Source organism: Arachis ipaensis, chromosome B1 (genome assembly GCF_059453495.1).
Source record: "Arachis ipaensis isolate K30076 ecotype BB chromosome B1, ASM5945349v1, whole genome shotgun sequence".
NCBI classification, from domain to species: Eukaryota; Viridiplantae; Streptophyta; class Magnoliopsida; order Fabales; family Fabaceae; genus Arachis; species Arachis ipaensis.
The window spans coordinates 110,961,652-111,033,740 of record NC_142436.1 but is presented as its reverse complement, the minus strand read 5'-3'; the positions used below and the strand labels follow the sequence as shown (position 1 = coordinate 111,033,740).

General features: G+C 38.7%; 1 protein-coding gene and 4 non-coding genes across 5 annotated transcripts; 4 read left to right on the top strand and 1 right to left on the bottom strand.

The window, feature by feature from the left end:
• Positions 1–28,034: 28,034 nt before the first annotated feature.
• Positions 28,035–28,140, top strand: LOC148577917 (small nucleolar RNA R71). Its single transcript, XR_015903918.1, has one exon. It is a non-coding gene; the product is annotated as a small nucleolar RNA R71 (small nucleolar RNA).
• A 10,355-nt stretch (positions 28,141–38,495) lies between these two features.
• On the top strand, positions 38,496–38,801 carry LOC148577916 (uncharacterized). Its single transcript, XM_088502922.1, has one exon. The coding sequence runs from the start codon at positions 38,496–38,498 to the stop codon at positions 38,799–38,801; it is 306 nt and encodes a 101-aa protein (XP_088359048.1).
• A 13,222-nt stretch (positions 38,802–52,023) lies between these two features.
• LOC148577915 (small nucleolar RNA R71) lies at positions 52,024–52,131 on the top strand. The gene has a single exon (XR_015903964.1). It is a non-coding gene; the product is annotated as a small nucleolar RNA R71 (small nucleolar RNA).
• A 4,513-nt stretch (positions 52,132–56,644) lies between these two features.
• LOC148577914 (small nucleolar RNA R71) lies at positions 56,645–56,752 on the top strand. The gene has a single exon (XR_015904270.1). It is a non-coding gene; the product is annotated as a small nucleolar RNA R71 (small nucleolar RNA).
• Positions 56,753–69,544: 12,792 nt separating this feature from the next.
• LOC148577913 (small nucleolar RNA R71) lies at positions 69,545–69,652 on the bottom strand. The gene has a single exon (XR_015904596.1). It is a non-coding gene; the product is annotated as a small nucleolar RNA R71 (small nucleolar RNA).
• Positions 69,653–72,089: the final 2,437 nt, after the last annotated feature.

Sequence of the window (72,089 nt, the reverse complement as noted above, 5' to 3'; positions counted from 1 at the left end):
AGTGCGACCTTACTAAAGTCCTTAATAAATCTCCTGTAAAAACCTGCATGGCCAAGGAACGAACGGACTTCCCTCACAGAAGAGGGGTAAGGTAAACTAGAAATAACATTCACCTTTGCTGGGTCTACAGAAATGCCATTATTAGATACCACATGTCCTAATACAATTCCTTGTTTTACCATAAAGTGACATTTTTCGAAATTTAATACAAGGTTTGTATTAACACATCTATCTAATACTCTAGATAATCCATCTAAGCAAAGGCTAAAAGAATCACCATAAATGCTAAAATCGTCCATAAAAACTTCCATACAGTCCTCAATAAGGTCAGAGAAAAGACTCATCATGCACCTTTGGAAGGTAGCTGGTGCATTGCACAAGCCAAAGGGCATTCTCTTGTAAGCATAAGTCCCAAAAGGACATGTAAAAGTAGTCTTTTCCTGATCCTCAGGAGCTATATGAATCTGGAAATAACCTGTGTAACCATCTAAAAAGTAATAATGTTTTTTACCTGACAGGCGATCCAACATTTGATCAATGAATGGAAGTGGGTAGTGATCCTTACGGGTAGCTTGTTTGAGATGCCTGTAATCAATGCAGACTCTCCAAGCATTCTGAACTCTAGTTGCTATGAGCTCCCCATGCTCATTCTTCACTGTAGTGACTCCAGACTTCTTGGGCACCACTTGTACTGGGCTTACCCATTCACTGTCTGAAATGGGATATATGATACCGGCTTCCAATAGTCTGGTCACTTCCTTTTTGACAACTTCCAAGATGGTGGGATTCAATCTTCTTTGGGGTTGACGGACAGGTCTTGCTCCCTCTTCTAAAAATATTCTGTGCTCACATACTTGAGGGTTGATGCCTACTATGTCTGCCAAGCTCCACCCAATTCCCTTCTTATGCTTCCTCAGCACATCAAGTAACTGCTCTTCTTGTTGAGAAGTAAGTTCCCTTGCAATGATAACTGGAAACCTCTACTCATCTTCGAGATAAGCATATTTGAGATGCGGAGGGAGGGGTTTCAATTCTAACTTCTGATCATGAGCAGGCTCTGGATTATCTGGGGCTTGTGAAAATGGCGAAGTGCCCTCATTGTCAGTTAAAAGGATCCCCACACTTGGACCTTGTCCAGTGTGCCTCTCTTCAAACTCTTCCTTGTGAACTTCAGCTACACTTTCATCTATGACATCACACTGGAAGATAGAACGATCTTCTGGGGGGGGTTGTCAATGATTCCATTCAGATTGAAGATTACTATGCATCCATCTATTTCAAAGAAGTATGTTCTTGAAAAAGCATCCAATTTGAATTTTGATGTCTTCAGGAATGGTCTTCCAAGTAGGATTGATGATGGCTTATCTGAATTATTATGGGGCATCTCCAAGATATAAAAATCAGTGGAAAATGTAAGCCCTTTAATGTTCACCAAAACATCTTCAGCAACTCCAGCCACTGTAATAATGCTTTTATCTACTAACACAAAATGAGCTGCCGACCTTTTTAAGGGAGGGAGCCTCAAAATATCATATATAGACAAAGGCATTATACTGACAGATGCTCCTAAATCACACATGCAATCATAAATTACTACACCACAACTAACTATACAAGGACCTGGATCACTACATTTTTCAGGTAATCCTCCCATTAAAGCAGATATAGAACTACCTAAAGGAATAGTTTCTAATTCATTAATTTTGTCTTTATGGATACATAAGTCTTTTAGAAACTTTGCATATTTAGGTACCTGCTGAATAACATCAAAAAGAGGAACAGTTACCTCAACCTTTTTGAATATTTCTACCATTTTGGGGTCGGGTTCCAGCTGCTTCCTGGGCTTCCATGCAAGTTGTGGAAATGGAATAGGAGTAGTGTTTTCTGTGGTGTTTGCGCCTTTTGGTGCTTCCTCCTGTGGTTGAGCTATTTCTTCTTCAGCTATGTCCTGTATGTCCTCTTCTTCTTCAACATCTTCTATTTCTACTACCTCTTCAGCTGAGGTGTGTTCTGGTGGGCTTGGTTCCTCCTGATTCCTCTCCTGCAGTGTGGTTCCAGACCTTAGGGTGATGGCATTAATGCCTCCCTTTGGATTGGGTAATGGTTGAGAGGGGATTCCAGTGGAGCTTGAGGGTTGGTTACTGGAATTTTGCGCTGATCCAATCTGTGACATAAGAGCTTACAAAGTAGAGGTGAGACCATTCAGACTGGCATTAATACTATTCATGATGTTATTTTCCATGGTATGTTGTCTTCGCTCAAAAGATTGTAGTAGCTCTTCATTAGGAGATAAAGAAGAATGAGTAAATTGAGAGGTCTGCTGTTGATTGTTCTGTGGTCCTTGGTTTTGCCTCAGGTGAGGTGCTCTATAAGGTTGATTCTGCTGCCTGTTGTTGTTATTATTCCACCTCTGATTTTTCTGATTATCTCGGCCTCCTCTGTTATTGTTGTCCCTCCAATTTTGGTTAGAATTGTCCTGCCATCCATGGTTATTATTTCCACTTTGATTGTACCCTTGGTTGGGGCGGTCATAGAAGTTATGAGTGGATGCCACCATGTTGTCTTCTTGTTAAAGCTGCGGGCATTCATTAGTGTAATGGCTATAATCAACACAGATTCTGTAAATTCTTTGCGGGACTAATTGTTGGTTTTACTGTGGCGAGGGAGGTTGAGCTTGCTGAGCTTATTGTTGATTCAATTGCATCTGCTTCAGCAAGTTGGTCATCTCACATATACTCTGAGCTAGAGCCGCAGTCTCTCTGTTAGAGGATACTTCTGCAATGGCTTTTGAACGGCCTTGCTTTTGCTTGTGGTTCCTAGTAGATTCAGCTAAATCACTGATCAATTGCCAAGCCTCATCAGTGGTCTTGTACTTCTTCATAGACCCATTGCTAGCACTTTCCAATGTGGTCTTATCTTAGGGCCCCATGCCCTGTGTGATATAGCTAAGTAACACTATCTTGTCAATCATGTGGTAGGGGCATGCTTCCAGAAGATTATTGAAGCGCTCCCAGTATTCAAAGAGAGTCTCATTGTCATCCTGAATAATTGTGGAAATATCCTTCCTCAGTTTATCAGTAACTTCAGATGGAAAGAATTTCTCCAAAAACTCCTTTCTGAGTGTATCCCAATTGGATACATTTGCTAGAGGTTGAGTGTAGTACCACTCTCTTGCTTTTCCCTCGAGAGAAAACGGGAAAGCTTTCAGTAAAATTGAAGTTTCATCAGTACCATCATGCCTGACAGTAGAACAGGCTGCCTGGAAATCTCTCAAGTGCTTGATAGGCTCTTGAGCAGGTAGGCCATGAAACTTGGGCATCAAATTTAGCAGTGCGGTCTTTATTTCAAAATCTGTAGCTACCGCTGGATGATGCGCTTGAAACGGTTGCATTGTAAAATCAGGGGCTCCTTCCTCTTGGATGGTAACTCTCCTAGCTGCCATGTCTTCTGCACGTAAAACAGCCGAATCAGTAGAACGGGGGCTGGTTTCTTCCTCAAGTTCACTTTCAGATCCGCCCTCAGAGCGGACTAACCGACGCTGTTCTCGCCTTATTCGTGAAATAGTCCTTTCAATTTCAGGATCGAATATTAGAAAGCGCGGATCAGGAAGTGAATGCGTCATTTGACGAAAGAAACATGCAGCTCATAGTAGCAAAATAAAATAAAATGCAAATAAATAAATTCTAATTAATAACTTTAGCACTCTATTGCAACTCCCCGGCAACGGCGCCGAAAAATTGATGAGACACAGAAGTTGGTGAATTAAAAATTATTAAAATAGTTACGTTGCAAGTATAGTTCTTAACTCACCGAAAATCTGCCTATCAATTTAGAAATATGTCACAGAGAGTTTAAATTAAAAATTACTGGGAGTTGGAGTCCCAGGTCGTCTCCTAACGAGTTGCAGAAAAGTGTGCTATTTTATTAATCAGATGTTCCAAAAGGTTGAGTTAAGTAGATGGAAAATTAAATTGAAAAAATTTAAATAATATGAATAAAAGCCTTGACTGGGAGTTGATTAGTTGGAATCTCTATTATTGATGGGATGATTTCAAGATTAATTTATAATTAATGGTTGTTCTGTTTAGTTATCCTTTACTAGGTAAAGGAAAGTCAAACAAGTTAGAATGCTAGATCTATTCACGAGTTGCAACCCACTTAGTTCAAAGGGATTGGTGTTAGTGACTGGACAGCAATCCAACAGTTAACCCAATTACAAATTCTCTTTCAATCCTTCCAAATCAAGAGTTCCTTTCAATCAACTCCCCATCAAGTGAAGAAACTACTCGCTCATTGTAAATAATAAATCCATAACATATGAAAGAGAATTAAAAGAAGACATGATTATTGGAATGGAAAATAAATTAAAATGGAAGAAATAATCCTTGTATTAAATAGTCATGAAAGTATTCAAATGACAAAATTGAACAAAGCAAAGAACATGGAAGAATAAAACCAAGTTAAGAGAACGAACTAGAATGACGAAGTCTTGATGAGGAAATAACTCTTCTCAATGTTCCAATGCTAAGAACAATTAAAAATTAAAATTCTAAAACCTAGAGAGAAAAACCTAAAGGAGTAAAACTAGATCTAAAACTGAAAACTGTGTAGAATGAATGTTGTGCTTTGTTTCTGCATATTCTCTGGCTCTAGTCTGCTATTCCGGGCCGAAAACTGGGTCGAAATAAGGTCCAAAATTGCCCCCAGCAAATTCTGCAGATTATGCAGATCGCACATGTCACGCGATCGCGTCATCCATGCGGACGCGTCATCCATGCGGACGCGTCATTCGCGCTTTTCCTTGCCACGCGTTCGCGTCGTCGATGCTACCGCATCGCTTGAGCTTTTCCAATCCGCGCGGCCGCGTGAGCCATGCGGCCGCGTCACTGCGATTTGCTCTCCTTCGAGCGGTCGTGTGAGCCATGCGACCGCGTCACTTCTCGCTGGTTATCTCCTCAAATTCTTGTGTTCCTTCCATTTTTGCTAGCTTCCTGTCCAATCTCCAACTCATTCATGCCCTATAAAGTCTGAAACACTCAACACACAGATCACGGCATCGAATGGAATAAAGAAGAATTAAAAATACATAATTAAAGTCTCTAGGAAGCAGTTTTCAAACATGTTATAAATTCAGGAAGGAATTATAATTTCATGCTAATTTAATGAATAAGTGGGTAAGGATCATGATAAAACCACACAATTAAACACAATATAAACCATAAAATAGTGGTTTATCAATCTCCTTGAATTTTGCTAGCTGTTTTGTTAGAAAGCACAATTGTTGATTAAGTTCAGCAACTTGTTCTGGAGGACCAAGTTCAACAGACACTACTTTGGCTTCTTCTTTTATGGAGAAACCATTACTTATGTACATATGCTGGTTTCTGGCAACTATATCAATAAGCTCTTGAGCCTCTTCAATAGTTTTTCTCATGTGTATAGATCCACCAGCTGAGTGGTCTAGGGACATTTGAGCACCTTCTGTAAGCCCATAGTACAAAATGTCTAATTGCACCCACTCTGAAAATATTTCAGAGGGGCATTTCCTTAGCATCCCTCTGTACCTCTCCCAGGCATTATAAAGGGATTCATCATCCTCTTATTTAAAGCTTGGATGTCCAACCTTAGTTGTATCATTCTTTTTGGAGGGAAATATTGATTCAGGAATTTGTCTGATAACTATTTCCATGTTCTTATGCTTGCTATGGGTTGGTTATTTAACCACCTTTTAGCTTGATCTTTTACAGCAAACGAAAACAGTAACAGTCTGTATACATCCGGATCTACCTCCTTGTCATGTACTGTGTCAGCAATTTGTAAGAATTGTGCCAGAAACTCAGTAGGTTCTTCTTGTGGAAGACCGGAATACTGGCAATTTTGCTGCACCATGACAATGAGCTGAGGATTTATCTCAAAACTGCCTGCTTTGATGGAGGGTATACAGATACTACTCTCATTTGTAGCAGTAGTGGGGTTAGCATATGACCCTAGAGTCCTTCTGGACTGTTCATTTCCACTTAGATCCATGACGGAGAAAGGGAGATGATGTGAATTGCAAGTAAAATATATTTTTATTTATTTTTTTATTTAATTAAAAATAACTAAAAAAATGAAATAAAATAAAGTAAAGTAATTAGAAAATAAAATATAGATTTCGAAAATTAAAAAAAAAGAAAATAAAAAGAAATTTGAATGTTGAATTGACTAATTAATTGAAAAGATTTGAAAAATTTTTGAATATGATTTTTGAATAAGATTTTGAATTTTGAAAAGATTTGATTTTTAAAATAAAAATCTGAATTTTTAAAGGTAATTTTTGAAAACTCAATTAAAATAAAGGAAAAAGATATTTTTGAATTCAAAGAGGAAAGATAAAAACAATAAAAAGACACAAAACTTAAAATTTTTAGATCCGATGCTCCTTATTTTCGAAAATTTTGGAGGGAAAACACCAAGGAACACCAAGATTTTCTCCCCGGCAACGGCGCCAAAAACTTGGTGCTTTAGCTTCCCTTAGCTTCCTCTTCAGAGTCCAATCAGGTTCAGGATCAGCTTCAACAAGAATGTTCTTATTCTTGTTCCTGCTCATATGAAAAAGAAGAAAACAGAAAATATGGAATCCTTTATGTCACAGTATAGAGATTCCTTTATGTGAGTAGAAGATGAAAAGAATAGAGGGATGAAGAAGAGAAGTGTTAGTAGATAAATAAAATAATTAGAAGGAGATGAGAGGGGGAATGAATTTTGAAAATAAAATAAAATAAAATAAAAATATTTTTGTTTTTAATTTAAAACTTACAATTAAAATCTGAAAATTAAAAAGAAAAATAAAATTAAATTAAATTTAAAACAATTAATTAATTAAAATGGAATTTTGAAAAAGAGGAAGGTAATTTTCGAAAATTAGAGATAGAGAGTTAGTTAGGTAGTTTTGAAAAAGATATGATTGAAACAAAAAGATAGGATTAGTTTGAAAAAGATTTGAAAATCAATTTTAAAAAAGATAAGAAGTTAGAAAAGATTTTGAAATTGATTTTGAAAAAAATGTGATTGAAAAGATATGATTGAACTTTATTTTGAAAAAGATTTGAAATATAATTTAAAAAGATTTGATTTTTAAAATTAAAGTTGATGACTTGACTAACAAGAAACTAAAAGATATGATTCTAAAATTTAAAGATTGAATTTTTCTTGATAGGAAAGTCACAAACTTGAAATTTTTGAATAAAAACATTAAATGTTAGTGTTAATTTCGAAAATATAAGATAAAATTAAGAAAAAGATTTTCAAAAATTAGTTTTTAAAATTTTCGAAAAAAAAATTAAGAAGAAGAATGAAGAAGATTTGATTTTTGAAAACGATTTGAAAAGAAAAAATTTTTTTGAAATTGAAATTTTGCATGACTAAAAAAAAGATATGATTTTGAAAATCTTTGACTAATTCAATGTAAATTTCGAAAATTAGGAGTAAAATAAGGAAAAGATATTTTTTTTGATTTTTGAATTTTAATGTGGAAAGAGAAAAAAAAGTTGTCTTTTTGTTTTTTTCTCTTTTTTTTCTTTTTATTAAATAGTAAAAATGAAACAAAACATGAAAATCATGAATCAAAACAACTAATGCATGCAAGAACACTTTGAATGTCAAGATGAACACCAAGAACACTTTGAATGTCAAGATGAACATCAAGACTTATTTTTGAAAATTTTTAAGAAAAGAAAAACATGCAAGATACCAAACTTAGAAATTTTCAATAATTGGACACTAACAAATTGAAAATACATATGAAAAACAAGAAAAGACACAAAACATAAAAATATGAAGATCAAACAAGAAGACTTGTCTAGAACAACTTGAAGATCATGAAGAACAAGAAAGAAACTCAATGCATGTGTTCTTCAAAAATTTAAGAAAAGTTAAAAGCATGCAATTGACACCAAACTTACAATTAGACACTAGACTCAAACAAGAAACATCAAATTATTTTTGATTTTATGATTTTGTAAATTTTTTTGGTTTTTATCGAAAATTATTTTGGGAAAAACGAAAAAAAAAATTTTATATTATTTTTGAAAATAAGAAATAAAAAAGCTTAAAAATAAAATAAAATTACCTAATCTGAGCAACAATATGAACCGTCAGTTGTCCAAACTCGAACAATCCCCGGCAACGGCGCCAAAAACTTGGTGTGGAAAAATCGTGACGGTTCATTCCTTGGTAACGGCGCTAAAAACTTAATACGCACGTTCATAATCTTAGTTCTTTGTCACAACTTCGCACAACTAACCAGCAAGTGCACTGGGTCGTCTAAGTAATAAACCTTACGTGAGTAAGGGTCGATCCCACAGAGATTGTCGGCTTGAAGCAAGCTATGGTCACCTTGTAAATCTCATTCAGGCGGATTCAATTGATTATGGAGATTTAATAATTAAAAGATAAATAAAACGTAAATTAAAGATAGAGATACTTATGTAATTCATTGGTGAGAATTTCAGATAAGCGTATGAAGATGCTTATTCCTCCTGAACCTCTGCTTTCCTATTGTCTTCATCCAATCATTCATACTCCTTTCTATGGCAAGCTGTATGTTAGGCATCACCGTTGTCAATGGCTACATCCTATCCTCTCAGTGAAAATGGTCCAATGCGCTGTCACTACCTGGCTAATCATCTGTCGGTTCTCGATCATGCTGGAATAGGATTCAGTAATCCTTTTGCGTCTGTCACTACGCCCAGCACTCGTGAGTTTGAAGCTCGTCGCAGCCATCCCTTCCCAGATCCTACTCGGAATACCACAGACAAGGTTTAGACTTTTTGGATATCAAGAATGGCCGTCCATGGATTCTAACTTATACCACGAAGACTCTGATTAAGAAATCCCAGAGATATTCATTCAATTTAAGGTAGAACTGAAGTGGTTGTCAGGCACGCGTTCATAGGTTGGGAATGATGATGACTGTCATGATCATCACATTTATATTGAAGTGCGAATGAATATCTTAGAATCGGAATAAGCTTGAATTGAATAGAAAAACGATAGTACTTTGTATTAATTCCTGAGGAACAGCAGAGCTCCACACCTTAATCTATGGTGTGTAGAAACTCTACCGTTGAAAATACATAAGTGATAATGGAGTTCATTGGTCTCGGCCTCAGAGGGGAACCGGAGTAACCAAGACTAAAAATGATCCGAAGATGTAAATACAATAGTAAAAGTCCTATTTATGCTAAATTAGTTACTAGGATTTACAGAAATGAGTAAATGATGCAGAAATCCACTTTCGGGGCCCACTTGGTGTGTGCTTGGGCTGAGCATTGAGCTTTACATGTGTAGAGGCTTCTCTTGGAGTTGAACGCCAGTTTATAACCTGTTTCTGGCGTTTAACTCTACTTTGCAACCTGTTTCTGGCGTTTAACTCCAGAATGCAACATGGAACTGGCGTTAAACGCCAGTTTGCGTCGTCTAAACTCGAGCAAAGTATGGACTATTATATATTGCTGGAAAGCCCTGGATGTATACTTTCCAACGCAATTGAGAGTGCACCATTTGAAGTTCTGTAGCTCGACAAAATCCATTTTGAGTGCAGGGAGGTCAGAATCCAACAGCATTTGCAGTCCTTCTTCAATCTCTGAATCTGATTTTTGCTCAAGTCCCTCAATTTCAGCCAGAAATTACCTGAAATCACAGAAAAACACACAAACTCATAATAAAGTCCAGAAATGTGAATTTTATTTAAAAACTAATAAAAATATACTAAAAACTAACTAAATCATACTAAAAACTATGCAAAAACAATGCTAAAAAGCGTATAAATTATCCGCTCATCACCTATACCACGAAGACTCTGATCGTGAATCAGAAGGCTAAGAGATATGGATTCAAGCTTGTTTTCATGTAGAACGGAAGTGGTTGTCAGGCACGCGTTCATAAGTGAGAATGGTGATGAGCGTCACATAATCATCACATTCATCATGTTCTTGTGTGCGAATGGATATCTTAGAGAAGAAATAGGCTTGAATTGGATAGAAAAACGATAGTACTCTGCATTAATTCATGAGGAACAGCAGAGCTCCACACCTTAATCTATGGTGTGTAGAAACTCTACCGTTGAAAATACATAAGTGCAAATAGGGTAGACATGGCCGAGTGGCCAGCCTCCCATGGAGGTCTCAGAACGTAAAAGTTACATAATGTGTTCCAGAGATGTGAAATAAATTAATAAAAGTAGTTTTTATACTAAACTAGTAACTAGGGTTTACAGAAATGAGTAAATGATGCAGAAATCCATTTCCGGGCCCACTTCATCTGTGCTGCGCTGAGCATTGAAGCTTTCATGTGTAGAGGTCTTTCTTGGAGTTAAACGCCAGTTTGTAACCTATTTCTGGTGTTTAACTCTACTTTGCAACTTGTTTCTGGCGTTTAACGCCAGAATAGGGCAGAGAGCTGGCGTTGAACGCCAGTTTGCATCATCTAAACTCGAGCAAAGTATGGACTATTATATATTGCTAGAAAACCCTGGATGTCTACCTTCCAACGCAATTGAGAGCACGCCATTTGGACTCTTGTAGCTCCAGAAAATCCACTTTGAGTGCAGGGAGGTCAGAATCCAACAGCATCTGCAGTCCTTCTTCAGCCTCTGAATCTGATTTTTGCTCAAGTCCCTCAATTTCAGCCAAAAATTACCTGAAATCACAGAAAAAGACACAAATTCATAGTAAAGTCAAGAAATGTGATTTTTATTTATAAACTAATAAAAATATATTAAAAACTAACTAAATCATACTGAAAACTATGTAAAAACAATGCTAAAAAGCGTATAAATTATCCGCTCATCATCTATCTAAGATATCCAAGATGTCATTGGATCATTCTGCTGGTGGATCACTCCACTTGAAGAAGACGCCTGTAGAGGCACAGAAACTCATTAAAATGGTTGCAAACAACCAATTCCTATATACTTCTGAGAGGAACCCTATGAACAATGGGGTAGCTCAGAAGAAAGGAGTCCTGGAAGTTGACACTTTAAATGCCATGTTGGCTCAGAACAAGATCTTGACCCAGCAGGTTAATATGATCTCTCAGCACTTGACTGGATCACAAGCTGCAACTGGCAGCACTCAAGACACCTCCTATGATGGAGATGCCTATGATCTAGATCAACCTTCAATGGAGGAGGTGAATTACATGGGAGAACTGGTGCACGAAATTGTGATGTCCAGGCTCGAACAATCCCTGGCAACGTGAGCAACTTGGTACATGTAATCGTGATTACACTTTAATGATGTAAAATTCATGGCTCCTTCTTTCCCTGGCAATGGCGCCAAGAACATGGTGCCAATAACATGGTTCACAACTTCGATACAACTAACCAGCAAGTGCACTGGGTCGTCCAAGTAATACCTTACGTGAGTAAGGGTCGAATCCCACGGAGATTGTTGGTATGAAGCAAGCTATGGTCACCTTGCAAATCTCAGTTAGGTAGATATAAATTGATAATGGTGTTTTCGAATAATAAATAATAGAATAGGGATAGAGGTACTTATGTAAATCATTGGTAGGAATTTCAGATAAGCGAATGGAGATGCTTTTCATTCCTCTGAACCTCTGCTTTCCTGCTATCTTCATCCAATCAGTCTTACTCCTTTCCATGGCTGGCTTTATGTGATACATCACCACTGTCAATGGCTACTTTCGGTCATCTCTCGGGAAAATGATCCAATGCCCTGTCACGGCACGGCTAATCGTCTGGAGGCATCACCCTTGCCAATGGCTTCATCTTATCCTCTCAGTGAATAATATGCTCACACACCCTGTCACGGCACGGCTATTCATCTATCGGTTCTCGATCATGTTGGAATAGGATTTACTATCCTTTTGCGTCTGTCACTAACGCCCTGCAATCGCGAGTTTGGAGCTCGTCACAGTCATTCATTCATTGAATCCTACTCGGAATACCACAGACAAGGTTTAGACTTTCCGGATTCTCTTGAATGCCGCCATCATTCTAGCTTACGCCACGAAGATTCTGGTTAGGAGATCTAAGAGATATTCATTCTAGCTTATTTCATGTAGAACGGAAGTGTTTGTCAGGCACGTGTTCATAGGGGAGAATAGTGATGAGTGTCACACATAATCATCACCTTCATCACGTTCTTGGGTGCGAATGGATATCTTAGAAGCGAAATAAGATGAATTGAATAGAAAACAGTAGTACTTTGCATTAATCTTTGAGGAACAGCAGAGCTCCACACCTTAATCTATGGAGTGTAGAAACTCTACCGTATGAAAATACATAAGTGAAGGTCCAGGCATGGCCGAGATGGCCAGCCCCCTAAAGCGTGATCAATAGTCTCCTAAGATGAACAATGGATTAAAACTGAGACCAAAGATGTCAAAAAGACTAGTAAAAGGTCCTATTTATAATAAACTAGTCACTAGGGTTTACATGAGTAAGTAATTGATGTATAAATCCACTTCCTGGGCCCACTTGGTGTGTGTTTGGGCTGAGCTTGAGTGTTGCACGTGCAGAGGCCATTTGTGGAGTTGAACGCCAGCTTTTGTGCTAGTTTGGGCGTTCAACTTTGGTTTTGGCTCCTTTTCTGGCGCTGGACGCCAAATTTGGGCAGAGAGCTGGCGTTGAACGCCAGTTTACGTCATCTATTCTTGGCCAAAGTATGAACTATTATATATTGCTGGAAAGCCCTGGATGTCTACTTTCCAAAGCTATTGGAAGCGTGCCATTTCGAGTTCTGTAGCTCTAGAAAATCCACTTTGAGTGCAGGGAGGTCAGAATCCAACAGCATCAGCAGTCCTTTTTCAACCTCTGAATCTGATTTCTGCTCAAGTCCCTCAATTTCAGCCAGAAAATACCTGAAATCACAGAAAAACACACAAACTCATAGTAAAGTCCAGAAATGTGAATTTAACATAAAAACCAATGAAAACATCCCTAAAAGTGACTAGATCCTACTAAAAACATACTAAAAACAATGCCAAAAAGCGTATAAATTATCCGCTCATCAAGAACCCTATGGAAACATCTATAACTCCTCATGGAGAAATCATCATAACTTTTCATGGAAGGATGAATAGAAGCCTCAACAAGACTTCAACAATAATCAAGGTGGAAGAACCCAGAATAAGTTCAACAATAGACCAACATTCCCATCTTTTCAACAACAAATGGAGACTTCTAAACAGAGCCTGTCTGACTTAGCAATCATAGTCTCTGAACTCTCTAAGACCACCCACAGTTTCATAACAGAAACTAGGTCCTCCATTAGAAATCTGGAGGTACAAGTTGGTCAACTGAGCAAGAGAATCCTTGAAACCCCTCCAAACACTCTTCCTAGTACCACTGAAGTGAACCCAAGAGAAGAGTGCAAGGCCATCACTACAGAAGTGAAGGCCGAATCTGAGGAGGCATTGGTGGCATTTAATGCCAGTAAGGAGGTCTTTACTGGGCGTTCAATGCCCAAAGAGGGGACATTAGTGGCGTTGAATGCCAGCAAGAAGGTCCTTAATGGGTGATCAGCGCCCAAAACAGTACCAAAGCTGGCGTTGAATGCCAGTACAGGGATGCATGATGGGCGTTCAACGCTCAAAGAAACACAAGTCCTGGCATTGAATGCCACAATAGGGGTAGTTGGCAACCCTAAGCCCACTAAGAACTCCTCTATTGAAGAAATGATAGAACCCAAGGTTCATGAGGAACCCATTGAAGTTCCATTGAATGCTTGGTTGAAGATAATAGAATCTGCAGAGTACTCCTCCTCTGATGGAGAAGAAGAAACTAAGGAAGAGCAAGTTGCTCAGTAACTAGGAATTCTGATGAAGCTGAATGCCAAGCTATTTGGCACAAAGCCATTGGAGGAAGAACCTCTAGTGCTCACCAAGGAACTCAATGCCTTGGTTCAGCAAAAGTTACCTCAGAAGAAACCGGATCCTGGACGCTTCTTAATTCCTTGCACCATAGGTACCATGACCTTTGATAAAGCTCTGTGTGACCTAGGGTCAAGCATAAACCTTATGCCACTCTCTATAACGGAGAAGTTGGGAATCTTTGAGGTACAAACTGCAAGAATCTCACTGTAGATGGCAGACAAGTCCATGAAAAAGGCTTGTGGACTGGTAGAGGATGTCTTGGTGAAGGTTGAAGACCTTTACATCCCTGTTGGCTTCATAATCCTGGATACTGGGGAGGAAGAGGATGAATCTATCATCCTTGGAAGACCCTTCCTAGCTATAACCAAGGCTGTAATTGATGTAGACAGAGGAGAACTAGTCCTGTAATTAGATGAGAACTATCTTGTGTTCAAGGTTCATAAACGTCATTCTACCTCAACTGTAGGAAGCACCATTCATAAACATGAAGTGCTTCAACCACTCCTCTCAGTACAGAGCCTAACAGAGCCCCAAAACACCAATCCTAAGTTTTGTGTGGGACAACCATCCTCAAGATCTGAGAGGAATAGTAGTATGAAAGTGCCGAACGGCTGGAGAGTTATCTTCACTAACAATCCTGTCATTCCACACACTGTGAACAAGATCCTGTCTCTGGAACATGTGGAACTTATTCATGAGAGCACAGGTAAGAAATTCACTGTAACAGGCAAAATTCTAAACCCCTATCCATCTCCGTAAGGAGCTAACCGTCAAGCTAGTGACGTTAAAGAAGCACTTATTGGGAGGCAACCCATCAATAATAGATGTTTTCTTATTTTTCTTTAAGTTTATTTAAGTTATATTAGTTTAATGTTCATGTTTTCCTTGAGTTTATGATCATGTGCAGTAGTTAAAACAAAAACAGAAACAGTCAGAGTAGGAAATAGAACACCCTGGAGAAGAGACCTTGCTGGCATTGAACGCCAGCCAGGGAGGCCAGAGTGGGCGTTCAACGCCCATGAAAAGCACATTGCTGGCGTTGAACGCCAGCCAAGGAGCACAGTATTGGCGTTGAACGCCAGCCAGGGAGCATAGTGCTGGCGTTGAATGCCATCTAGGGAGCACATTGCTGGTGTTGAACACCAGTGATGAGGAAAAAACTTGGCGTTGAACGCTAGGCACGAACACCCTAATGGGCGTTCAAACACCCACTTAGAGGCACATTACTGGCGTTGAATGCCAGACAGGAGCAAGTGCTGGGCATTCAACGCCCACAAGGGGGCAGGAAACTCGAATTCTCTAGCCCCTCAGGATTAGTGGGCCCCATAGAATCTCCACCTACCCCACCTTCTTCTCTCTCACTTTCACTCTTCCCCACACACTTTTCCCTATAAATCCTAATCCAATCACACCCATATCACTTCCCAAAACTATCATAACTCCCACTAACCCCCACCCACATCAAATTCAAAATTACCCACCCTATTCCCACCCATTCATTCGAACCTAACTCTATCCCACCCCTATAAATACCCCTTCTTCCTACCCTTCATACACACACCTTCCATTCACTTAAAGCCCTTCTTGGCCGGATCCACTCTCCTTCTCCATCTCCTCTATTCACTTCTTTTTCTTCTCTTTTCTTCATATTTTGCTTGAGGACGAGCAAAGCTTTTATGTTTGGTGTTGGAAAAGCCTTACTTTTTTCTTTCCATTCACACTTATGGCACCCAAAGTCGGAGAATCCTCTAGAAAGAGGAAAGGGAAAGCAGTTGCTTCCACCTCCGAATCTTGGGAGATGGAGAGATTCATCACCAAAGCTCATCAAGACCACTTCTATGAAGTAGTGGCAAAGAAGAGGGTGATTCCTAAAGTCCCTTTTGGGCTAAAAAAGAATGAGTACCCAAAGATCCGAAGAGAAATCTGGAGGAGAGGTTGGGAAGTCCTAACCAATCCTATCCCATAAGTTAGGATCTTCATGGTGCAAGAGTTCTATGCTAATGCATGGGTCATGGTGTGTGGCAGAAGTTAGGCCAATTAAGAGATTTTAAATAAGAGAACAGCGTTGCAAGTATAGCCCTTAACCAGCTAAAATCCGCCTCACCAATTTAGAAAGGTGTCACAAAAATTTAGAATAAAAATACTAGGAGTATGAATCCCAGGTCGTCTCCCAACGAGTTACGAGAAAGTATGCTATTTTATTAATTAGGAATTTCCACGAGAGTTTGAGAGTTGAATAATGAGCAATTAAATACTTAAAGCAACAAAACTAAGAATGATTATTAATATTCTAGATAAAAAGCCTTGACTGGGGGAATGATTAATTGGAAGTTATATCCTTGTTGGGGTCTCTTAAGTGTAGTATTAAAAAAGTTGTTGTTTTTACTTAGTTAACCCTTACTAAATAAAGGAAAGTCAAGTGATTGAGCTAACTCTTATTCGCAAATCGTAGTCCTCTCCCTTGGGATGGTCTAGCGTTAGTAAATACAGAACTAGCCAACAATTTCAAGTTTAATCAGCACTTAAGCCTTCCAACTCAAGTGTCTTCTTTTAATCAACCCCATATCAAGTATGGAGTCTACTCCATTGACATGAATATAACGTTCATAAAAGTAATAGAAGAAGACATGATAAATTGAATAAAAACAAAGCTTCAAAATTTATTAAAAGTAAAAGTAATCCTCTTCACTAATAATTCATGAAAATAATCCAATTACCATTCTGAACAAGAATTAAAAATATGGAATAAATAAGTAAAAGAGTAAGTAAAGAAACAAACTAGAATAATGTCTTCAATGTAGGTAATGACTCTTCAATATCCAAAAGCAAAAGTAATGAATGTAAAGTGAACCTAGAGAGAAAGTGATCCTTTCTAAATTCAGATCTAAAACTAAAACTATCCTAATGTATCTAAAACTGTATGTCTATTGTGTCTAAGATGTGCATTGAGTCTCTGTATATTTTCTGGCTTTATTCTGTGTTTTTGGGCCGAAAACTGGGTCAAAATGCGGCCCAAAATTGCCCCTAGCATTTTCTGTTAATTCTGCAGATCGCGCAGGTCACGCGTACACATCGTCCACGCATTTGCGTCATTTAGCAATTTTCCTTGTCACGCGAGCGCATTGTTCACGCGTTCGTGTCATTCGTGCAGACTCCAATCCACGCGTATGCGTCAGGCACGCGCACGCGTCGCTGCAATTTCTCCATTTCGCGCGCTCGCGTGAGCTATGCGCGCGCGTCGGTGTTCGCTGGTCATTTCCTTAGTTTCTTGTGTTCCTTCCATTTTTGCAAGCTTCCTCTTCATTCTCTAAGACATTCCTGCCCTATAAAGCCTGAAACACTTAACACACGGATCACGGCATCGAATGATATAAAGGAGAATTAAAATATACTAATTAAAGATCTCTAGGAAACAAGTTTTCAACCATAAACAATACTAGGAAGGAATTATAAAATCATGCGATTAGTATGAATAAGTGGGTGATGACTTGATGAAACCACTCAATTAAACACAAGATAACCCATAAAATAGTGGTTTATCAACCTCCCCACACTTAAAGATTAGCATGTCCTCATGTTTAGCTTAAGGAGAATAAATAAATGAGTAGGAAAAAGTGAGACTCATGCAATGCAATACAACCTATGTATATGAATGCAACTATATGATTTTGTCTACTTGGTTAAAAATAAATAAGTTCTTTAATACAAATATAAATCAAATATCACTAATCAAAATTGATACAATAAAAGCAAGTAAACCTGTAAGAAGACAGCTCATGAAAGCAGGGAACATAGAATTAAGCATTGAACCCTCACTGATGGTGTATGTGCACTCTGGTCACTCTAGTGTATAGGGTAATCACTCTATTCTTCTCTAATCATGCTTTCTTAACCTTGTTCTTCACCTAACCAATCAACAAGTATTTAATGCATCAATGCAAACATCATGAGGTCTTTTTAAGGTTGTAATGGGGCCAAGGTAAAGGTGAGGGTATATATATAGATGAGTGAGCTATAAATTGAATCCTTGATTAACCTAAGCTCTTACCTATACATACACTCTATACTTTTAAATTCATGCCTAGTTACCCAAGGTTTTCCCACTTTTATATACTCATGCATCAACTCTTCTTTTAACTTGTATCACATGTGCATTGATTTTTCATTAGGCTTAACATTGGGGTAATTTTGTCCCGTTATTCATTTATCTAATTAGTTTATTTAATTGAATATTTTTGGGATTTTTTTTTGCAGCATAAAAATAACATTGCCAATGCACATGGATTTATAATTTTTCTTAGTTTTACATGAGTAGGTACCCAAATTTCCAATATTTTATCATGACACATTCTCTTATTAACCCATGTTCCCACAGTTTCCCATACTTAATTGACACACAATTCCTATCTTAAGCTAACCAAAGATTCAATTTGGGGTATTACTTGTTTTTCTGCTTAAGGCTAGTAATGTGATAAAATATAGAACAAATGGGATTAAAAGGCTCAAATTGGCTAACAAAGGTAAATGGAAGGGTAGGCTATTTAGGGTAAGTGAGTTAATAATCAATTGATGGCCTCAATCATATGCATGCATATAACACTTTAAATATTGGACATATAGGATGGAACAAAATATAGATCACAATCATAGAGAAGAAAATATACAAGAATAAAATATTTATGGTTAAATAGTGTAACCATGTTATTAGACTCAATTCTCATAGGTTATATGTTCTAGCTTTTAACTATGTTCCAAATACAATTTCCAAACAAGTTTAACACAAAAGTTTTGATTTAAATTAGTGAAATTTTTCAAAAATAGGGTCTTACAAAGAAACTTATTATTTTCTAACCAAATAGAACATGCATGCAATTATTTATTACTATGCTATCTATCCTATCCTAAACAAAAGAAAAATTAATTAAATATCCTATTTTATTGGTGTTTAGGAAAGAGAAATTACCTCCGGAAGTCAGGTACTGATTGACCTCCCCACACTTAAAGCTTGGCACTGTCCTCAGTGCCATTAGTCAGCAACAAAGGGGGGCTGGTAGCAGCATCTCCATAATCAACACCGTCATGGCTCCCTGTGCTGGTAAATGAAGTGGAGTCCGGGGTGTCTGGGTCTTCTTTAGGTGGGTGGTTACCAACAATCAGCTCCTTGAGGTATGTAAATCGGCGCTTGTCACAGCGCTCCCTTTGCTTTCCTTTCCGTTCAAGCCGGTCTAATCTCTCAAGTATCTAATGGAGCAGTTGGTTTGTTAAAGGTGCTTGTGATGTGGAAGGAGTAGGAATATCTTTGGCCGGGTTTGTAGGCCGGCTAGTAGTGGCTGTTAGAGGTCTGATATACTTCCTGTTAGGGACGTATTGATCATCTCGTGGAATCATGGCCTTGGTGTCCCCAGCTCTGTAGGAGACTCCGGCTGCTGAGACTAGATCTGAAACCAAAGCGGGAAAAGGTAGGTTGACCACAATCTGTACGTGTCCCATAGCATGCCGAATGTGTCTTGGTAAATTGAGGTGCTGGTCTGTAAGGATACACCAGAGTAGAACAGCTATGTCTGCAATGAAAGAGGACTCATGAGTGCTCGGAAAGACGTAGTGGGACATGATCTGTTCCCATACTCGAGCCTCCAAGGTGAGTGTTGAAGCCAATATGCTCTTAGGTCGGGATCGATGGTATCCATCGGTCCATCTGCTGCCAGGTTGTGCTATAACTCTGAGAACAGCATCCCAGTCAAATTGGTATGTCTGGCGTTTGAATGAGGCTTCTTGGAAGGCGTCCAATCCTTCTGGTGCAGGGGGAAGATCTAAAACTCGTTGAATGGCCTCTTCTGTTATGGGGACTTGCTTCTGACGGACATAGATAGATTGCATGGTTGGCATATGAAAATTGGAGTAGAATTCAACTACCCATGATAGATTAACCTGCCGTGGCTGTCTCCGTAGGAATCTCAATGTCTTCGTTCAATGCGGGGCTCAACAAATTCAACAATGTTGGTTGGGAGGATGAGAAGGTGCTCATTGTTGTCTTCGCTCATCTGCTCACAGTAGCTGTTAGGGAACCGCGCAGTGTCCTTTGCTGGGAAAGCTTTCTCTTTTTCATCGACCTTGATGATCCTCTTGATTCGTTTTATTGAGGGCATTACTGCTGTTGAAGATGGCTCTGCCATTAGTGCTCTTTTTGTTTCTTTTCTTGCTGGTTGTTTGGGAGTAGTTTTCTCTTTACCTTTCTTGGTGGCCATTCTGAAAAGGGAAAAAGTAAGTAACCTTAAAACTAAGGGTTAGAGCAAGGGAAAGGATAGTATAGGTGATAATCAATGCACGGTAAAGAAGGATGTCGTTAACACATGGTCATGACTACATGTGAAAAGTTCATAAATGGAAATATAGTAAGTGCATTTGATGGTTATTTAATGCAAGATGTTTATTGGCACGCCGGCAAAGGCATGAGTAGCATAGGTCAAGCATTAAATGTCCAAGTTAGATTATCAACCCTTTCAAACTAACAATCTGTTTGTATTGACAATTATATTTAATTAATAAAATATAAAAGGGATTTTGTGAAAAACGGGCATTAGAGTAGTAGAATAGAATAATATAAAATAATGTGAAATACCATACGGACTTTTTCACAAACACATAGCATGCATGGTGAATATGTTATTGAAAGTATTAAATTGGACATGCAAGCAACCCTTGAAGAAATAATATTAATTGTCAAATAATTCCACAATAATTTACAAGCAAAATATAAGGGAAAATAATCACCCAATTAAATTTCTAACACCAATTAAAGGAATAAAAAGAAAAGAAAGAAAAAAGAAACATAGATAATGAAAGTAAAAAAGAAAAAGAAGAAGAAAACATAAAAATAATAATGAAAAAGTAAAAAGTAAAGAAAGAAAGAAAAGAACCTTGATAATGGATGTGAAAAATAAGGGAGGAGGAAGTAAAAAGTGAGAAAGAATAAAGAAAGAAGAAGAGAGAAGAAAGAAATAAGAAGGAAAAGAAAAGATTTAGATTTGGAAAAGAAAAGATATGAAATTTGGCGCTGATTTGGATAAGCCGTGCGCCGCATGTGACGCGGACGCGTGGGTCACGCGGTCGCGTGGTGTGTGATAAGTTTAGGTGACGCGGATGCGTGGGTCACGCGATCGCGTGACCTGATTTGTGCTGTTGGCGCAAGTGTAGCCTCGCGTACGCACAACTCTTTGTTTTAAATGCATTTTGCAAAAAATCTAGGTGACGCGTTCGTGTGGGTGACGCGATCGCGTGAATGGCCATATTTTGATAATAATGCGGATGCGTGGGGCACACGTTCGTATGATAGGGCTTGTGCTTCCAACACCATTCCAGCCCAGCTCCATCATAACTTGCTGCCATATACCTCTTTACGTCGATTTTGCAGGGCCACGCGGTCGCGTGGGTGACGCGGACGCGTGGGGAGGCTATTTTTCAAAATGATGTGCGCACGTCAGTGATGCGGTCGCGTGGACATATTTGTGCCTAAGGCATGCCTCCAGCCACGCTTTCGCGTGACTCTTTGCTTATTTTCTTCCATGTTTCGAATGCACCTTTGACGTGGACGCATCAGCGACGCTGGCGCGTCGCGTGCTTATATATATATGCAGTATGCAAATGCAAATGCAAGCTATATGCAAAGGTTATAAGAAGAGTCATTAACAAAAACAAAAATAAAACTAAGACTGAAACTGAACGATCATACCATGGTGGGTTGTCTCCCACCTAGTACTTTGCTTTTACATCCTTAAGTTGGACGTTCTTCAGGCTCATTCTACTTCTGTTGGTGGGTCTTCCAAGAGGAAAACCTCTAGTTCTTTGTAATCCTTCATCTTCTCTCCATGATAAAGCTTCAGGCGATGCCCATTGATCTTTAGGAATTTGGAGCTAGAAGGATGACGCAGGTGAAAAACTCCGTATGGCTCTGCCTTTTCTACTCTATAGGGACCTTTCCATCTTGATCTTAGTTTGCCTGATATAAGCCTCAGTCTGGAGTTATAAAGAAGAACTAACTCCCCTGGTCTGAATTCTCTCCTTTTTATGTGCTTGTCATGGACAGCCTTCATCTTTTCCTTGTATCGCCTGGAATTGTTATATGCTTCTAGGCAAAGATTCTCCAATTCTGCTAGTTGCAGTTTTCTTTCAGCACCAGATTCTTCAAAATTCATATTGCATTCCCTTACAGCCCAGAAGGCGTTGTGTTCCACCTCTACTGGAAAGTGGTAAGCCTTTCCATATACTAAGCGGAAGGGGCTCATCCCAATGGGTGTCTTGTACGCTGTTCTATATGCCCAGAGTGCATCTTGTAGCCTGGCACTCCAATCTTTTCTATGAGGTTTTACTATCTTCTCCATAATGAATTTAATCTCTCTGTTAGACACTTCTGCTTGTCCATTAGTCTGGGAATGATAAGCTGTTTCTACTTTGTGAACAATCCCATGCTTCTTCAGTAATCCTGTCAGTCTCCTGTTACAAAAGTGAGTGCCTTGATCGCTCACGATTGCTCGTGGTGATCCAAAGGGGTAAATAATATAGTTTCTAACAAAGAAAACAACAGTGTTAGCATCATCAGTACGGGTAGGAATTGCTTCCACCCATTTAGAAATATAATCTACAGCTAACAGTATATAAAGGTAATCCTTAGAGTTTGGAAATGGACCCATGAAGTCAATGTCCCAAACATCAAAAATTTCACAGAAAAGCATAATCTGTTGAGGCATCTAATCCCTCCTGGATATATTACCAAACCTTTGGCATGGGGAACAAGATTTACAAAATTCAGCAGCATCTTTAAAAAGAGTAGGCCACCAGAATCCATAGTCTAAAATTTTTCTAGCTGTTCTTTGAGGGCCAAAATGTCCTCCACTCTCAGAAGAGTGGTAGGCCTCTAAAATGGACTGGAATTCTGATTGGGGTACACATCTTCTAATTACCTGGTCAGCACCACACCTCCATAAGTATGGTTCATCCCATATATAATACTTAGATTCGCTTTTCAGCTTGTCCCTTTGATGTTTAGTAAAATTTGGAGGGAAAGTATGGCTAACTAGATAATTAGCTACAGGTGCATACCAAGGGACTACTTCAGATACTGCTTGCAAACTATCAAATGTAAAAGTATCATTGATAGGAGTGGAGTCATCCTTAATGTGCTCAAGGCGACTCAGGTGGTCTGCCACTAAATTCTGGTTACCACTCCTGTCCTTAATTTCTAAATCAAATTCTTGCAGCAACAGTATCCAACGTATCAATCTTGGTTTAGACTCTTTTTTAGCTAATAAATATTTTAGAACTACATGGTCTGAGTATACTACTACGTTAGTACCAAGTAAATAGGCTCGGAATTTATCCAGAGCGAAAACAATAGCAAGAAGCTCTTTTTCAGTAGTAGTGTAATTAGACTGAGCAGCATCTAAGGTTTTAGATGCATAAGCAATTACGAAAGGATCTTTACATTCGCGCTGAGCCAGCGCCGCTCCTACTGCGTGGTTGGAGGCATCACACATAATTTCAAATTGCTGGCTCCAGTCTAGTCCTCTCACAATTGGAGCTTGAGTCAGGGCGATCTTTAGCTTATCAAACGATTTCATGCAGTTCTCACTGAATTCGAACTCAATATCTTTCTGTAACAGTCTGGATAAAGGTAATGCTACCTTACTGAAGTCTTTAGTGAATCTCCTGTAAAAACCTGTATGGCGAAAGAACGAACGGACTTCCCACACGGAGGAGGGGTAAGGTAAACTAGAAATGACATCCACCTTTGCTGGATCTACTAAAATACCAGTTTTAGAGACAACATGTCCTAGCACAATCCCTTGTTTTACCATAAAGTGACATTTTTAAAAATTCAATACAAGGTTTGTACTAACACATCTGTCTAATACTCGAGCTAAGCTATCCAAGCAAAGGTCAAATGAATCACCATACACGCTAAAATCATCCATAAAAACTTCCATACAATTCTCAATAAGATCTAAAAAGATACTCATCATGTATCTTTGGAAAGTAGCAGGTGCATTACATAAGCCAAAAGGCATTCTTTTATAAGCATACGTTCCAAAGGGACATGTAAAAGTGGTATTCTCCTGATCTTCAAGAGCTATATGAATTTGAAAGTAGCCTGTATAACCATCTAAAAAGCAATAATGGGATTTACCTGACAGGCGATCGAGCATCTGATCAATAAATGGCAAGGGGTAATGATCCTTGCGAGTAGCTTGGTTGAGACGCCTATAGTCAATGCAAACCCTCCATGAATTCTGCACTCTGGTTGTCAGGAGTTCTCCATGCTCATTCTTTATTGTTGTGACTCCAGACTTTTTGGGCACCACTTGTACTGGACTGACCTATTCACTGTCTGAGATGGGGTAAATGATATCTGTTTCAAGTAACCTGGTCACTTCTTTCTTTACAACTTCTAAGATGGTTGGATTCAATCTTCTTTGGGGTTGACGGACAGGTTTTGATTCCTCTTCTAAATATATTCTGTGCTCACAAACTTGAAGACTGATGCCTACTATATCCGCCAAGCTCCATCCAATTGCTTTCTTGTGCTTTCTTAGTACACTAAGCGGTTGTTCCTCTTGTTGAGAAGTGAGTTCCCTTGTAATGATAACTGAGAACTTCTGATTATCCTCATGGTAAGCATACTTGAGATGTGGAGGAAGAGGCTTCAATTCTAGTTTCTGCTCATGGCTAGGTTCTGGATCATCCGGGGCTAGTGATAATGGTAAAGTTTCCTCATTATGTTCAGAGGGTGTCCCCACACTTGGTCCTTGCTCCATGTGTTTCTCTTCTACTTCTTCTTGGTGAACTTCAGCTATAGTTTCATCAATGATGTCGCACTGAAAGATAGAATGATCTTCCGGAGGGTGCTTCATAGCTTCATTTAAACTGAAACTTACTGTTCTGCCATCTATCTCAAAGGAGTAAGTTCCTGAGAATGCATCCAGCTTGAATTTTGAAGTCTTCAGGAATGGTCTTCTAAGAAGGATTGATGATGGTCTTCCTGAGTTATTAGGGGGCATTTCCAGGATATAGAAGTCAATGGGAAATGTGAGCCCCTTAATGCTCACTAATACATCTTCAGCAATTCCAACTACTGTAATAATGCTTTTATCTGCTAACACAAAAAGAGCTGCCGACCTTTTTAAGGGAGGGAGCCTTAGAGTATCATATATAGACAATGGCATTATACTAACACACGCTCCTAAGTCACACATGTAATCAGAAAATATTACACCTCCAATGGTACAGTTTACCATACATGGACCTGGATCACTACATTTTTCAGGTATACTTTCCATTAAAGCAGATATAGAACTACCTAAAGGAATAGTTTCTAATTCATTAATTTTATCCTTATGAATGCATAAATCTTTCGAAAACTTTGCATATATAGGTACTTGCTGAATAGCATCAAAAAGGGGAATAGTTACCCCAACCTTTTTGAAAATTTCTACCATTTTGGGATCAAGTTCCATTTGGTTTTTGGACTTCCTTGCAAGATGTGGGAATGGGATAGGGATGGCGCTACTTGCAGCTTTTGTATCCTTTGGTGCTCCATTTCTTGGCTGAGCTAATTCTTCTTCAACCTTGTCTTGTACTTTATCTTCCTCTTCAGCATCTTCCATTTCAGCATCTTCTACTTCCATCACATCCTCAGCTGGGGCGTGTACTATTGGGCTTGGCTCCTCCTGATTCCTCTCTGGTAGTGTGGTTCCGGACCTTAAAGTGATGGCATTGATGCCACCCTTGGGGTTAGATAAGGGTTGAGAAGGAGTTCCACTGGAGCTTACAGGTTGGTTAGTAGAAGTAGGTAATGAATCTATCCGGGCGGCAAGAGCTTGTAAAGTGGCATTCAGCCCATTTAGAGTAGAGTTTAGTGTAGTCTGCATGTCTTGTTGTCCTTGTACAAGAGAACGAAGCATCTCATCATTTGATGAGGAAGTGGGATAAGTGATCTGTGGGACTTGTTGTTGGTTATGCTGGGGTTCTTGTGATTGTCTTAAGTGAGGAGCTCGGTAAGGTTGGTTCTGATTTTGCTATATGTTGTTGTTATTCCATCTCTGGTTTCCATTGTTATCTCGGCCTCCTCTGTTATAGTTGTCCCTCCAACCATGGTTGGAATTATCTCTCCAACTTTGGTTGGAGTTGTCCTGCCATCCTTGGTTATAGTTTCCTCCTTGGTTGTAGTTGCCGCCTTGTTGGTTGTATCCTTGATTCGGGCGGTCATAGAAGTTATGAGTAGCTGCCACAGTATTGTCTTCTTGTTGGAGCTGCGAGCATTCATCAGTATAATGACTATAATCAGCACATATTCTGCATACTCTTTGTGGAACTTACTGTTGGTTTTGTTGTGGTGTGGCAGGCTGAGCTTGTTGTTGTTAGTTCAACTGCATTTGCTTCAGTAGGTTGGTCATTTCACATATACTCTGTGTAAGAGCAGAAGTTTCAATTTTGGAGAAAACTTCTGCAATAGCTTTTGAGTGGGTGCTTTGATAAACCCATATTTTATGATATATATATATTGTGCTTAATCTGAGTGATTTATTCAATCCTTCACCCACTTATTCATATTAATTGCATGGTTTTACTTTCCCTTCCTTATTATGTGATGTATGTGAAAAACATGTTTCCTATGCTTAAAAATAATTATTTTGATTACCCTTTATTTCCATTCGATGCTGTGATTCGTGTGTTGAGTAGTTTCAGATCTTCTAAGGAAGGAATGAATTAAAGAATGGAAAGGAAACATACAAAAATGGAAGGAAAGCACAAAATGGAGTTTTTGAAGAAACTGGCATCCACGCGATCGCATGGGCGACGCGGCCGCATGCCAGCGCGAATCAACAGCGACGCGACTGCATGACTGACGTGATCGCGCGCCACAAGCAGAACACATATGACGCGGCCGCATGACTGAAGCGACCGCGTGACAAGGAAAACTCCAAATGACGCGACCGCGTGACCCACGCGGACGCGTGACAGAGGCCACTCACCAGAAATTGCAGAAAACGCTCCCAGCGATTTCTGAAGCCCTTTTTGGCCCAAATCCAAGTCCGGAAGACATAGACCAGAGGTTATGAAGTGGGGGAATGCATCCATTAAAAGGAGAGTCTCCAATTTAGTTAGTTTTCCATGATTTAGATTTAGTTTTGAGAGGGAGATTCTCTCCTCTCTCTTTAAGATTAGGATTTAGATTTAGGATTTTATTCGCTTTCCGTCTCTTTACCAAGTTCAATATTCCTTTTTATTTTTTTCTCAATTTAATTATGAATTCTTCTATGTTACAGATTACTATTTACCAGTTTAATATTGCTTTCTTTTATTTATGTTACTTTTATCCCCAATCTGAAGACATTTTTATTCCAGTAGATTTACTTTTCCCCTTTCGGTCTTAGTTAAGAAATCAGTAACTCAGGAGTTATCAAACTCAAACATGATTGATAATCGTTATCTTTGCTAATTGAATTGAACTTCAATAATCCCAATCTTTCCTTAGGGATTAACTAGGATTTGAGGATCTAACTAATTAGTCACTTGACTTTCCTTTGCTCTAGCAAAGGTTAACTAAGTGGAATTAAGATTCAATTTTCATTGTCATTGATAAGGATAACTAGGATAGGACTTCTAATTTCTCATACCTTGCTAAAAGTGTGTTTTACAGTTATTTATTTAATTTACAGTCTTTTACTTACTTTGATTGCAATTTAAGTCACTTGTTCCTCATCTTCAAAACCCCAATTTACAATCTTCATAGCCAATAATAAGAACATATTTCCCTGTAGTTCTTGAGAAGATGACCCGAGGTTTAAATACTCGGTTATCAATTTTAAAGGGATTTGTTACTTATGACAACCAAAACGTTTGCATGGATGACTTTTGTTGGTTTAGAAACTATACTTGCAACGAGGATTTGTCTGCAAATTTCTAGACCACACAAAAGTTATCTCATCATGCTTCTGTGCCTGTGATTCCTGGTAGACTCAGCTAAGTCGCTGATCAGTTGCCATGCTTCATCTGCGGTCTTGTACTTTTTCAAAGATCCATTACTAGCACCATCTAATGTAGTTTTATCCCGAGGCATCATGCCTTGAGTGAAGTAGCTAATAAACACTAGTCTGTCAATCATGTGATGGGGGCATGCGTCCAGAAGGTTCTTGAAATGCTCCCAGTACTCATAGAGAGTTTCTATTCACCTTGAACAATGCATGAGATCTCTTTCCTTATTCTGTCTGTAACTTCAGCTGGAAAGTATTTTTCCAAAAATGCTCTCCTGAGCGTATCCCAGTTGGTAACATTCGCTTCAGGTTGGGAGTAATACCACTCCCTTGCCTTTCCCTCAAGAGAAAACAGGTAGGCAGTCAACAGAATAGAAATTTCATTCGCACCATGACGCCTAATAGTAGAACAGGCTGTCTGGAAATCCCTTAGGTGCTTAATAGGCTCTTGAGCAGGTAAGCCATGAAACTTGGGCATCAAGTTGATAAGTGCAGTCTTCAGTTCAAAATCTACAGCCAGAGTTGGATGATGCACTTGATACGGCTGTAGTGTAAAATCTGGGGCTCCTGCTTCCTGGAGAGTAATCCTCTGAGGTGCTGCCATGTTTTTTTCACGTGAATCAACTAAATCAGTAGTAAAGGAGCTTGTTTCATTCTCAGATGGCGGTTCAGATTTTCCCTCAGATGAGACTGGTGAATTGATAACAATCACTTCACCACCCTCAGAGGCTAACCGACATCGAGCTCACCTAATACGTGAAATAGTTCTTTCAATTTCAGGATCAAACGCAACTAAGCTCGGATCAGGCAGTGAACGTGTCATTCAATGAAAGAAACATATAGCTCATGGTAATAAAATAAAAATAAAATATGCAAATAAAGTAAAAATATGTACTCTAATTAATAATTCAGCACACAATTGCAACTCCCCGGCAACGGCGCCAAAAACTGGTGCGTAGCAGAAGTTAGGCCAATTAAGAGATTTTAAATAAGAGTACAGCATTGCAAGTATAGCCCTTAACCAGCTAAAATCCGCCTCACCAATTTAGAAAGGTGTCACAAAAATTTACAATAAAAATACTGGGAGTATGAATCCCAGGTCGTCTCCCAACGAGTTGTGAGAAAGTATGTTATTTTATTAATTAGGAATTTCCATGAGAGTTTGAGAGTTGAATAATGATCAATTAAATAATTAAAGCAACAAAAACGAAGAATGATTATTAATATTCTAGATAAAAAGCCTTGACTGGTGGAATGATTAATTAGAAGTTCTATCCTTGTTGGGGTCTCTTAAGTGTAGTATTAAAAAAGTTGTTGTTTTCACTTAGTTAACCCTTACTAAATAAAGGAAAGTCAGGTGATTGAGCTAACTCTTATTCGCAAATCCTAGTCCTCTCCCTTGGGAAGGTCTAGCGTTAGTAAATACAGAACTAGCCAATAATTTCCAGTTTAATCAGCACTTAAGCCTTCCAACTCAAGTGTCTCCTTTTAATCAACCCCCATGTCAAGTATGGAGTCTACTCCATTGACATGAATATAACGCTCATAAAAATAATAGAAGAAGACATGATAAATTGAATAAAAATAAAGCTTCGAAATTTATTAAAAGTAAAAGTAATCCTCTTCACTAACAATTCATGAAAATAATCCAATTACCATCCTGACCAAGAATTAAAAATATGGAATAAATAAATAAAAGAGTAAGTAAAGAAACAAACTAGAATAATGTCTTCAACGGAGGTAATGACTCTTCAATATCCAAAAGCAAAAGTAATGAATGTAAAGTGAACCTAGAGGGAAAGTGATCCTCTCTAAATTCATATCTAAAACTAAAACTATCCTAATGTATGTAAAACTATATGTCTATTGTGTCTAAGATGTGTGTTGAGTCTCTGCATGTTCTATGGCTTTATTCTGTGTTTCTGGGCCGAAAACTGGGTCAAAATGCGGCCTGAAATCACCCCCAGTGTTTTCTGTTAATTCTGCAGATCACGCAGGTCACACGTACGCGTCGTCCACGCATTCGCGTCATTCAGCAATTTTCCTTGTCACGCGAGCGCATCGTTCACGCATTCGCGTCATTCGTGCAGACTCCAATCCACGCGTACACGTCAGGCACGCACACGCGTCGCTGCAATTTCTCCATTCCGCGCACTCGCTTGAGCCATTCGCGCGCGTCGGTGTTCGCTGGTCATCTCCTTAGTTTCTTGTGTTCCTTCCATTTTTGCAAGCTTCCTCTTCATTCTCTATGCCATTCCTGCCCTATAAAGCCTGAAACACTTAACACACGGATCACGGCATCGAATGGTATGAAGGAGAATTAAAATATACTAATTAAAGATCTCTAGGAAACAAGTTTTCAACCATAAACAATATTAGGAAGGAATTATAAAATCATGCGATTAGTAGGAATAAGTGGGTGATGACTTGATGAAACCGCTCAATTAAACACAAGATAAACCATAAAATAGTGGTTTATCAGGTCACTAAAAATCATGACACTAGTGTGATCCCACATCCAAAAAATTGGAGCACCATGGTCCGAGGGCAACCCTTGGATTTTAGCCTGGAGAATGTAAGGTTGGTGCTCCATTTACCAATGTTGCAAGGAGACCAACATCCTTACACTAGGAGAGTCAATTTTGATCAGAGGCTGGATCAAGTCCTTTCAGACATTTGTGTGGAAGGAGCTCAGTGGAAGAGGGATGCTCAAGGCAAGCCTATCCAACTGAGAAGGCTTGACCTCAAGCCCATAGCTAGAGGATGGTTGGAATTCATCAAACGCTCTATCATTCCTACTAGCAATCGGTCAGAAGTGACCATTGACAGAGCCATCATGGTTCATTGCATCATGATTGGAAGTGAGGTGGAGGTACATGAGGTAATACCTCAAGAGATGTACAAGAAAGCTGAAAAGCCTTCCCCCTTAGCAAGGTTGACATTCCCCCATCTTATCTGTCATCTATACAATTCAGTTAGAATTGTCAAAGAAGGAGACATTCCTATTGAGGAGGACAAGCCCATCACCAACAAGAGGATAGAGCAAACTAGAGAGTCAGCACATGGACCACAGCAAGAGCATGTGAAGCTGCCTCAACAAGAGATCCCTGAGATGCTTCAAGGGATGCATTTTTCTCCCCAAGGCCAATTTTGCACACTTCTCTAGGAGAATTGAGCTCCGGTATGGATCAACTAAGGATGGGACATCAAGAGCACTCCACCATCCTCCATGACATAAGGGAAGAACAAAGAGTTATGAGGGAAGAACAACAGAGGCAGGGGCGTAACATAGAGGAAATCAAGCTCTCCATTGGATCCTTCAGAAGGAGTAGTAGCCACCATCACTAAGGTGGATTCGTTCACTTTACTCTCCTGTTGCCTATATTTTTTCTGTTTTCCATGTATTTTGCTTTATTGTCTGTTTCTAGTGCATAATTATCTGTCTTTATGTCTTAAAGCTATGTAATATTCCATGCATCTCTCACCATGATTAAAAGAAAAAAATATTTCATTTAAAAAAGAAAAGTAAGATGCATGAATTTCGAGTTTTATATTAGGAATAGTTCAATTATGTGATGTGGTGGCAATGCTTTTGTTTTCTGAATGTATGAATAAACAGTGCATATTTGATATTGGAGTTAAAGAATGTTGGCTCTTGAAAGAATGAGGACAAAAGTGAAGTATTATTGGTGATCTGAAAAATCCTAAAATTGATTCTTGAAGTAAGAAAAAGCAGCAAAAAGCAATTAAAAAAAAAGCAAAATGAAAAAAAAAGCAGAAAAAGAAATAAAAAACAGAAAAAACCAATAGCTCTTTAAACCAAAAAGTAACAGCAAAAAGCCAGTAGCTCTTTAAACCAAAAGGCAAGAGCAACAATCCAAGGCTTTGAGCATCAATGATTAGGGGGCCTAAAAGAAATATCTTAGCCTAGGCAGTTCAATTGAGCTGCTTCCCTAACTATATGCTTGTGGTGTGAAGGTGTCAAGTGAAAAACTTGAGACTGAGCAGGTAAAGTCGTGGTCCAAAGCAAAGAATGTGCTTAAGAACTCTGGACACCACTGACTGGGTATTCTAACAAAGCTGAATCACAATCCTAAGGGGTTCACCCAGTTAAAGTGTTTGTGGCATTTATGTATCCGGTGGTAATACTGAAAAACAAAGTGCTTAGGGTCACGACCAAGACTCTAAAGAGGCTGTGTTCAAGAATAAAAAAGAGCTTAACTAAGAGAATCAATAGTATCATCTGGATTCTAAGTTCCTAAAGATGCCAACTATTCTGAGCTTCAATGGAAAGTGAGATGCCAAAACTATTCAGAAGCAAGAAGCTACTAGTCCCGTTCATCTAATTGAAACTGAGCTTCATTAAGAACTCTGAAATTTATTGCATCCTTCTATTTATTTTTATCCTACTTTGTTTTTGGTTGCTTGGGGACAAGCAACAGTTTGAGTTTGGTGTTCTGATGAGCGGATATTTTATATGCTTTTTGGCATCATTTTCATATACTTTTCATTATGATTTGTTTGAGTTTTATTATGTTTTCATAGGTTTTAATGCAAAATTTACATTTTTGGATTTTACTTTGAGTTTGTGTGTTTTATGGTGATTTCAGGTATTTTCTGGCTAAAATTGAGGAGCTTGAGCAGAAGTCTGATTCAGAAGCAGAGAAAAGACTGCAGATGTTGTCAGGATCTGACCTCTGTGCACTCAAAGGAGCTTTTCTAGAGCTATAGTAGTCTAAATGGCACTCTCTCAATGGATATGGAAAGCTAACATCTAGGGATTTCCAGAAATATATAATAGTTTATACTTTGTTTCGGAATTGGAGGCCCAAAACTGGCGTTTAACGCCAGCCACCAGCCCCATTCCTGGCGTCCAGCGCCCACAGGGGAGCAACTGGAGTCCAACACCCAAAGGGGGGGTCCGTAACCAGCGTTCAATGCTTCTAATAGACACTAGCACATGGAAGACACTCAAGCTCAGCCCAAACACTCACCAAGTAAGTCCCAGAAGTGGTTTTTTTAACTATCAACTTAGTTTACCATATTTCTGTAATCTTTAGTTACTAGATTAGTATATATAGGAAAATATCAACCATGTTTAGGATCTCTCCAGCATATCATATTTTTAAGCCTTTCATTGTACAGTATAAGTCACTAACCTCCTAAGGTTAAGGTTAGGAGCTCTGCTGAGTTTCATGGATCAATAATATTACTGTTTTCATTCAATATGTCTGATTCTTTTCTCTTATGCAACCTCGTTCTTCATCTTATAAATTGAGGGTGACCCGTGACAATCACCCTTGTTCTATATGGGTTCCATGTGATTTCTGACCTGGATAGCATTGAACTAAAGTTAGAGATTGCATTGCGGATTCCAATAGAGTATTTGAGCAACTTTGGATATGTGACATATAATTCCATTGACTATGGGTGCGTAAAGTTTTTGTGGCGTTAAGGATAGAGTCAGAGAAGTAGCGCTTTCTGATCCGGAAGATCTGCCTTGTCTGTGGCACCTTGAGTAGGATCGTAAAGAGGAGTGGACTGCTTAGAGCTTCATCTTCTGCTACAGTGAGAAACCTAGAGGTGGCTTGATGAGAGGACATGAGTCATCTCAACGTGGTAGATTGTTGAATTAGAGGAGGTTAACTTGATGAGAGGACATGATTTAATCACTTACGGCTGCCATTGAAGGAACCAGAAGGTTATTGAAGAAGACAATAAGAAAAGGTAATCCGAAAAGACAAAGTATCTCTGAAGCCTCAACCATTCTATTACCATTGAATTCTCGTTTAACCAGTAATATTTTATTTAATTATTTATTTTATATGCTTTTCGTGACAAACTATAATTTCTATCCACCTAACTAAGATCTGCAAGGTGTCCACTGCTTACTCAAACCAACAATCCTCATGGGATCGACCCCGACTTACCTCAGGTATTGCTTGGACGATCCAGTATACTTGCCGGTCCATCTGTACGAATTCTGTGGAGCCAGTTTCGTGCACCATTTACCTTTGCTTTATTGTTTAATGCTTTTAAAACCCACAAAACCAACTTTTGCTGTTTCCCTGACTAAGCCAATCAGTTGACCATTGTTGCTAGTTCCTCAGTCCTCATGGGATCGACCCTCACTTACCTGAGGTATTACTTGGACGACCTAGTGTACTTTCCGATTCAGTTGTGGACATTCTAAATCGGCACCAAATGTTTGGTGCCGTTGCTGGGAACTAACAGTGATTGACAACTACCAATTGTCTGATTGCTTAGATTAGGAAATTCATAGAGATTCTCACTTTTCTTTGTTTTCTATTTGTTTATGAGTAGGAACAGGGACAAACAACCCCTACTTCATTTTGATCCTGAACCTGAGAGGACATTGAGGCGGCGTTTGTAACAAGCTAGAGCTTACAGAGCCGGTGAGAATCTCAGGGACACTTTTGAGAAGGAAGCCATGGACCCCAATAATCTCAATAATGGGGGAAATCCAAATGATAATGAACAAGCCAAAAGGACGCTGAGCTCATACACTGCCCCTACTCCTGACTTTTATGGCACAGTATCTCAGTACCTCCCATTGGTGCGAATAATTTTGAGTTGAAACCACAGTTGATCAGTCTAGTATAGTAGAACTGCCAGTTTCATGGACTCCCGCAAGAAGATCCAAATTCATTTCTAATTTTCTGCAGATCTGTGATACTGTAAAGACTAATGGAGTGAATCCTGATGTCTACAAGCTCATGCTCTTTCCATTTGCTGTGAGGGATAGAGAAAAATAGTGGCTGGACACTGGTATGCAAAATTGGCTCCGCAGAATTCGCACAGATAGACCAGCAAGTATAAGGGGTCGTCCAAGCAATACCTAAGGTGAGTCAAGGTCGATCCCACGAGGATTGTTGTTTTGAGTAAGTAGCGGACACCTTGCAGATCTTATTTAGGCGGATAAAAAATATAGTTTGTCACGGAAAATGCATAAAATAAATAAAGATAGAAAAATCGGATTGATTTGTTAAAATGGTGATGGACGAATAGTTAAGGCTTTGGAGATGCTTTGTCTTTCTGGATTAACTTTTCTTACTGTCTATCTCAATAGCTTTTTGATTTATTCAATGGCATCGGTGAGTGATTAACTCATGTCCTCTCATCAAGTTAACCTATGCTACTGCAGCAATCCACCACGTTGAGATGACTCATGTCCTCTTATCAAGCCACCTCTAGGTTTCTCACTGTAGTAGAAGATGAAGCTCTAAGCAAGCCACTCCTCTTCGCGATCCTACTCAAGGTGCCACAGACAAGGCAGATCTTCTGGATCAAAGAGGGTTGCTTCTCTGACTCTAGCCTTAGTGCCACAAAAACCTCATGCACCCATATACAACGGAATTATATGTCACATATCCAAAGTTGCTCAGATGCTCTATACAAATCTGCAATGCAAACTTTAGCTTTAGTTCAACACTATCTGGGTCAGGAATCGCACAGAACCTAAGTAGAACAAGGGTGATTGTCACGGGTCACCCTCAATTCATGAGATGAAGAATGAGAATGCATAAGAAAATAGAATCAGAATTGTATTGAAAATAGAACAGTAATATTATTAATCCATAAAACTCAGCAAAACTCCTAACCCTAACTCAGGAGGTTAGTGACTCATGCTGATAGAAAATACAATAGAAATGTAAAAGTGGGAAAGAGTCCTCTAATAAGGGTGAACTCTTGTATATATATACTAATCTAATGACAAAGGATTACAAAAATAAGGTAAACTAAGTTGATAGTGCGAAAATCCACTTCCGGGGCCCACTTGGTGAGTGTTTGGACTGAGCAAAGAGTGTCTCCACGTGCTAGGACTCCCTAGGGGCATTGAACGCTGTCTAGGGGCCTCTTTTTGGGCGTTGGACGCTGGCCACCCCCTTTTGGGCATTGGACGCCAGGAATGGGGCTGGTAGCTGGCGTTGAACGCCAGTTTTGGGTCTTCAATTCTGAAGCAAAGTATGGACTATTATATATTTCTGGAAAGCCCTAGATGTTAGCTTTCCATAGCCATTGTGAGCACTCCATTTGGACTTCCGTAACTCCAGAAAATATCCTTCCAGTGCACAGAGGTCAGATCCTGACAACATCTGCAGTCCTTTCTTTGTCTCTGAATCAGACTTTTACTCTAGCTCCTCAATTTCAGCCAGAAAATACCCGAAATTGCATGAAAACACAAACTCAAAGTAGAATCCAAAAATATGAATTTTGAACTAAAACCTATAAAAACATAATAAAACTTAAACAAAACATAATGAAAACTATATGAAAATGAGGCCAAAAAGCGTATAAAATATCCGCTTATCAGAACACCAAACTTAAACTGTTGCTTGTCCCCAAGCAACTAAAAACACTGTAGGATGAAAAGAAATAGAAGGATGCAATAAATTTCAAAGTTCTCAATGAAGTTCAGTTTCAATTAGATGAGCGGGACTAATAGCTTTTTGCTTCTGAATAGTTTTGGCATCTCATTTTCCATTGAAACTCAGAATAGTTAGCATCTCTAGGAACTTAGAATCCAGATGATATTATTGATTCTCCTTGTTAAGTTCCTTTAGATTCTTGAACACAGCTTCTTCAGAGTCTTGTCCGTGACCCTAAGCACTTTGTTTTTCAGTATTACCACCGGATACATAAATGCCACAGACACTTTAACTGGGTGAACCCCTTTGGATTGTGACTTAGCTTTTCTAGAGTCCCCAGCCAGTGGTGTCCAGAGTTCTTAAGCACATTCTTTGCTTTGGACCACGACTTTAACTATTCAGTCTCAAGTTTTTCACTTGACCCCTTAACACCATAAGCATATAGTTAGGGAAGCAGCTCAATTGAACTGTCTAGGCTAAGATCTCTCTTTTAGGCCCTCCTAACCATTGATGCTCAAAGCCTTGGATCCTTACTCTTGCCTTTTGGTTTAAAGAGTTACTGCCTTTTTGCTCTTTCCTTTTGGTTTAAAAAGCTATTGGCTTTTTCTGCTTTTTAATTCTTTTTCTGCTTGCTATATATATATTTTTGCAAATGTTTTTCTTTTATTGCTTTTTGATGCTTTTTCTTGCTTCAAGAATCAACTTTAGGATTTTTCATATCACCAATAATACTTCACTTTTATCCTCATTCTTTCAAGAAACAACATTCTTAAACTCCAACATCAATTATGCACTATTTATTCATACATTCAGAAAACAAAAGCATTGCCACCACATCACATAGTTGAACTATTCATAATATAAAACTCGAAATTCATGCATCTTACTTTTCTTTAAAAATAATTTTTTCTTTTAAGTAAGGTAGAGATGTATGGAATATTTCACAGCTTTAAGACATAAAGACAGATGATCATGCACTAGAAACAGACAATAAAACAAAATACATGAAAAACAGAAAAATAATAGGCAACAGGGGAGTAAAGGGAACGAATCCACCTCAGTGATGGTGGCTACTATTCCTTCTGGAGGATCCAATAGAGTGCTTGATCTCCTCTATGTGATTCCCCTGCCTCTGTTGTTCTTCCCTCATAACTTTTTGTTCTTCCCTCATGGCTCTTTGATCTTCTCTGATGTCATGGAGGATGGTGGAGTGCTTTTGATATCCCATCCTTAGTTAATCCATGCTGGAGCTCAAGTCTCCTTGAGAAGTTTGCAATTGGTCCCAGTAGCCATGGGGATGAAAGTGCATCCTTTGAGGCATCTTAGGGATTTCTTGTTGAGGCAGCTCCACATGCTCTTGCTGTGGCCCATGTGCTGACTCTCTAGTTTGCTCCATCTTTTTCTTGGTGATGGGCTTGTCCTCCTCAATAGGAATGTCTCCTTCTATGATAATTCCAGCTGAATTGCATAGATGATCGATAAGGTAGGGGAAAGCTAACCTTGCTAAGGGGGAAGGTTTTTCAGCTTTCTTGTACAACTCTTGAGGTATTACCTCATGTACCTCAACCTCACTTCCAATAATGATCCTTATTCAAATAAATTCAATCAAGGATGGAGGAATTACCCTAACTTTGGGTGGTGAGAGCAACCCCAAAAGCCTCAGCAGAACTTCAACAACAACTCTCAGGGTAGTTTCAATCAGAACAAGTTTAATAATTTCAACAACCGCCATTTTCAAGCTTCTCAACCACAGCAGGTGTCCAACCAACCTCAGAATACTCCTGACTTGGCCTCTCTAGTTGTAGAACTTTCTAAGACCACTCATAGCTTTATGCAGGAGACTAGAGCTTCCATTTAGAACTTGAAAGTATAAGTGGGTCAGTTGAGTAAGAGGATAACTGAGAGACCCACTAATACTCTTCCTAGTGACACAAAGATAAACCCAAGAGAAGAGTGTAAGGCCCTCAAAATGGAAAATGAATCCATACTAAAGAAGGAGGTGCTAGTTACTAAGGGGTCAGAGGAGAAAGAAGCTTCAAGACAGGTTGAGGTTACATTGTCACATGCCCCATAAGAGCCTGAAGTATGACACTCTCAAGAGCTCCAAGAGGAGACCCAGGATGAGCAGTTCTCTCAATTCATGAAAGTCTTTAAAAAGCTACAAGTCAATATTCCTTTTGCTAAGACTCTTGAAAAAATGCCTCCTTATGCTGTATTCATGAAAGACTTACTCTCTGAAAAGAAGGCCTTAAAGGGAGATAAAACAGTGGTGCTGGCCAAGAAATGTAGTGCACTCATTCAGAGCATGCTGCCTAAGAAGATACCAGATTCAGGGAGCTTTCAGATTCCCTGTATTATTGGGAATATCACTTTTGACAACGCCCTTTGTGATCTTGGCTCAAGTTTCAATATAATGCCCTTGTTTGTGATGAAGAAACTACAAATTCAAGAAGCACAGCCTACAAGGATAGCATTGGAGATGGCTGATAAATCTCTGGAGTAGGCACACGGGCTACTGAAAAATGTCTTGGCCAAGGTTGGAGAGCTCTTCCTCCTTGGAGATTTTGTGATACTTGATATAGGAGAGGATGCAAATGACTCCCTCATCCTAGGAAGACCATTCCTAGCCACGGGGAGAGCTCTGATAGATGTTGAGAGAGGTGAGTTAGTTCTGAGAATGCATGAAGACTACTTGGTATTCAAGATTTTTAAACCTTCATCACTCTCTGGAGAAGGAGGTACTTACATGTAGAGTTCATTGACTAAGCCTCCTCCTTTGGTGGGAACCAACATAATTTTCTCTAACATCAAACCTAAGTTTGGTGTTGGGCATTCATCACCCACCAAAGAGGGAGGAGGCCCCAAGAAGAAGGTACCCAAGGGCTAGAGGAACAAGAAGATTCCCACTGAAGACTTCTCACCTGGTGATGTGTGAGCATCTTATACCTTTTTCTAGTTATTTTTATAATGTTTTGAGTTAGATTTTATTTACTTTTACTTGATTTTAGTGCAAAAATCACCTTTGGATGGTACTTTGAGTTTTTCTTATTTTTTTTATAATTTTAAGTGAAATTCGTAGCAGTTTGGAGGAGCCTGGAGCAAAAGAAAGAACTGCTGCCAGTACCCCCTGGGTGCTGAATGGTGCGGAATTTATAACCCACAAACTAACCGGCAAGTGCGCCGGGTCGTACCAAGTAATACCTCAAGTGAGTGAGGGTCGATCCTACGAGGATTGATGGATTAAGAAACAATGGTCAAGTGAATTGCTTAGTTAGACAAATAGAAAATGGTGTTTTGAGAGTTCAATTGCATCAAACAGTAAATTCAGAAAATCAGAAAGCAAGCAATAAACGGATTGTGAAATATATATGAGAAAACAGTCAAGATTCAATTCATGGCAAACTATATGTGACTAAACCCTAATTCCTTAGACCTTTTTAATTTCCTTTAACCTTCATCAACCGCCAATTCCTTGGTCACTTGATTCCAATTAGAGGGTTAAGTTCAATTTTAGTTTTTGTGTCACATAAATCCTAATTACCCAAATATAAGAGGATTATATGTCACATATCCCGTTAAGTCCAGATAATTAGAGATTTAGGAAAAATTGTTTTCAAGCTGTTGTTCAAGAAAAGAGCTTTTCCAAGTTTTACAAGAACTCAATTAGAACAAGGGTCATACTTCCGTTCCACCCAAATTCATAAGATAAAGAACGAAAACAATTCTTGAAATTGAAATCAATACATTAATTAAAATAGAACAATACTAGTATTAATCCATAGAATAAACAGAGCTCCTAACCTTAACAATGGAGGTTAAGTTGCTCATGGTTCAGTGAGAAAACTAGGGTTCTGTAAAACTATCAAGTGCGGAATAAGGTCTGAGAGAAGAGATAAGCCCGAAGGGCTGATTCTTTTCCCTTTTATATCTAATCCTAATTAATGTAAAATATATTTTCTAAAACTAAACAATATTTTTTCCTATTTGTAAACAAAATAAATTTTTAATCAAAATTCATAAAATCTTTATTACCATCATTATTATAGATGCGGGGACCACTCCTTTTTAATGAATTGGCGCCTAACTTGATGAGCATGGCGTTGGACTTGACTGCACCCAAATGGTTTGGAGAGAAGCTTCTTCATCCACCGCCTAACTTGGAAAATCCCAAGTTAGGCACCACCAAGTCCGTACAAAATGGAGAAAACCGGTATAATATTATATATAGTTGGAAATCTCTGGAAGTTAGCTTTCCAATGCCATTAGAATCACATCAATTAGACCTCAGTAGCTCACGTTATGTCCATTAGAGTGAAAGGAGGTCAGGGTTGACAGCATCATCCACTTTCTTCCTCTTCTTCTATAAAACTCCGTCAAATCCATCCGAATGCTACCTGAAATAAACAGAATTGTACACAACTCAAAGTAGAACTCATAATGGCTGAAAAGTAGTTAAATCTTGATTAAACTTACAAATTCGAATGCAAATTCACTAGGAAAAGATAAGAAAGATTCTCACGCATCACAACACCAAACTTGAATTGTTGCTTGTCCTCAAGCAACCAAAACTAATATAGGCTTAGGATGTAAATTTGCATGATAAGTGAGTGTTCAATTAAGCTCCTATCTCCTCTTAAAGTGGGGTTTATACACTGCAATCCTGAATAGTTTTGGCATCTCACTATTCTTTGAATCAGAGGAATGTCACTATCATTCAGAATTAGAATTCGGATAATATTATGAATTCTCTAATCTTTTTACTTTGGATTAATCTTTGAACACAATAAATTTTCTTTAATTCTCTTTTCTTTGGTGCTTTGCACCTTGAGCCTTGCCGTGATTTTAAATGCTTTGTCTCAAGCTTCCTTAACACAAAAACACCACAAGCACTTAACTGGGGAACTCTCTTTAGGTTCTGATTTTTCTTTCAGTTACTCCCAGACAGTGGTGCTCAAAGTCTTTGGCATACTCTGTTAAATGTACTTGATCTCGACTCTTAGTGCTCTGTCTCAAGGATTACTTGACACATTTACACCACAAGCATATGACCAAGGAAACAACTCTTTGAGCTTTTAATGATGTCTGACCTCCCTAGTCATTAATGCTCGGAGCCTTGGACCTTGCTTTTATTTTTCTTTTGCTGTTTCTTTTGCTTCAATGATTAAGCTTATGGTTACTTCAGAGAATTCATAATAGTTCTCTAAATTCTTATTTCTCATACATCAACATCCTTTGATTCAAACTCAAATATGAAATTTTCATATCATGCATTCAAAATCACGGATAACACCACCACATTCAAGTAAATAAGACTACCCTTTAATATAAACTCAATTTCTCATGCATTACATCACTTCTTTTTATCTTTGGTTTCAAGCTCAGTGAGCGGTACATGAGACAGCTTTTTAGTACTAAAGTCAAATAACAAAATTAAAAATAGCAAAATTAAACTAAAACCTAGGAATGGAAATAACCAAAGATCATGCAGACATTCAAGTAAAATAGTAGAAAACAGGAGTATAACATAATAAGAATGGAAGGAGATATAGAATAAAAGGAACTCAACCACCTCAGTTATCCTAGTGGCCGTCTCATTCTTAAGGCTGTGCTCCTCCGTGAAGATGATTCGCCTCCGTTTGGTGCCACTAAAATAAACAGAAAAGCCACAAGCGAAGCGACAACACCAAACTTAAAAGTTTGCTTGTCCTCAAGCATAGAAAAACTGAAAATAAGGAGGGACATAAAAATTGCACGGATGAGTAAAAACAAAAATTATTACATAAGAAGAAGAAAATGATAAAAGGACAAGAGAGGTGAAAATAAATTAAAAAAATATATATTTTGTTGGAAAAACTACCAAAAGTACCCATGAAGTTTATGAACGCTGACAAAAGTACCCATAAACTAAGGAAATTAACGTTGTACCCATGAAAGATGGGTTCCGTATGACAAAAGTATCCAATCCTAATTTTTTGTTAATTTTTTAATAAAATTCCTAAACTATCCCACCCTAACCCCATTCTACCGTCACTCCCTCTCTTCTCTTCTTCCTCTCTCCTCACTTATCCTTCAAAAACCCTCACAGAGTCACAAAAACTCTCCTCCTACCTCCTCATTGCCGTTCGCCACCCACCTACTCCATTACTGCCAATCTCTTCCCCTCTCACTATTAAATTGACTACAACACCTTCATCGCACACCTGTAACCCAACGTGAGGAGAATGCTGCCATGGCGCGCCTGTTGCAGCCAAGGAGAACGTCGTCATGGCGTGTTTGACCCAGCCGAGGAGAACACCGTCTTCGCACACCTGAGAAGAGAGAGGGGTCGTAGTACTATTGCATGCAGAAAGCGGGTTCGGTAAAGAGAAATCAGAGAAGAAAGGGAGGCGGCACTGTGGATAGAGGTTCTGCCATTAACGTTGTTACAGTCGGCCGACGAAGAAAAAGGTATTTCTTTTTTTTTAAATATTTTTATTTTATTTTTCTTCTTTTCAGAAATTGATTTAGTTAATACTAAAATGATACTGTTATGTTTTTTTTTTTTAAATCTGCTTCTATTTTTTATGAAAGCTGAGATTGATTTACAGAAGATACAGTTGATGGCTACTTCTACTTCTGATTTTTGCTGAAATAAATTTCAAATTTAATGAATGGATTTGTTGATTTTTATGGTTGATGCCTTTTTCTATTTCTAGTTTTGCTAAAGTGAATTGAAATTGGATGAATGGATTTGAAAATTTTTATATTTTGAGTATTTTTTTGTGTTTGATTAATTTGGTTTGGGTATAGATTATAAACTTATGAGTGAATTGGTTGAGGTCCGATCCTCTACCACCACTACCATTGATTTCGATCTGATTTGTTGTAGGAGTAGTTTTGGACTCCATGGCAAGAGTTGGTGCAAATTGAGTTATGAAAGGTTGAAAAAGTGAGTTGAGGTTGAGTGTAGGGTAGTTTAGGAATTTTATTAAAAAATCAACAAAAAATTAAGATTTGGATACTTTTGTCATACGGAACCCATCTTTCATGGGTACAACGTTAATTTCCTTAGTTTATGGGTACTTTTGTCAGCGTTCGTAAACTTCATGGGTACTTTTGGTAGTTTTTCCTATTTTGTTTTTTTGTATATATATAGTTGGGGTATATATATATATATATAGTTGGGGTATATATATAAATAATGGGGGTGGGGGTTACGTTGGAAAGCGATATATATATATATATATATAAGGAGGCGGGGGACGTTGATTTGGAAGAATTAAAACATAAAGAAGTCGGCGCCTAACTTAGGGAGAACGACGCCTAACTTCAGGGAGAACGAATTGTTTGTTCCTGCTGCGCCTAACTTGGTGAAACCCAAGTTAGGCGTGACCTCCCTTTCCCTTTTTTTTTTTAGATGGAGTGGCGCGTAACTTCAGGAAAGCGAAGTTAGGCGCCAAGCCTACCGAAGCTTTCATCCACAATTGCCTTGATGTGGAGCCTAATTTCAGGAAATCATGTTAGGCGCCACCCTCCGAGTAGCCAATGCCATTTTCGACGCATAGTGTGGCGCCTAACTTCAGAAAATCAAGTTAGGCACCACCCAATCCAACTCCAACACTTCCAGGTTGTTCGAAACTTTGTCTGATTGCACCTATTTTTTTTCTAAATACTCTGCATGATCAAAATAAACATAAAACAAAAGAAAAACGGTAGAAACTCAAACAAAATAAATTTAAAAATCAAAGTAAAAATCAAACTTAAGGATACGAAAACATCGGATTGCCTCCCGACAAGCGCTTCTTTACCGTCACTAGCTTGACGGTCAGTTCCTCTAAGGAGGAGGATTATAGGGGCTCAGCTCTTCACCCCTCTTTGTGAACTTTTTTCCTGTGTTCTCATGGATCAACTCTATATGCTCAAGAGATAGGATCCTGTTCACTGTATGAGACAGGATTGGACATGCAGTGAATACCACCTTCATTCTTGGGGAGAAGTCTTCAGTGGGAATCTTTTTATTTCTCCATCCCCTGGGTACTTTCTTCTTTTTGGGAACCTCCTCCTTGGTGGATGATTCATTCTTGACACCAAACTTAGGTTTGATGTCAGGAGGAATTTTGTTGATTGTCACCAAAGGAGGTTTGAGCTGCAGATTCTGTTGTGCATCATCAGGTGGTTCTTGAAGGTTTGGATTAATAAGCTCAGTCTGCATGAACCTCTCCTCTTCACCTGCTGAATGCATATTTTTGAAGACATGAAAGATCAGTTGCTCATTACGCACTCGAAGCACTAATTCACCTTCTTCCACATCAATTAGAGCTCTCCCAGTGGCTAGGAATGGTCTTCCTAGGATTATAGAGGCATTCTCATCCTCCCCCGTGTCAAGAATCACAAAATCTAATGGCAGAAAGAACTTACGCACTTTGACCAAGATATTCTGCACTAATCCATATGGAGGCTTTATAGATTTTTCTGCCATCTATAATTCTATCCTTGTGGGTTGTGCCTCTTGAATTTGCAACTTCTTCATCACAAACAAGGGCATTAAATTGATGCTTGCTCCCAGATCATATAACGCTTTCTCAAATATTGTGCTCCCAATGGTGAATGGAATTTGAAAGCTCCTTGGATCTGGCATCTTTCTTGGCAAGTTATTTTGAATGATGGCATTACATTCCTTAGTCAGGACCACTGTCTCATCTCCCTTTAAAGGCTTTTTCTTTGACAACAACTCCTTCATGAATTTAACATAGAGAGGCATTTGCTCCAAAACCTCAACAAAAGGAATATTGATTTGTAAATTTCTGAAAACTTCCAAGAACTTTGAAAACTACTTGTCTTTGGCCTCCTTTTGAAGTCTCTGAGGATATGGCATCTTGGGCTTGTACTCAGGAGCTTTAGGCAATGTAGGATGAGTGTCAAGAGAGAGTGGAAAGGGGTTTTCTGTATGCCTAGGAGGGGCGTTTACTACTGTGTCTTTAGTCTACTCTGGAGCTTCTTTTTCAACCGACTCCTCAGTAGTTTCTGCTTTCGTACTTGCAACATGTCCACTTATCAAGGTGATAGCCTTGCATTCCTCTTTTGGATTTGGAATTATGTTACCAGGAAGGCTATTAGTGGTCCTCTGATTAATTTCATTAACTTTTGTGGCTAATTGACCCATCTGAACCCCCAAGTTTTTTATTGATGCTCTGGTTTCTTGTATAAAGCTTGACATTAGTGCTTCCAAATCAGTGTTCTTCTGAGACTGAGGAGTTGCTTGCTGAGATGACTGAAACTGGTGGTTATTTAAATTATTCTGATGGAAATCGCCTTGAGAATTATTATTAAAATTCTGTGGCCTCTGAGGTTGCTCTCTCGACCCTAAGTTTGGGTGATTTCTCTACTGGTGCACAAAATTGTGATCATCAATGGCGCCAACAGCTTGGTACGCACAATTGTAATCTCAACTCTTTATCACAACTTCGCACAACTAACCAGCAAGTGCACTGGGTCGTCCAAGTAATAAACCTTACGTGAGTAAGGGTCGATCCCACGGAGATTGTCGGCTTAAAGCAAGCTATGGTCATCTTGTAAATCTCAGTCAGGCAGATTCAAATGGTTATGGAGAATTGATAATTAAAAGATAAATAAAACATAAAATAAAGATAGAGATAGTTATGTAATTCATTGGTAGGGATTTCAGATAAGCGTATGAAGATGCTTTGTTCCTCCTAAACTTCTGCTTTCCTATTGCCTTCTTCCAATCATTCATACTCCTTTCCATGGCAAGCTTATGTTGGGTTTCACCGATGTCAATGGCTACCTCCCATCCTCTCAGTGAAAATGGTCCAAATGCGCTGTCACCGCACGGCTAATCAGCTGTTGGTTCTCGATCATGTTGGAATAGGATCCATTGATCCTTTTGCGTTTGTCACTACGCCCAACACTCGCGAGTTTGAAGCTCGTCACTGTCATCCCTTCCCATATCCTACTCGAAATACCATAGACAAGGTTTAGACTTTTTGGATCTCAGGAATGCTGCCAATTGATTTTAGCCTATACCACGAAGACTCTGATCTCATGGAATGGAAGGCTCGGTTGTCGGGCGAGGCAACCATGCATCATGAATCAGGAGGCTAAGAGATACGCACTCAAGCTATTACAAGTAGAACATAGGTGGTTGTCAGGCACGTGTTCATAGGTGAGAATGATGATGGGTGTCACAGATCATCACCTTCGTCAGGTTGAAGAACGAGTGTATATCTTAGAGAAGAAGTAGGTGTGAATTGAATAGAAAAAAAATAGTACTTTGCATTAATTCATGAGGAACAGCAGAGCTCCACACTTTAATCTATGGTGTGTAGAAATTCTACCGTTGAAAATACATAAGAACAAAAGGTCTAGGCATGAAAAGTATGATCAAGTGTGTAAAATACAATAGCAAAAGGTCCTATTTGTAGAAAACTAGTAACCTAGGGTTTACAGAAATGAGTAAATAATGCAGAATCCACTTCCGGGCCCACTTGGTGTGTGCTTGGGCTGAACATTGAAGCTTTCACGTGTAGAGACTTTTCTTAGAGTTAAACGCCAGCTTTTGTGCCGGTTTGGGTGTTTAACTCCAGCTTTTATGCCAGTTCTGGCGTTTTGATGCCAAAATTTCTATGCTGACTTGGAATGCCGGTTTGGGCCATCAAATCACGGGCAAAGTATAGACCATTATATATTACTGGAAAGACCAGGATGTCTACTTTCCAACGTAATTGAGAGCGTGCCAATTGGGCTTTTGTAGCTCCAGAAAATCCACTTTGAGTCCAGGGAGGTCAGAATCCAACCGTATCTGTAGTCCTTTTTCAGCCTCTGAATCAGATTTTTGCTCAGGTCCCTCAATTTCAGCCAGAAAATACCTGAAATGACAGAAAAATACACAAACTCATAGTAAAGTCCAGAAATGTGATTTTTATTTAAAAACTAATAAAAACATAATAAAAATTAACTAAAATATACTAAAACCATACTAAAAACAATACCAAAAAGTGTATAAATTATCCACTAATCACAACACCAAACTTAAATTGTTGTTTGTCCCCAAGCAACTGAAAATCAAATAGGATAAAAAGAATAGAATATACAATGAATTTCAAACACATCTATGAAGATCAGTCTTAATCAGAATGATTGGCATCTATAGGAACTCAGAATTTAGATAGTGTTATTGATTTTCCTAGTTCAGTATGTTGATTCTTGAACACAGCTACTTTATGAGTCTTGGCCGTGACCCTAAGCATTTTGTTTTCCAGTATTACCACCGGATACATAAATGCCACAGACACATAACTGGGGTGAACCTTTTCAGATTGTGACTCAGCTTTGCTAGAGTCCCCAATTAGAGGTGTCCAGAGCTCTTAAGCACACTCTTTTTGCTTTGGACCACGACTTTAACCACTCAGTCTCAAGTTTTCACTTGACACTTTCACGCCACAGGCACATGGTTAGGGACAGCTTGGTTTAGCCACTTAGGCCAGGATTTTATTCCTGTGGGCCCTCCTATCCACTGATGCTCAAAGCCTTGGATCCTTTTTATTTTACCCTTGCCTTTTGGTTTAAAGAGCTATTGGCTTTTTCTGCTTGCTTTTTCTTTTTCTTTCTCTTTCTATTTTTTTCACTGCTTTTTCTTGCTTCAAGAATCATTTTTATGATTTTTTAGATCATCAATAACATTTCTCCTTTTCCATCATTCTTTCAAGAGCCAACAATTTTAGCATTCATAAACAACAAATTCAAAAATATGCACTGTTCAAGTATTCATTCAGAAGAACAAAAAGTATTTCCACCACATCAAAATAATTAAACTATTTTAAAATTCAAAATTCATGTACTTCTTTTTCTTTTTGTAATTTAAAAACATTTTTCATTTAAGAAAGGTGATGGATTCATAGGACATTCATAACTTTAAGACATAGACCCTAAGACACTAATGATCATGTAATAAAGACACAAACATAGATAAACATGAAACATAAAAATTCGAAAAATAGAAAAATAAGGAACAAGGAAATTAAAGAACGGGTCCACCTTAGTGATGGCGACTGGTTCTTCCTCTTGAAGATCTTATGGAGTGCTTGAGCTCTTCAATGTCTCTTCCTTGCATTTGTTGCTCCTCTCTCATGACTCTTTGATCTTCTCTAATTTCATGAAGGAGGATGAAATGCTCTTGGTGATCCACCCTTAGTTGTCCCATATTGGAACTTAATTCTCCTAGGGAGGTGTTAATTTGCTCCCAATAGTTTTGTGGAGGAAAAATGCATCCCTTGAGGCATCTCAGGGATTTCATGATGAGGAATTTTCTCATGTTCTTGTCCATGAGTGGAATCTCTTGTTTGCTCCATCCTTTTCTTAGTAATGGGCTTGTCCTCATCAATGAGGATGTCTTCCTCTATGTCAATTCCAGCTAAATTGCAAAGGTGACAAATGAGATGAGGGAAGGCTAACCTTGCCAAAGTAAAGGACTTGTCCGCCACCTTGTAAAGTTCTAGGGATATAACCTCATGAACTTCTACTTCCTCTCAAATCATGATGCTATGGATCATGATAGCCCGGTCTATAGTAACTTCAGACCGGTTGCTAGTGGGAATGATTGAGCATTGGATGAACTCCAACCATCCCCTAGCCACGGGCTTGAGGTCATGCCTTCTTAGTTGAACCGCCTTCCCTCTTAAATCTCTCTTCCATTGAGCGCCCTCTTCACAAATGTCTATGAGGACTTGGTCCAACCTTTGATCAAAGTTGACCCTTCTAGTGTAGGGGTGTGCATCTACTTGCATCATTGGTAAGTTGAATGCCAACCTTATATTTTCCGGACTGAAATCTAAGTATTTCCCCCGAACCATTGTAAGCCAATTCTTTGGGTCCGGGTTCACACTTTGATCATGGTTCTTGGTGATCCATGCATTGGTATAGAACTCTTGAACCATTAAGATTCTGACTTGTTGAATGGGGTTGGTGAGAACTTCCCAACCTCTTCTTCAAATCTCATGTCGGATCTCCGGGTATTCACCTTTTTTGAGCTTGAAAGGGACCTCGGGAATCACTTTCTTCTTGGCCACAACTTTATAGAAGTAGTCTTGATGCACCTTTGAGATGAATCTCTCCGTCTCCCATGACTCAGAGGTGGAAGCTTTTACCTTCCCTTTCCTCTTTCTAGAGGTTTCTCCGGCCTTAGGTGCCATAAATGGTTATGGAAAAACAAAAAGCAATACTTTTACCACACCAAACTTAGAAGGTTTACTCGTCCTCGAGCAAAAGAAAAAAGAAGAGAGTAGAGGAAGAAGAAATGGAGGAGATGGAGGGGGGTAGTGTTTCGGCCAAGGAGGTGAATTAGTGTATAAGATGTGTGAAAATGAAGGAGTGAAGATGAGTTTATATAGGAGTGGAGAGAGGGTATGGTTCGGCCATGTATGGGTGGGTTTGGGAGGGAAAGTGTTTTGAATTTGAATGGTGAGGTAGGTGGGGTTTAAGAGGGATGGATGTGGATTGGTGAAGGGATTATGGAGAAGAGGGTAGGATTTGATAGGTGAGGGTTTTTTTGGGGAAGAGGTATTGAGGTGATTGGTGAAGAAGAGAGAGAGTGAGTTGAGGTTGGTGGGGATCCTGTGGGGTCCACATATCTTAAGGTGTCAAGGATTTCTCATCCCTGCACCAATTAGGCGTGCAAAATGCCCTCTGCTGCCAATCCTGGCGTTAAACGCCAGGTTGCTGCCCATTTCTGGCATTTAATGCCAGCTTCTTGCCTTTTTCTGGCGTTAAACGCCAGTCTGGTGCCTATTTCTGGTGTTAAACACCCAGAATGGTGCCAGACTGGGCGTTTAACGCCTATTCTGCTGCCCTTACTGGCGTTTAAACGCCAGTAGCCTTCTCCTCCAGGGTGTGCTATTTTTCATTCTGTTTTTCAGTTTGTTTTTGCTTTTTCAATGGTTTTTGTGACTTCACATGATCATCAACCTATAGAAAACATAAAATAACAGTGGAAAATAGAAATTTAACATAGATAAGTAAAATTGGGTTGCCTCCCAACAAGCGCTTCTTTAATGTCAATAGCTTGACAGTGGGCTCTCATGGAGCCTCACAGATACTCAGAGCATGAGGATGGCCTCTCAACACCAAACTTAGAGTTTGGTTGTGGCCTCCCAACACCAAACTTAGAGTTTGAATGTGGGGGTTTTGTTTGACTCTGCATTGAGAGAAGCATTTCATGCTTCCTCTCCATGGTTACAGAGGGAGATCCTTGAGCTTTAAACACAAGGGAGTCCTCATTCACTTGAAGGACCAATTTTCCTCTGTCAACATCAATCACAGCTTTTGCTGTGGCTAGGAAGGGTTTGCCAAGCATGATGGATTCATCCATACACTTCCCAGTGTCTAGGATTATGAAATCAGCAGGGATGTAGTGGTCTTCAACCTTTACCAAGTCATCCTCTACAAGTTCATAAGCCTATTTTCTTGAATTGTCTGCCATCTCTAGTGAGATTCTTGCAGCTTGTACCTCAAGGATTCCTAGCTTCTCCATTACAGAGAGGGGCATGAGGTTTATGCTTGACCCTAGGTCACACAGAGCCTTCTCAAAGGTCATGGTGCCTATGGTACAAGGTATTGAGAACTTTCCCAGATCCTATCTCTTTTGAGGTAATCTCTGCCTAGTCAAGTCATCTAGTTCTTTGGTGAGCAAGAGGGGTTCATCCTCCCAAGTCTCATCACCAAATAACTTGGCATTTAGCTTCATGATTGCTCCAAGGTACTTAGCAACTTGTTCTTCAGTAATATCTTCATCCTCTTCAGAGGAAGAATACTCATCAGAGCTCATGAATGGCAAAAGTAAATTCAATGGAATCTTTATGGTCTCACTGTGAGCCTCAGATTCCCATGGTTCCTTATTAGGAAGCTCCTTGGAGGCCAGTGGACGTCCATTGAGGTCTTCCTCAGTGGAGATGACTGCCTCTTCCTCCTCTCCAGGTTCAGCCGTGTGAGTTATGTTGATGGCCTTGCACTCTCCTTTTGGATTCTCTTCTGTATTACTTGGAAGAGTACTAGGAGGGAGTTTAGAAACTTTCTTGCTTAGCTAACCCACTTGTGCCTCCAAATTTCTAATGGAGGACCTTGTTTCAGTCATGAAACTTTGAGTGGTTTTAATTAGACCAGAGACTACAGTTGCTAAGTCTCTCTGTCTGTTGCTGAGAAGATGATGGAAAAGGTTTGCCATTGCTAAACCTATTTCTTTCACCATTATTGTTGTTGAAGCCTTGTTGAGGCCTCTGTTGATCCTTCCATGAGAGGTTTGGATAACTTCTCCATGAAGGATTATAGGTGTTTCCATAGGATTCTCCCATGTAATTCACCTCTTCCATTGCTGGGTTCTCAGGATCATAAGCTTCTTCTTCAGATGAAGCTTCTTTGGTACTGACTGTTGCTGCTTGCATTCCAGACAGACTCTGGGAAATCATATTGACTTGTTGAGTCAATATTTTGTTCTGAGCCAATATGGCATTCAGAGTATCAATCTCAAGAACTCCTTTCTTCTAACTTGTCCCATTATTCACAGGATTCCTTTCAGAAGTGTACATAAATTGGTTATTTGCAACCATTTCAATGAGTTCCTGAGCTTCTGCAGGCGTCTTCTTCAGATGAAGAGATCCTCCAGTAGAGCTATCCAATGACATCTTGGACAATTCAGATAGATCATCATAGAAAATACCTATGATGCTCCATTCTGAAAGCATGTCAGAAGGACACCTTCTGATCAATTGCTTGTATCTTTCCCAGGCTTCATAGAGGGATTCACCTTCCTTCTGTCTGAAGGTTTGGACTTCCACTCTAAGCTTGCTCAATTTTTGAGATGGAAAGAATTTTGCCAAGAAGGCATGGACTAGCTTTTCCCAAGAGTTCAGGCTTTCTTTAGGTTGTGAATCCAACCATGTTCTAGCTCTGTCTCTTACAGTAAAGGGAAAAAGCATAAGTCTATAGACCTCGGGATCAACCCCATTGGTCTTGACAGTATCACAGATTTGCAATAATTCAGCTAAGAACTGATGAGGATCTTCTAATGGAAGTCCATGAAACTTACAATTCCGTTGCATTAGAGAAACTAATTGAGGCTTAAGCTCAAAGTTGTTTGCTCCAATGGCAAGGATTGAGATGCTTCTCCCATAGAAGTCAGGAGTAGGTGCAGTAAAGTCACCAAGCACATTCCTTGCATTGTTGGCATTGTTGTTGTTTTCGGCTGCCATGGCTTCTTCTTGTTTGAAAAGTTCTGTTAGGTCCTCTATAGAGAGTTGTACTTTAGCTTCTCTTAGCTTTCTCTTCAAGGTCTTTTCAGGTTCAGGATCAGCTTCAACAAGAATGCCTTTGTCCTTGCTCCTACTCATATAAAACGAAAGGAGAAGAAAATATGGAATCTTCTATGTCACAGTATAGAGATTCCTTGAGGTGTCAGAGGTAAAGAAGAATATAAGGAGAAGGTAGAGAAGAAAGAATTTGAACTTATGAAGAGGGATAGAGTTCGAATTGTACATTGAGGAGGAGTGTTAGTCCATAAATAGAAGGATTTGAGAAGAAGGGAAGAGTTTTCGAAATTAAAGTAAAAAGATTTTGAAATAATTAAAAGAAATTTTGAAAATTTGGTAAATGATTTTCAAAAACTAAGATTGGGAAAGAAATTAAGTGATTTTTGGAAAAGATTTTGAAATTAGAAATAAAAAAGATATGATTGAAAATTACGTTTGAAAAAGATGTGATTGAAAAGATATGATTGAGAAGATATGATTGAGAATCAAATTTAAAAGAAGAAATTTTTTAAAATTAAAGTTGATTACTTGACCAACAAGAAATTAAGAGATATGATTCTAGAATTAAAACTTTTGATCCTTTCTTAATAGGCAAGTAACAACTTGAAAATTTTGAATTAAATCACTAATTGTAGCAAGGATTTTCGAAAATAGTAATAAATAAAAAAATTGAAAAGAAATTGATTTTGAAAAGATATAATTGAAAAGATATGATTTGAAAAAAATTTGATTTTGAAAAATTATGAAATTTGAAAAAGATTTAAATTAAAAACAAAATCTTCCCTCTAGTGTCCTCCTGGCGTTAAACACCCAGAATGGCATCCATTCTGGCGTTTAAGGCCCAAAATGCTACCTTTTTGGGTGTTTAACGCCCAGCCAGGTACCCTGGCTGGCGTTTAAACGCCAGTTTTCCTTCTTCACTGGGCGTTTTGAACGCCCAGCTTTTTCTTTGTAATTCCTCTGCTGAATGTTCTGAATCTTCAATTCTCTGTGTTATTGACTTAAAAAGACACAATTTTAAAAATTTTTTGAATTTTTAAATGATGAGAAACAATAAAAAATGCAACTAAGAACAAATAAACAATGCATGCAAGACACCAAACTTAGAAGTTTGTATACTAAGGACTATAACAATTTGAAAATGCATGTAAGAAACAACAAAAGACACAAAATAATCGAAATTAAAGATCAGAGCACTGAAATCATCAAGAACAACTTGAAGATCAATGAAGAACATAATGCATATATTCGAAAAAAATGCAAGAAGAATAAAGACATGCAATTGATACCAAACTTAAAAATTGACACTTGACTCAAACAAGAAACACAAAATATTTTTGGTTTTTATGATTTTATAAATTTTTTTGTGATTTCTCGAAAATTATATGGAAAAAGAGAAAAAAGGACTTCAAAATTCTTAATGAGAATTCCAGGCATCATGCAATGTTAGTCTAAAACTCGGTCTAGGAATTAGACATGGCTTACTAGCCAGCCAAGCTTCCGTGAAAGCTTAGGTCCAAAACACGAGACATGGCCAATGGCCAGCCAAGCTTTAGCAAATCATTACGTTCAACAGCAAGATTGATAGAAATCAATAAGCTCTTGTGATGATAAGTTGAAACCTCGGTCTAAAAGATTAGACATGGCTTCACAGCCAGCCAGACTTTAACAAATCATCATGAAACTCTAGAATTCATTCTTAAAAACTCTGAGGAACAAAATAGAAATAAAAAAAAATATTTTTTTTTGAAATTTTTCGAAAATTAAAAGGTAAAAAGCTTAAACATAAAATAAATTTACCTAATCTGAGCAACAAGATGAACCGTCAGTTGTCCAAACTCGAACAATCCCCGGCAACGGCGCCAAAAACTTGGTGCACGAAATTGTGATCATCAATGGCGCCAACAGCTTGGTACGCACAATTGTAATCTCAACTCTTTATCACAACTCCGCATAACTAACCAGCAAGTGCGATGGGTCGTCCAAGTAATAAACCTTACGTGAGTAAGGGTCGATCCCACGGAGATTGTCGGCTTGAAGCAAGCTATGGTCATCTTGTAAATCTCAGTCAGGCAGATTCAAATGGTTATGGAGAATTGATACTTAAAAGATAAATAAAACATAAAATAAAGATAGAGATACTTATGTAATTCATTGGTAAGGATTTCAAATAAGTGTAGGAAGATGCTTTGTTCCTCCTAAACTTCTGCTTTCCTATTGCTTTCTTCCAATCATTCATACTCCTTTTCATGGCAAGCTTATGTTGGGTTTCACCATTGTCAATGGCTACCTCCCGTCCTCTCAGTGAAGATGGTCCAAATGCCCTGTCACCGATCGGCTAATCAGTTGTTGGTTCTCGATCATGTTAGAGTAGGATCCATTGATCCTTTTGCGTCTGTCACTACTCCCAACACTCACGAGTTTAAAGCTCGTCATAGTCATCCCTTCCCAAATCCTACTCGGAATACCACAGACAAGATTTAGACTTTTCGGATCTCAGGAATGCTGCCAATTGATTCTAGCCTATACCACGAAGACTCTGATATCATGGAATGGAAGGCTCGGTTGTCAGGCGAGGCAACCATGCGTCATGAGTCAGGAGGCTAAGGGATACGCACTCAAGCTATTGCAAGTAGAACAGAGGTGGTTGTCAGGCACGTGTTCATAGGTGAGAATGATGATGAGTGTCACGGATCATCACCTTCGTCAGGTTGAAGAACGAGTGTATATCTTAGAGAAGAAGTAGGCGTGAATTGAATAGAAAAATAATAGTACTTTGCATTAATTCATGAAGAACAGCAGAGCTCCACACCTTAATCTATGGTGTGTAGAAACTCTACCGTTGAAAATACATAAGAACAAAAGGTCTAGGCATGGCCGAATGGCCAGCCTCCAAAAGCGTGAACATACAAGTTCCAAGATGAAAAGTATGATCAAGTGTGTAAAATACAATAGCAAATGGTCCTATATGTAGAAAACTAGTAACCTAGGGTTTACAAAAATGAGTAAATAATGCAGAATCCACTTTCGGGCCCACTTGGTGTGTGCTTGGGCTGAGCATTGAAGCTTTCACGTGTAGAGACTTTTCTTGGAGTTAAACGCCAGCTTTTGTGCCAGTTTGGGCGTTTAACTCCAGCTTTTATGCCAGTTCTGGCGTTTTGATGCCAGAATTTCTATGCTGACTTGGAACGCCGGTTTAGGCCATCAAATATCGAGCAAAGTATAGACCATTATATATTGCTGGAAAGACCAGGATGTCTACTTTCCAATGCAATTGAGAGCGCTCCAATTGGGCTTCTGTAGCTCCAGAAAATCCACTTCGAGTGCAGGGAGGTCAGAATCCAACAGTATCTGCAGTCCTTTTTCAGCCTCTGAATCAGATTTTTGCTCAGGTCCCTCAATTTCAGCCAGAAAATACCTGAAATAATAGAAAAACACACAAACTCATAGTAAAGTCCAAAAATGTGATTTTTATTTAAAAACTAATAAAAACATAATAAAAATTAACTAAAACATACTAAAAATATACTAAAAATAATACCAAAAAGCATATAAGTTATCCGCTCATCATCCACTCCTGATTATAGGTCTTGGCATATGGATCATTATTAGGGTTTTTAAGAGCATTTCTCATATAGTTGACCTGTTCAGAAGGAAATTGAGCATAATCATAATTCTCACCTTGCATAGAGCTACCAGTCATGTCATAAGGAGCCTCTTGAGGTGCATTATGAGTATTAACAACTGAAACCTACATCCCACTCAATTTTTGAGTAATCAAATTCATCTGTTGAGACAAAATTTTATTCTGAGCAAGAAGAGCATCAAAAGCCTCTACTTCTAAAATGCCTTTCTTCTGATGGGTCCCAGAGTTCACAGGATTCCTGTTAGATGAGTAGAGATATTGGTTGTTAGCAACCAACTCAATAAGCTCAGTAGTCTCCTCTGGTGTCTTCTTCATGTACAACGAACCTCCTGCAAAATTATCTAAACACATTTTGGACATTTCACATAAGCCCTCATAAAAGATATCCAGCTGAGTCCATTTAGAAAACATGTCTGGAGGGCATTGCCTAGTCAGTAGCTTGTATCTCTCCCAGGCTTCATAGAGGGTCTCACCATCTTTCTATTTGAAGGTCTGAACCTCCACCCTTAGCTTAGTTAGCTTTTGTGGTGGGAAAAATTTAGTCAGAAATCCAGTGACCACCTTATCCCAAGTGTCCAGGCTCTCCTTGGGTTGAGAATTTAGCCATAGATTTGCTCTATTCCTCACAGCAAATAGGAAGAGCATGAGTTTGTAAACCTCAAAATTCACTCCATTCATCTTCACAGTATCACAAATCTGTAGGAAATTAGAAATAAACTGATTTAGGCCTTCCTGAGGAAGTCCATGATACTGACAATTTTGTTGCACAAGAGTGACTAGCTGCGGCTATAGTTCAAAGTTGTTTGCAGCTATAGGAGGCACCACAATGCTTTTCCCATAAAGATCTGCATTGGGGGCAGTATATGTGATGAGCGGATATTTTATATGCTTTTTGGCATCATTTTCAAATAGTTTTTAGCATGTTTTGTTTAGTTTTTAATAAGTTTTTATAGGTTTTAGTGATAAATTCACATTTTTGGATTCTACTATGAGTTTGTGCATTTTTGTACAATTTTAGGTATTTTCCGGCTAAAATTAAGGAGTGATAAGATGAGCAAAAGCATGGGTTAGGAATTTGATTATCAAAATGGAATTGGCGTTGTAAGTATAGTCCTAACCCAACAAATTGACCATCAATCAAATGTTACACAATACAAAACAAATATAAACCAAGAGTATTTAGCTCCCAGGTCGTTCCTCCCTAAGAATGCAATTGGAATGTTACTCTTTCAGTTGTGAGGGCAAAAAAAAAGGGTTTTACAATCAAAGAACAAAATATTAAAGGAACTTAAGAAACAAAAGAACTAAGGAATGATCAAAATTGTAATTAATGCAAGTAAAGAGATGAGGTCAAAAATAGTGAAAATGCTATAAATGCAAGAAAGAGCCTTGACTTGGGAATGAGGATCCGCGGAATCCTATCATTGCCATAACCACAACTATGGTAATTATCATGAGTTAATCTTGCTTAGTTAACCCCAAACATCGAGGAGTAAGTCAAGCAAGCATAATTGACCTTAATCCATAAGTCCTAACCAACTTACTAAACTAGTTGATAAAAGGCTAGCTTTAATGGAAACAAGAGTCAACTAACTCCCCAAGAATTACCACTAAATATCGGACATTATGACTCTAGTATCCTAGGAACTCAATTCCCAAGCCAAGGTGTGAAAATCTACTCAAATTCTAAGGTTGGCATTTTCACAAACACCTTGTGTGCATAAAAGTAAAACATGGGAATCGCAAATGGGAAACTATAACCAACTATCAACAAAATCAAATATAGAAAAGTAATCAAGCATAAAAGAAGCATGAAACGTAAAATTCATTGATCAAAACTTCAAGAAACACAAAATTGCAAATATGAACAAAGTAACTTGAACCAAAGGAAATTGAAAATAAAGACAATGTAATTAAAGAGAAATTAAAGAGTACTTACAATTAAAGATGATCAAAATCCAAAATTAAGCTTGCTATAAAATGCTACAATGGACATTGATAAACACTAGGAGAGCAATCTACTCTACTCCTACTCCTACTCCTAATTAACTATGCTAAAAATGTAAAAATGTGGCCTTCTACTCTAATGCCTTCACATGACTTCAATCCCCCTTGATATAGCACTTCCCAATCAGCATTGGAGCTTCCAAAACAGGGCCAAAGGCCCCCAAAATCGCGCAGCATGTGTTTTATTAATGAAACCACGTGCAGGGTCCTGTGCGTACACACACTTTGCTATTTTGGCTCTTGTGCGTACTGATGATTGGATTTTTGTGTGGTTTAGAATTCACAAATGAATTCTCGTTGCAAGTATAGTTTCTAAACCAACAAATAATTATTTCATGCAAACATTTGGTTGTCACAAATAACAAACCCCTAAGATAATAACGGAAGTATTCAAACCTCGGGTCGTTCTCCCTAAGAATTGCAACAAAGTGCTCTTGTTATTGGTTATGAAGTATGTTTGGGGTTTTTGGGATATTAGACAAGAAATATAAATGGAAAATGAAATAAACTAACAACTATGAAAGCTCTTGGCAAGGTTATGAGAATTGGAAGTCCTATCCTCATTATCCTCCTCAATTGTGATGAGAATTGTCCATTGCTACCACCTAGTTAACCTCTAACCATGGAGAAAAGTCAAGTGGATGAATTAACTTGATTCCATAAGTCCTAGCCAACTCCCAAGGGAAAGACTAGCTTTAATGGTATCCAAATCAATTAGCAACTTCTAATTGTCAAGCAACAAAGGAATTAGATAATTCAATAGTCACTAATTACTCTACCAAAGCCAAGAGGAACAAAATCTAACTCATAACTAAAAGAAGCATTTTAACAAACACATAGAAGGTAATAAAGGCAAACATTATTAATTGCAAGAATTAAAGAAATCTACAACTACAAAAGCAAGAGATTAACAATAGAAAGGCAAAACAATTATGAAACAACAAAGAACTTACCAATTACATTGAAGAAGAAATGTAGATCTACAAAAGAAAGTTCATAAACTACAACTAACAATACAAAGGAATTACAAGAGAAGAAGAATTCTACAACTACAAGAGAGCAATTAGGGAAGAAAAAGGAAAATTAGAAGAGGAGAAGAAGTAGATCTAGATCTAAAACCTAATCCTAATTCTAGAGAGAAGTGAGAGCTTCTCTCTCTAGAAACTAACTCTAACTACTTCTAAAACTTAAACTATGATTAATGATCAAAAGTATGTTAATTTTCTTTCAATCCTTGGCTTAAATTGCATAAAAAATGAGTTGGATTGGGCCCACAAGGCTTCTAAAATCGCTGGCCACGAGTTGCATTAAGTGAATCATGTGCAACCATCAGCGCATACACGTACAGTGCACATGCGTGCCCCTAAACACGATGCAACTATAGAAAATCTTATATCATTTTGAAGCCCCCGATGTTAGCTTTCCAACGGAACTAGAACCGCATCATTTGGACCTCTGTAGCTCAAGTTATGGTCGATTAAGTGCGAAGAGGTCGGCTTGACAGCTTTTGCAATTCCTTCATTTCTTCATGAGTTCTCCATTTCTACATGCTTTTTCTTCATTCCCTCAATCCAATCTTTGCCTCCTAAATCTGAAATCACTTAAAAAACATATCAAGGCATTTAATAGAATTAAGGTGAATTAACTTTAGCTATTTTAAGTCCTAAAAAGCATGTTTTCCCACTTAAGCATAATTAAAGGAGAATTTACAAAACCATGCTATTTCATTGGATACATGGGAGAAAAGTTGACAAAACCCTTTAAATTTAACACAAGATAAACCCTAAAAATAGGGTTTATCAACCTCCCCACACTTAAACAATTGCATGTCCTCATGCTAAGCCAAGAAGCATAAGAGAAGGTGTATGAACATTTATTCAATGTAAATGACCTAAATGCATCTATCTATATGAATGCAACTAAATGCAAAATAATTCTACCTACTTGGTTAAAAATAAATCAATCTCCAAGACATACATGCACAAGTAGGGCCAAGATCCTATAATGATTCATGAATCCTACCAATTCAAATATCAAGATGAAGTTCAAGTAGACTTGCAAGAAGAAAGCTTATGAAAGCCGGGAACAAGGAATTGAGCATCGAACCCTCACCGGAAGTGTTTGCACTCTAGTCGCTCAAGTGTATAGGGTCGATTCTCTCAATCCTCCCCTAATCATGCTTTCCAAGATTTGTTTTTATCTAACAATCAACATTTATTTCATGCATGCATACAACTATCATGAGGACTTTTCATAGGTTGTAATGGGGCTAGGGTCAAGGTAAGGATGCATATTTGGTCGAGTGGACTTGAAATTTGAATATTTGATTACCTTAAACTTCCCACCTAACCCATATAGCAACCTATACAATTCTAAACAAACCTAACTATCCATTCTTCACTTTTTCACATACTCATGCATTTTTTTCCTTGATCACAACACATATACATTGATTATTATTGAGTTTCACTTGGGGCATTTTGTCCCCTTTTTATTACTTTTCTTTTCTTTTTCTTTTCTTTCTATTTTTTTTTTCTTTTTCTTTTGATATCTACATATATTTTTATTTTTTTTATTTTCTCATTTTTTTTCTTTTTGCAATAAAGTATATACAAGAGTATCAATGCATATGGTTTTACATTTAATTAACACATGAGCATGTACCCAATTCTCGATATTTACAACAAAAACACAAAACTACCCTTTTCTCAACCAATGTCCCAAGTTTTTCCACATTTGAATGATACACACTCACACTAGCCTAAGCTAATCAAAGATCCAAATTAAGAACATTTATTGTTTTTTGCTTTAAGGCTTGTAATGTGCTAAAATTATGAACAAATGGGTTAAGCGTAGGCTCAAAGTTGCTAACAATGGATGATAAAAGGTAGGCTATTTGGGTAAGTGAGCTACATGAAATGATGTCCTCAATCATATAAATGCATGTCTACACAAAATAATGGACATAAAGAATCAAACAAATCAAGGATTGCAATCATAGAAAGAGAATAATGCACACAAAAAGGGAAAATAAGTGGTTATAAGATGTAACCACACAATTAGGCTCAAATCTCACTAGCTTGTGTTCTTAGCTCAAAAACCGTGTTCCAAAATATATTCTTTCAAGCAAGTTCAACAAAAAGTTTTCAAATTGGTACGGTGCCTTAAAAACAGGTTCTTGGAAAAGAAATCATCACCCTAACCAAGTAGTCCTAATCATAAAAAGAAGTGGCAAAATATGTACAAATTCTAACTAGCATGCAATCTAACATGTAATGCAACAACTAACTAACAAAGAAGATCAAGAATTGGTGTTGAGAAAGGAATTGTTACCCATGGAGATCGGTCGGACGACCTCCCCACACTTGAAGATTGGACCGTCCTCGGTGCATGCAAAGAAGAGCAATGTGGACGGGTTGCTACAACTGATGAGTTTCTTCAAAAGGTTGTGCGGATGACTTATTTGTTGCCCCATTTAAAAGCTTTTCCTTTCTCCCTTCTTTGTGGCCAACCTAAAAGGAGAGAAAAAGAAAGAAAATTAAGCCTACAACAAAGATATCAAAGCAAATAGAATGTAGGCTGGGGCTAATGCCAAACAAGAGTAAAGTTCTCTACTATATGGTAGCTACAACATGTAAGGGAGAAAATAATGTAAGCTAAGGCATATTATTAAACTTGATGCAAGAGTAAAGTCAAAGCATGAAGAGCATATTGAGCATCAAGTTCAAATAAGAATTGACAGAAACAAGATTAGTGATAAGCATGAAAGCAATTGGTCCCATCCTAACTCAATGATAATGAGGCACAAAAACAAAGAATAATGAATGAGGAAGGACTAAAGCACTAATCTTGTGTGTGGAACAAATATGACCATTAATGTTAAACAAGTCACGAAGCACCAAAACAATACAAGAGAGTCTCAACAATTGAGTAAGAGAATTCAACACCATTATTAAAATAAGAAACTCGAAAAAAAATAAAGTAAAACCAAGATATAAAAACAAAAACAAAATGTAAAGAATAAAAGTATGTGAATTCAATGGACAAAAGAAAATGGAAGATGAGAAAAAAACTTTTTTTTTACCGACGCGGACGCGTCATACACGCTTACGCGCCGATGCGCAGTTTGGCAGAGGGACGCGTACGCGCCAGGTGCGCATATGCACGGGTTGGTTTGTGCCTTAGGCCCAATGTTCGCACAATGCAGGCCTAACTCTCGGGAAAATGTACCAGGTATGCAGGTGGTGCGAGCGACGCGGACGCGCCAGGTGCGCTCACGCGTCGATTCGCAAAACAGCGTAAGGGCCCGTACGCGCCAAGTGCGCGCGCGCGCAAGTCGGGTCAGGCCTGGGGCTCAGTGTTGGCTCAAGGCGCGCATAAATCTCTGGAAAATGTACCAGGAGCTGCGAGTGGCCTATGGACGCGTACGCATCTAGTGCGCGCACGCGCGCCCCTTTTTTTTGAAATATTAAAACAGCTAAGAAAAATCTCCCTAACAGTACCTACAGCTCAGAACTGATCAAAAATGTAAAATTACAAAAATCTTTTTGACTTTTGAAACTTTACCAACTACTAAACAAGCAAAACTTGCATGGCAAGCAACTAATAACCAAATCATTAAAACAATCCTATATGAAGAGAAAAACTACCTATAATGGTAACTCAATCATATATTAATCAAAGCTATAAGAGAGTGGAAAGAGTTTACCATGGTGGGGTGTCTTCTACCTAGCACTTTTATTTATTGTCCTTAAGTTGGACTTTTGATGGGGTCCTTACTATGGTGGCTTATGCTTGAATTCATCCTTGAATCTCCACCAATGTTTGCATTTCCAACGACCACAGGGATCCCAAATTAGGCGCATAAAGCCTTCAAGAAAGTTCGAGCAAGTAACAAGACCCCAAAGTTGATGGTAGTCCATGTATATTCCGGGGTCCCATACTTTGTTTGTCAACCCCCCTTATTCTTGATTTTCATGCTTCCAATAGGATGACAAACTTATTGAATTCTCTTTGTAACTCCTTCTCATCATCCTAATTCCATTGACTTGAATTCCACTCCACCTTTGAATCCTAAAATTTGATTTTCTACCCACTATGTACCTTGATTCTTGTTGCCAACCAACATCCAACTCTTTTCTACTTTCTAACCCACAAATAGTTCTAAGTTGACCATCCGTTTCTAACAATGCATATTGATATGGGCCAAGGAAATTAAAGGATGAGATGATTACCCACTCAATTTGTGGTTTGGATGGTGGCTTAGTGGTGCACGAAATTGTGATCATCAATGGTGCCAACAACTTGGTACGCACAATTGTAATCTCAACTCTTTATCACAACTCCGCACAACTTACCAGCAAGTGCACTGGGTCGTCCAAGTAATAAACCTTACGTGAGTAAGGATCGATCCCACGGAGACTGTCAGCTTGAAGCAAGCTATGGTCATCTTGTAAATCTCAGTCAGGCGGATTCAAATGGTTATAGAGAATTTGATAATTAAAAGATGAATAAAACATAAAATAAAGATAGAGATACTTATGTAATTCATTGGTGAGAATTTCAGATAAGTGTATGAAGATGCTTTGTTCCTTCTGAACCTCTGCTTTCCTATTGCCTTCTTCCAATCATTCATACTCTTTTCCATGGTAAGCTGTATGTTGGGCATCACCGTTGTCAATGGCTACATCCCGTCCTCTCAGTGAAAATGTTCCAAATGCGCTGTCACCGCACGGCTAATCATCTGTCGGTTCTCGATCATGTTGGAATAGGATCCATTGATCCATTTGCATCTGTCACTATGCCCAACACTCGCGAGTTTGAAGCTCGTCACAGTCATCCCTTCCCAGATCCTACTCGGAATACCACAGACAAGGTTTAGAATTTTCGGATCTCAGGAATAGCCCCCAATAATTCTAGCCTATACCACGAAGGTTCTAATCTTAGATTAGAAACCCAAGAGATACACATTCAAGCTTGTTTGCATTGTAGAACGGAAGTGGTTGTCAGGCACGCGTTCATAGGTGAGAATGATGATGAGTGTCACAGATCATCACATTCATCGAGTTGAAGAACGAATGAATATCTTGGAATAAGAATAAGCTTGAATTGAATAGAAAAACAATAGTACTTTGCATTAATTCATGAGGAACAGCGGAGCTCCACACCTTAATCTATGGTGTGTAGAAACTCTACCGTTGAAAATACATAAGAACAAAAGGTCTAGGCATGGCCGAAAGGCCAGCCTCTCAAAGCGTGAACATACAAGTTCCCAGATGAAAAGTATGATCAAGTGTGTAAAATACAATAGCAAAAGGTCCTATTTGTAGAAAACTAGTAACCTAGGGTTTACAGAAATGAGTAAATAATGCAGAATCCACTTCCGGGCCTACTTGGTGTGTGCTTGGGCTGAGTATTGAAGCTTTCACGTGTAGAGGCTTTTGTTGGAGTTAAATGCCAGCTTTTGTGCCAGTTTGGGCGTTTAACTCCAGCTTTTATGCCAGTTCTGGCGTTTTGACGTCAGAATTTCTATGCTGACTTTGAACGCCGGTTTGCGCCATCAAATCTTAGGCAAAGTATGAACTATTATATATTGCTGGAAAGCCCAGGATGTCTTCTTTCTAACGCAATTGAGAGTCCGCCAATTGGGCTTCTGTAGCTCCAGAAAATCCACTTCGAGTAAAGGGAGGTCAGAATCTAATAGCATCTGCAATCCTTTTCAGCCTCTGAATCAGATTTTTGCTCAGGTCCCTCAATTTCAGCCAGAAAATACCTGAAATCATAGAAAAATATACAAACTCATAGTAAACTCATAATAAAAACCAACTAAAATATACTAAAAACATACTAAAAACAATGCCAAAAAGCGTGTAAATTATCCGCTCATCACAACACCAAACTTAAATTGTTGCTTGTCCCTAAGCAACTGAAAATCAAATAGGATAAAAAGAATAGAATATACAATGAATTCCAAAAATATCTATGAAGATCAGTCTTAATTAGATGAGCGGGGCTATTAGCGTTTTGCTTCTGAACAGTTTTGGCATCTCACTTTATCCTTTAAAGCTCAGAATGATTGGCTTCTATAGGAACTCAGAATTCAGATAGTATTATTAATTCTCCTAGTTCAGTATGTTGATTCTTGAACACAGCTACTTTATGAGTCTTGGCCGTGGCCCTTTGCACTTTGTTTTCCAGTATTACCACCGGATACATAAATGCCACAGACACATAACTGGGTGAACGTTTTCAGATTGTGACTTAGCTTTGCTAGAGTCCCCAATTAGAGGTGTCCAGAGCTCTTAAGCACACTGTTTTTGCTTTGAAACACGACTTTAACCGCTCAGTCTCAAGTTTTCACTTGACACCTTCACGCCACAAGCACATGGTTAGGGACACCTTGGTTTAGCCGCTTAGGCTAGGATTTTATTCCTGTGGGACCTCCTATCCACTGATGCTCAAAGCCTTGGATCCTTTTTATTTTACCCTTGCCTTTTGGTTTAAAGGGCTATTGGCTTTTTCTGCTTGCTTTTCTTTTTCTTTCTTTTTCTCTTTTATTTTTTTGCCATTTTTTTTCTGCAAGCTTTACTATTCACTGCTTTTTCTTGCTTCAAGAATCATTTTTATGATTTTTCAGATCATCAATAACATTTTTCCTTTTCCATCATTCTTTCAAGAGCCAACAATTTTAACATTCATAAACAACAAATTCAAAAATATGCACTGTTCAAGCATTCATTCAGAAGAACAAAAAGTATTGCCACCACATCAAAATAATTAATCTGTTTTAAAATTCGAAATTCATGTACTTCTTTTTCTTTTTGCAATTAAAAACATTTTTCATTTAAGAAAGGTGATGGATTCATATTCATAGCTTTAAGGCAAAGACACTTAGACACTAGTGATCATGTAATAAAGACACAAACATAGATAAACATAAAGCATAAAAATTCGAAAAACAGAAAATAAAGAACAAGGAGATTAAAGAATGGGTCCACCTTAGTGATGGCGGCTAGTTCTTCCTCTTGAAGATCTTATGGAGTGCTTGAGCTCCTCAATGTATCTTCTTTGCCTTTGTTGCTCCTCTCTCATGACTCTTTGATCTTCCCTAATTTCATGAAGGAGGATGGAATGCTCTTGGTGCTCCACCCTTAGTTGTCCCATATTGGAACTTAATTCTCCTAGGGAGGTGTTAATTTGCTCCCAATAGTTTTGTGGAGGAAAATGCATCCCTTGAGGTATCTCAAGAATTTCATGATGAGGAATTTCCTCATGCTCTTGTCCATGAGTGGGATCTCTTGTTTGCTCCATCCTTTTCTTAGTGATGGGCTTGTCCTCATTGATGGGGATGTCTTCCTCTATGTCAATTCCAGCTGAATTACAGAGATGACAAATGAGATAAGGGAAGGCTAACCTTGCCAAAGTAGAAGACTTGTCCGCTGATGAGCGGATAATTTATACACTTTTAGGCATTGTTTTTAGTATGTTTTTAGTATATTTTAATTAGTTTTTATTATATTTTTATTAGTTTTTAAATAAAAATCACTCTTCTGGACTTTACTATGAGTTTGTGTGTTTTTCTGTGATTTCAGGTATTTTCTGGCTGAAATTGAGGGACCTAAGCAAAAATCTGATTCAGAGGCTGAAAAATGACTACAGATGCTGTTGGATTCTGACCTCCCTGCACTCAAAGTGAATTTTCTGGAGCTACAGAAGCCCAATTGGTGCGCTCTCAATTGCGTTGAAAAGTAGACATCCTGGGCTTTTCAGCAATATATAATAGTTCATACTTTGCTCAAGATTTGATGGCCCAAACAGGCGTTCCAAGTCAGCTTAAGAATTCTGGCGTTTAACTCCAAAACTGGCACAAAAGCTGGAGTTAAACGCCCAAACTGGCACAAAAGCTGGCGTTTAACTCCAAGAAAAGTCTCTATACGAAAATGCTTCAATGCTCAGCCCAAGCACACAACAAGTGGGCCCGGAAGAAGATTTCTGCATTAATTACTGATTTCTGTAAACCCTAGGCTACTAGTTCTCTATAAATAGGACCTTTTGCTATTGTATTTTCATCTTTGAATTATCTTTTGTTCATCTTTGGATGTGTAGTTCTTAGATCATGGAGGCTGGCCTCACGGCCATGCCTAGACCTTGTTCTTATGTATTTTCAATGGTGGAGTTTCTACACACCATAGATTAAGGTGTGGAGCTCTGCTGTTCTTCATGAATTAATGCATTACTACAGTTTTTCTATTCAATTCACGCATACTTCTTCTCTAAGATATCACTTATTCTTCAACTTGATGAATGTGATGATCCGTGACACTCATCATCATTCTCACCTATGAACGTGTGCCTGACAACCACCTCCGTTCTACCTTCGATTGAGTGTGTATCTCTTGGGTTTCTAATCTAAGATTGGAACCTTCGTGGTATAAGCTAGAATTATTGGCGGCCATTCCTGAGATCCGGAAAGTCTAAACCTTGTCTGTGGTATTCTGAGTAGGATCTGGGAAGGGATGACTGTGATGAGCTTCAAACTCGCGATTGTGGGGCGTGTGACAGACGCAAAAGGATCAATGGATCCTATTCCGACATGATCGAGAACCGACAGATGATTAGCCGATGTTGTGACAGAGCATCAGGACCATTTTCACTGAGATGACGGGATGTAGCCATTGACAACGGTGATGCCCAACATAAAGCTTACCATGGAAAGGAGTATGAATGATTGGAAGAAGGCAATAGGAAAGCAGAGGTTCAAGGGGAACAAAGCATCTTCATATGCTTATCTGAAATCCACCAATGAATTACATAAGTATCTCTATCTTTATTTTATGTTTATTTTCATCACCTTAAACTCCATAACCATTTGAATCCGCCTGACTGAGATTTACAAGATGACCATAGCTTGCTTCAAGCCGACAATCTCCGTGGGATCGACTCTTACTCATGTAAGGTTTATTACTTGGATGACCCAGTGCACTTGCTGGTTAGTTGTGCGGAATTGTGACAAAGTGTGATTCACGTTTGAGAGCTCCAAGTTTTTGGCACCATTGCCGGGGATTGAACGAATGAACGAACAACAATTTCGCATTTGTTTCCGGTAACAACCGTGCCAAGTTTGGTCCGGCAACAACACCAAGTTTTTGGCGCCATTGCCGGGGATTGTTCGAGTTTGGACAACTGACGATTCATCTTGTTGCTTAGATTAGGTACTTTTCTTTTTATTTTTCAGAATTTTTAAGAATGAATTCTAGAGTTTCAAGGTGATGTTCTTATCATCACAAAAGCTGATTGATTCTCATCAATTTAGCTACTGAATGTAATGTCCTGCTGAAGCTTGGCCAAACACGTCTAATCTTTTTAGACTGAAGCTTTAGACTAACATTGCATGATTCCTGGAATTCTGATTAAAAGTTTTGATTCTCTTTATTTTCTTTACCATATAAGTTTCGAAAATCACAAAAAAAATTATAAAACCATAAATATCAAAAATATTTTATGTTTCTTGTTTGAGTCTAGTATCAATTTTTAAGTTTGGTGTCAATTGCATGAATTTCTTCTTCTTGCAATTTTCGAATTTATACATATTGTTCTTTATTGATCTTCAAGTTGTTCTTGATAATTTCATTACTCTGATCTTTAAATTCTCTTGTTTTGTGTGTTTTGTTGTTTCTCATATGCATTCTCAAATTGTTAGTGTCTCCTATATGAAAATTTTTAAGTTTGGTGTCCTGCATGCATTGTTTATTTGATCTTAGTTGCATTTTTATTGTTTCTCATCATTAAAAATCCAAAAATATTTTCAAAATTGTGTCTTTTCAAGTCAATAATACAGAGAATTGAAGATTCAGAACATTCAGCAGAGGAATCAAACAGAAAAAGCTGGGCGTTCAAAACGCCCAGTGAAGAAGGAAAAATGGCGTTTAAACGCCAGCCAGGGTACCTGGCTGGGCGTTTAAAGCCCAAAAAGGTAGAGATTTGGGCGTTAAACGCCAGAATGGTGAATGGGCGTTTAACGCCAAGATGACACTAGAGGGAAGATTTTGTTTTTAATTCACATTTTTTTCAAGTTTTCATGAAGATCCTCATCAGTTCTTAGCTGAATTCTTGCAAATCTGTGACACTGTCAAGACCAATGGGGTTGACCCTGAAGTCTACAGACTTATGCTCTTTCCTTTTGCTGTAAGAGACAGAGCTAGGACATGGTTGGATTCACAACCTAAAGAAAGCCAGAACTCTTGGGAAAAGCTAGTCAATGCCTTCTTGGCAAAGTTCTTTCCACCTCAAAAATTGAGCAAGCTTAGAGTGGAAGTCCAAACCTTTAGACAGAAGGATGGTGAGTCCCTCTATGAAGCTTGGGAGAGATACAAGCAATTGATCAGAAGGTGCCCTTCTGACATGCTTTCAGAATGGAGCATCATAGGAATTTTCTATGATGGTCTGTCTGAACTATCCAAGATGTCATTGGATAGCTCTACTGGAGGATCTCTTCATCTGAAGAAAACACCTGCAGAAGCTCAAGAACTCATTGAAATGGTTGCAAATAACCAACTCATGTACACTTCTGAAAGGAATCCTGTGAATAATGGGACAAATCAGAAGAAAGGAGCTCTTGAGATTGATACTCTGAATGCCATATTGGCTCAGAATAAAATATTGACCCAACAAGTCAATATGATTTCTCAGAGTCTGTCTGAAATGCAAGCAGCAACAGGCAGTACTAAGGAAGCTTCCTCTGAAGAAGAAGCTTCCTCTGAAGAAGAAGCTTCCTCTGAAGAAGAAGCTTATGATCCTGAGAACCCAGCAATGGAAGAGGTGAATTACATGGGAGAATCCTATGGAAACACCTATAATCCTTCATGGAAAAATCATCCAAATCTCTCATGGAAGGATCAACAGAGACCTCAACAAGGTTTCAACAACAACAATGGTGGAAGAAACAGGTTTAGCAATGGCAAGCCTTTTCCATCATCTTCTCAGTAACAAACAGAGAATTCTAAGCAGAGCCACTTTGACTTAGCAACCATTGTCTCTGATTTAATCAAAACCACTCAAAGTTTCATGAATGAAACAATGTCCTCCATTAGAAATTTGGAGGCACAATTGGGTCAGTTGAGTAAGAAAATTACTGAACTCCCTCCTAGTACTCTCCCAAGCAATACAGAAGAGAATCCAAAAAGAGAGTGCAAGGCCATAACCACATCTCACATGGCCGAACATGGAGAGAAGGAAGAGGCAGTGATTCCCACTGAGGAAGACCTCAATGGACGCCCACTGACCTCCATGGAGTTCCCTAATGAGGAACCATGGGAATCTGAGGCTCATTCTGAGGCCATAAAGATTCCATTGAATTTACTTTTGCCTTTCATAAGTTCTGATGAGTATTCTTCCTCTGAAGAGGATGAAGATGTCACTGAAGAGCAAGTTGCTAAGTACCTTGGAGCAATCATGAAGCTAAATGCCAAGTTATTTGGTAATGAGACTTGGGAGAATGAACCTTCATTGCTCATCAAAGAACTGGATGACTTGACTAGGCAGAGATTACCTCAAAAGAGACAGGACCCTGAAAAGTTCTCAATCCCTTGTACCATAGGCACCATGACCTTTGAGAAGGCTCTGTGCGACCTAGGGTCAAGCATAAACCTTATGCCTCTCTCTGTAATGGAGAAGCTAAGGATCATTGAGGTACAAGCTGCAAGAATCTCACTAGAGATGGCAGACAATTCAAAGAAACAGGCTTATGGACTTGTAGAGGATGTCTTGGTAAAGGTTGAAGATCATCACATCCCTGCTGATTTCATAATCCTAGAGACTGGGAAGTGTATAGATGAATCCATCATCCTTGGCAGACCCTTCCTAGCCACAGCAAAGGCTGTGATTGATGTTGACAGAGGAGAATTGATCATTCAAGTGAATGGAGACTCCCTTATGTTTAAAGCTCAAGGATACCCCTCTGTCACCATGGAGAGGAAGCACGAAGAGCTTCTCTCAATACAGAGTCAAACAGAGCGCCCACAGTCAAACTCTAAGTTTGGTGTTGGGAGGCCACAACCAAACTCTAAGTTTGGTGTTGAACCCCCACATTCAAACTCTAAGTTTGGTGTTGGAAGGTTCCAACATTGCTCTGAACATCTGTGAGGCTGATAAACCCATATTTCATGAGTTCTTTTGTGCTTAATTTGAGTGATTTATACAACTCTTCACCTACTTATTCACATTAATTGCATGGTTTTACTTTCCCTTCCTTATTATGTCATATTGTGAAAAACATGTTTCATAAGCTTTAAAATCAATTAATTTAATTACCTTTATTTCCATTCGATGCCGTGATTAGTGTGTTGAGTAGTTTCAGATTTTCTAAGGCAGAATGACTTAAAGGATGAAAAAGGAAACATACTAAAATGGAAGGAGGAAGCAAAACGGAGCTTTAAGGAAACTGGTATCCACGCGATCGCATGGATGACGCGATCGCGTGCCAAGCACGAATCAGCAGCGACGCGGCCGCATGACTGACGCGACCGCGCGCCTTAAGCAGAACGCATATGACGCGGTCGCATGACTGACGCGACCGCGTGGCAAGGAAAGGCTCCAAATGACGCGACCGCGTGACTCACGCGGACGCGTGACAGGGGCCACGTATCAGAATTTATAGAATGCGCCCCCAGCGAATTCTGAAGCCCTTTTTAGCCCAAATCCAAGTACAGACAGCATAGACCAGAGGTTATAAAGTGTGGGAATGCATCCATTCAAAGAGAGCTCGCATATTTTTACCTTTCAATGATTTAGATTTAGTTGAGAGGGAGATCTTCTCTCTCTCTCTTTTAGGATTTAGGATTTCTTC

Coding starts and splice junctions, on each gene's coding strand:
- LOC148577916 (XM_088502922.1), top strand. CDS start 38,496: ATGCCTCCTTATGCTGTATTCATGAAAGACTTACTCTCTGAAAAGAAG.